The sequence below is a fragment of the Lepisosteus platostomus genome, chromosome 7 (assembly GCF_059453375.1).
Source record: "Lepisosteus platostomus isolate fLepPlt1 chromosome 7, fLepPlt1.hap1, whole genome shotgun sequence".
In the NCBI taxonomy this organism is placed as follows: domain Eukaryota; kingdom Metazoa; phylum Chordata; class Actinopteri; order Semionotiformes; family Lepisosteidae; genus Lepisosteus; species Lepisosteus platostomus.
Window position 1 is genome coordinate 3,866,021 of NC_142617.1, and position 64,823 is coordinate 3,930,843.

The 64,823-nt window shown below is 45.6% G+C and overlaps 5 protein-coding genes across 9 annotated transcripts in view; 2 read left to right on the forward strand and 3 right to left on the reverse strand.

Annotated features, from left to right (window-relative positions):
* LOC148657899 (galactosylgalactosylxylosylprotein 3-beta-glucuronosyltransferase 1-like) overlaps window positions 1-4,508 on the forward strand; it is a 21,794-nt gene extending 17,286 nt beyond the window's left edge. For both annotated transcript variants that reach the window (XM_088638526.1, XM_088638527.1), the window contains exon 6: window positions 1,875-4,508. The gene's annotated coding sequence lies outside the window, so the exon portion shown is untranslated. The remainder of the gene's footprint in view (window positions 1-1,874) is intronic.
* A 5,520-nt stretch (window positions 4,509-10,028) lies between these two features.
* Window positions 10,029-19,790, forward strand: LOC148657900 (beta-1,4-galactosyltransferase 3-like). Of its 2 annotated transcripts, none has more exons than XM_088638528.1 (7): window positions 10,029-10,300; window positions 10,463-10,731; window positions 12,155-12,390; window positions 13,322-13,512; window positions 15,789-15,911; window positions 16,933-17,037; window positions 18,147-19,790. In XM_088638528.1, exons 1-7 carry the CDS (start codon window positions 10,248-10,250, stop codon window positions 18,310-18,312), a joined length of 1,143 nt encoding a protein of 380 aa, XP_088494654.1. In that variant the 5' UTR covers window positions 10,029-10,247; the 3' UTR covers window positions 18,313-19,790. The 2 variants fall into 2 exon arrangements, with proteins under 2 accessions (XP_088494654.1, XP_088494655.1); XM_088638529.1 differs by having other exon boundaries at window positions 10,493-10,731.
* A 3,792-nt stretch (window positions 19,791-23,582) lies between these two features.
* Window positions 23,583-33,802, reverse strand: b4galt4 (beta-1,4-galactosyltransferase 4). Of its 3 annotated transcripts, none has more exons than XM_088638530.1 (7): window positions 33,574-33,802; window positions 29,620-30,263; window positions 28,873-29,105; window positions 27,905-28,092; window positions 27,343-27,465; window positions 25,372-25,476; window positions 23,583-24,343 (listed from the first exon to the last, which is right to left on the reverse strand). In XM_088638530.1, exons 2-7 carry the CDS (start codon window positions 29,933-29,935, stop codon window positions 24,202-24,204), a joined length of 1,107 nt encoding a protein of 368 aa, XP_088494656.1. In that variant the 5' UTR covers window positions 29,936-30,263; window positions 33,574-33,802; the 3' UTR covers window positions 23,583-24,201. The 3 variants fall into 3 exon arrangements, with proteins under 3 accessions (XP_088494656.1, XP_088494657.1, XP_088494658.1); XM_088638531.1 differs by lacking the exon at window positions 33,574-33,802 and adding an exon at window positions 33,410-33,560; XM_088638532.1 differs by lacking the exon at window positions 33,574-33,802 and adding an exon at window positions 32,461-32,610.
* Window positions 33,803-39,479: 5,677 nt separating this feature from the next.
* taf13 (TATA-box binding protein associated factor 13) lies at window positions 39,480-43,069 on the reverse strand. The gene is made up of 4 exons (XM_088638533.1): window positions 42,802-43,069; window positions 41,718-41,796; window positions 41,030-41,127; window positions 39,480-39,874 (listed from the first exon to the last, which is right to left on the reverse strand). The coding sequence occupies exons 1-4, from the start codon at window positions 42,826-42,828 to the stop codon at window positions 39,704-39,706; spliced, it is 375 nt and encodes a 124-aa protein (XP_088494659.1). The 5' UTR covers window positions 42,829-43,069; the 3' UTR covers window positions 39,480-39,703.
* Window positions 43,070-44,507: 1,438 nt separating this feature from the next.
* casr (calcium-sensing receptor) lies at window positions 44,508-60,236 on the reverse strand. Its single transcript, XM_088638534.1, has 7 exons — window positions 59,786-60,236; window positions 56,352-56,762; window positions 52,076-52,382; window positions 49,568-50,407; window positions 48,658-48,888; window positions 47,963-48,086; window positions 44,508-47,734 (listed from the first exon to the last, which is right to left on the reverse strand). The coding sequence occupies exons 2-7, from the start codon at window positions 56,534-56,536 to the stop codon at window positions 46,326-46,328; spliced, it is 3,096 nt and encodes a 1,031-aa protein (XP_088494660.1). The 5' UTR covers window positions 56,537-56,762; window positions 59,786-60,236; the 3' UTR covers window positions 44,508-46,325.
* Window positions 60,237-64,823: the final 4,587 nt, after the last annotated feature.

A 64,823-nucleotide genomic window follows, 5' to 3' on the forward strand; every position in this document is an offset into this window, starting at 1 on the left:
TCATCAGTCTGTTTTGACGACAGGTGTTACACTGCCGCTTATCACAAGATAAAACCCTTCAACCCATTGAAGCTCAGCAGGTGTGAGCCTGGTCAGTACCTGGATGGAAGACCTCCTGGGAAAAACTAAGGTTGCTGCTGGAAGAGGTGTTAGTGGGACCAGCAGGGGGCGCTCACCCTGTGGTCCATATGGGTCCTAATGCCCCAGTATAGTGACGGGGACACTACCCTGTAAACAGGTGCCGTCCTTCGGATGAGACATAAAACCAGGGTCCTGACTCTCTGTGGTCATTAAAAATCCCAGGGCGTTTCTCGAAAAGAGTAGGGGTGTAACCCCAGCGTCCTGGCCAAATTTCCCATTGGCCCTTACCAATCATGGCCTCCTAATAATCCCCCTCTATGAATTGGCTACATTACTCTGCTCTCCTCCCCACTGAGAGCTGGTGTGTGGTGAATGTTCTGGCGCACTATGGCTGCCGTCGCATCATCCAGGTGGGGCTGCACATTGGTGGTGGTGGAGGGGAGTCCCCATTACCTGTAAAGCGCTTTGAGTGGAGTGTCCAGAAAAGCGCTATATAAGTGTAAGCAATTATTATTATAATTATTATTAACCTGTGTGACAGATCGGCTTAAAGCAGGGAAAGGACAGACGGCAAGGGTGCTGTGACAGGTACATGGTCACTAGAGGGCGCTAAAGGCTTGCTTTTTAGAGCAGTTTTTGAACTGAAGCAATTCCCTTGACCGGGCAGTTAAATTGAATGTGCGCTAGGAGGTGTCAGCCACGTGGCTGAAAACATAGGTTTCTGTTGAGAGTGACTTGAAATAGAGCAGGTCTGCCACAGCAGGGGACTTGTGTGACTGCATTCAAACAGAGAATTAGTTTAGTACAATACAGAGAAATGCTGCACTCTTTAAAGTCTAAAAAAAAAAACAGTTTATTGGAAATTGTGTATTACAGTATTGTGTATTATAATGCAATCATAAGGAAATCAGGAATGTTTGTGTAAACCCGTGGTTATGATGAGAGATTGTAATTTTAGGCACATAGGCTTTGTCAGAGTACCGCTGAGTGGGAATGTGTGTATTGATCTCATCTTTTCAAGCAATCAAGATACAGATTAGGAAACTGTGATTGTAATATGGTGTGATTACACTCCCCGTGTGTAACGTACAGCCATTAAGAGTACTCACTTCAAAACTCCAAAAGTATGACTTTTTTTAAACTGTAGAGATAGACTCCAAATAAAGATGATATATACAGTATATATTTTCAGAAAAACAAACTAGGAAGGAATGAGAATGACCTGAAGAGCAGGAGATGTAGCATCAGGGAAGAGTGCGTGACAGCAGCTGAAAGGCATTCTGCCTGAAGAACAGAAACAGGTTCATCCCATTAGTAGACTGATCCAGGGTTAGACAGCAGGGGCTCTAACGGTCTGATAATTCTGTTAGGAAGAATATATGGGGAAAAAAGTACTTTATAAATTGATTAAAAAGAACAGGATCCATGTATAATGAACTTCAAGCACAAGCAAAAAGGACATGAGATAGTAAAAAGTATTATGGATGATGAAAAAGAAATGACATTGAGATTGATAACATTAACACACTTTACTTAGTATGGGACACTGTACCTGATATCAGATATGCATTGGATAGAGACACAGGGTAGCTACCAATGGCTTCTTTGTATGTTTTAACTAGAGGACATGTTAAAACTTTCTATCTGACCTGAGTTTGGAGACTTTGCCACAACTCGTCTCCACAGCTGGGATTCATAATGAGAAAACTGTGTCCTGTCAGGTATCGCTCGTTCACCATACTTGCACAAGCCAGCCCTTGGCTTCCTGACCGCGCGCTCCTGTCTTCCTGCAGGTCCGGAGTGTGGTGGATGCTGATTGGAGGAGGGAGGTGCTGGGTTCTGGGCTGTCCAGCCAGTCAGGGAAGTCCGCGGCTCTCACGTTCAGCCCAGTGGGGTGAGCCCAGGGGATCATGGGCCTGCCAGAGGCACAAGACTGAGCTGAGGGGAACCCACGTGCCTCCTTGGAATCGAAAGAAGAAAAATTAATATTCCGTTATCCAACTTGAACTGAAGCCGATGGCTCACCTCCACTAAAATCTCAAAGGAAGGCCTAATGCTCTCTCTTTTTGCTCTGTGTGCAACTTGTAACAGAAATTAAATCCAAGCTCAAGTCTCTCATACGTTTAACAACATTTTCCTTTGTACCTTTTTCCAGGTCTTTTGCATCAGCTGTTCTTACCGCACACGTCCTCCTCAAGGCTGCTAACGCCTCCGAGGACAGAAGCCTGCTTGCTGTTCTCTGTTGCCTACGCAGCAGGTACACAGGTGGAATGATGGAGGCTGGGCCTGACACAGCGTTTCTCCTGGTGGAGCCACGCGATTTCGATGTCAGCTCAGTAATTAGTGCCAAACGATGAGGGGATGCTATATTGTTTACAAAGGAGATGTAAGCACATTTTTAAGACCATGGCGCATTGATAGAACCACAAAATTTAAAGCTAAACAGGACGCAGCTTGGATCATTAGAAACACAAAAGAGCACAGAGCTTTATAGAGCTTTCCTATAAATCGAGCTTCTCATTGCAGGGGCCTCTGACCACAAACTGCTCCCGCTTTCTTGTTGGTGTGAATCTTGGTGAGCTAAATTATTTCTATAAGTTCAAACATTCGGAAAAGCAGGAGTCTTCCAAGGGCTCTCCGCTGTCACAGCTGAGAGGAAGATGAGCACAAAACCCCTTTGAGATGAAAAGTAATTCAGCTCGTCACAGTGAAGGTAACTGACACTTTGAAAGGAAGACATTGTTTGCTCTTCTCTCTGGTGAAGCAACACCACAAATCCATTTCACCCTGCTCTGCCTGTTTGGAGTATTAAATAAAAATGGATCTTTTAGTGTTTATGGTCTGGTTCTCTGTAATGGATCATTTTATCATTTTATACCATGACTCGCAGAGTATGCAGAGCTTACGGTCTGATTATGGCAGAAACGTCTCTCATCTCCTTGAGAACCCACTTTTTTGAAGGTGTGATCTTTATGAATACTTTCCTGAGGTGAGCCACAGTAAAACCATGAAAAAGTATACTAAGTAACGGCAGAATCAAATTAAAAATATAAAAAGATCAAATGCCTCTCTCCAGTGAGGGGAAGCAACATGCAACATGAATGTATGAATGCAGTGTGAATGTGCTAACCTTTTCTAAAGACAAATTGTAACGTGTACAGTACATCTTCTTTCTCTTCTTCTCCTTCAGAGAGGAGCTGATGATCTTTATAAAAACAATACTCTATCACTTTGTAGAAGAAGATCACATTTCTAGCAGTTCTTAATGGCCTAGTACTCGTTCATGTCTTTTGTGTCAAAGATTTTGTTCATCCAGTGTTAATATTTTGCCACACACTCTAAGAATGTAAAGCACTATTGCAACTCTGTTAATTTCCTGACTACAGTTAAAATATCACCTATCTCCTAAATACTGTACTACCCCAGTAAGGAAGCTGTATGAAATATAGCTGGGAAATAGATCTCTTGCGTCAGAATCTGGGAATCTCTTCTCTCCTTTGTAACCTTTCGACAGTTTTCTTACGCTCTGTTACAAACAGCACAAGTGTCTGCACAGGTACTGGATCACAGTGATTAATTGGATTGGGTCAATGAAGCAATGAATGGAATTGTTAAATGAACTGTTTTGGAAGCTGTAGTTTTTGTGTCCCAAGCCAGAGGTGGCACAATGGATCAGGATAGCTTAGTTCAGCACGCTCACCTGTGAAATAGATCATTGACACCTGGTTGTTCCGGAACATGAAGAATATTTCTGAGGGGACTGCACTTTCGTTATTTATTTCTAAAAAGCAAGATGTTTTAATTACAATAAGAAACTGTGCAACATGACATTTCACCAGGTACAGTGCCGATATAAATATTTAGACACCTGTTCCAAAGTAACACATTTACTTACCTAACAGGCTGAAGACATATTCAATCAGAATTCATTTTACCTGCATTTACACATTGTAACACATGACCTCCAGCTGAAAAAGAAATGATCGCACATTCTGGAAAGTAATGAGAAATAAAAACCTAAAAAATGGGACTGCAAGTGCTGCTGACTGCCGAAAGAATCTAAGTTTACAAGTGTGCACACCAGAACTAAAATCTCTTCTGCGATTTGTATGATGTGCGAATCTGAAATTTGCAGTTACCACTGACTGTCTTATTTTTGCACAATTTATTTTACCAAAAAACAGCAGCTTGAAAACAAATATTGTTAAAATATTCCTCCAGTAGAATACTTTTGCGTAACAATATGCTACATAAAAGGATGACTCTTATTAGTTTAATGCTGGTTGTACTTGTACATTTTTAAAGTTCAGTTTAATTGCTAAATGAAGAGACATGCTGCCTGAAATTAATCAGCCAACGTGCTCATTGTGTCGCTATTTGAGCCCTTTGTCACTTGTGGAATAAAGGCTAACTTTTTAATGCTGTGATTCATTCGGTGTTGAGTTTTTATTGAGCCGGATGGTGCCAGCAGGCATGACGTGACTGGTGCTGTCGGCGTTAGCTCCCTCCGCTCCCCGTGGGGCAGCGTGGCTTGACGGATTTGTGAGAACAGGGGTGGACCTGACATCAAGTGTGGAGTCTCTTGCGGTAATTGAGGACCGATCGGCTCTCTGGGGCCGGGCTGCCTGAGCCCAGCAGCGTGAGTGGCGTAACCCGAGGGACGGCTCGGGAGGAATTCGGTTCGGTCTGTCTTGTCTCACAGAGGCCAACGGAGGGGGGCACAGCGCCTGGAGGCCCGGTGAGCTCACCCAGCTCTGTGCCAGTTTGCCGTTATTTGCTGTGTGTCTCCTGTCCTTTCACACATGGAGAGGCATTGCAACAAGACAGCAGCTCCAGGCGAGGCGTGTGCTGCACGGAGGGGAGACTCACTGGGAGAACGTGCAGTAGTGTGGGAGCTCAGCGGAATACCCCAAATGTGTTTTCTGAGAACTGCGGCATGTAGGGAATACTATTCGACAGGATAGTTTTATGCCTTTTCTTAAATTTCATGTTATATCATGACTGTATTGTCCTGAAAGAGAGAGGTAAAGAAGTAGAAAACTCCCCCGAGCTCCCCAAAATATATCACAGAGTCTACAGATGGAGTACGCACACGTGAAGTCCACATAAAGGATATGTATGTAAATACATTAAATATATATGTAAATATATTTTTATAAATAGATGAATAAACACTATACAGAGGGTGAATATAATTTAATTTAACGCTTTTCGTTGCTCATAATTTTCAAATTGTATTACAAAATGTATCAACAGTGTCAGGGCAAATTGCCACACACCAGTAGTCATGGCATCCTGTCCCCAGGACTACCGAGTTTGCCACTGGGGGGCGTGTCTTTCCTCCCCTGGGAAGCAAGCTTACAGAGCTGTAGCAAGTGTTTGTTTGCCTGCTGAAGAGTCTGTGAGCTTTTTCTGTACGAAGTTAAGCCTTCTAGTAAAAAAAAAAAGGAGTCTTCAATTATGTTGCATCATGACTCTGGAAAACTCTGTCAGACAAAGCAACAGAACCAGACAGCTCATTACTTTTCGAGAAATGGCCAGAACTGCAAAACACCAGATTCACTCGTGCAGTGAAGTCATTTCCAGCCCCCCAGGATGATCACTTAGATGTTCCTCATTACTCTGCTCCTTGCAGAAGCTCCTGACGCAGAAGAATACTTGCATTCCTACTTCTTTGTTTGCAATTAAGTTGCAATTCTAGCACAGAGATTTTTCTTCCATGCAAAACAAGCAACAGCTGGTTAAAAACCTAACAATTCAGAGACAGAAGACTTACCACGCAGGGCCAGTTTCAATAAGACTTGAGGGTTGTCTGAACTTCCATATGATTGCAAAGAACTCTTTCACTGCAGGCATGAGGCACAATGTTTTATTGGAATTTTAAAAAAAGTAATTTTCATTGAATAAATTAATTGTTATATGTTATATGGTCAAGTTTCTTGCACACACATAGCATGATTGTTGTTTGAGATATAATGTGTTCAATTGTAAACACAATTTTCCTTATTTAAATACAGAATCTATCAGTTGCTGACATTCCTCCCTGAATTACGCTGAACAGAAGCATAATTTGACATGGAGATCTGCTTATAAATGATCTACAGCTGAACTTTAATGTGACATACATGTATTGCAGATGCTGGATGCAAGTCGGACCAATGTAAATGATTACTTTAAACTGTGATAAGAAATAATATGTAAGCTTCAGTTCTTTTAGAGTATTACAGTATAAACTCAGTCCTAGAAATAACAAGACCCAAGAACGGCCAAAGAAACATGACTTGAAAGGTGTAATATATATGCTCTCTACAGTGCTTTCTTTACGTTAAGAAAGGCTTTTTCTAGTTCAAAATACTTTTTAAATGTACAGTAAGAAACCTTAAAGCGTCATGTGCACCTCTGACCGCTGAGGGGGCAGCAGAGATACTCTTTGTTGAACTTTTCGTTCCAGTAATAAAACAAACGGTGGTTCAAGTGTAATTTGAGCACTGGGTTCTGCGAGGCCGTTACAGAACAGGGTCTCACAAAATATGGCACGTTATTGTTAAGGGTCTGCCATTGCATCGTTAGGCATTTCAGATAATAAAGCAATACGAATACTTTAAAGGAGATCCCTTTTTTGACGGTAATTTCAGGTCGCATAGCTAAACGTCTGCTTTTGGTGGTGCGCCTGATGTAATTTGTTTGCAGGTGTGACATTGTCTCCGACACGCTTTCCGTGGGGCTCCGCTTGTCTGTGAAGTGCTGTGTGCGAAATCGTGAGCGTCGTTTGGCGAGTTACTGCTCCAGGAGCACTCTGGGTACAGGCTGTGAGCGAAGGAGGGACTAATGTAAAAACAAATCCGGGGAAGTGGAAACTCTTCTCGTGAATTGCACGCAGCACACTGAGCCGAGCGGGCTCGCTTTACAGGAACCAAGCCGGCAAACTTCCTTTTTCGAGAATAAAAAGGTGTGGGTAGCCGATAGCCCGTGGGTCACCTTGCTGTGCGCGATCAAGTCTTTCCCCCTCTCTCATCCTGGCTGTGCCTGGTAAGTATCTCGCTCCGGTGCACGAAGGGCTGTTGTTTACATACACATTTTCAAGAAATGGTTTCCTCTTGCGGTTGATAACTTAACGAGGTCTGGAGTCTTAACAAACTAAGGTTACGCGTCAACGCCGACCGCACACGCGAATGGAAAACACGAATAATTACTCAGAGCATTCGCCTCTAAATGAAAAAAAAACACACAAATTCCAGGGACTTTGTCAGTTAGGTGTGATGGTTACTATTTCATCCAACTGGTTAAACCGGCTTGCCAAGCCCAGCCCTGATCTGTTGGAGGTTGACACCCCGGCAGTCAAATCGGAGCGCCCTGCTGGCAAGCCTGAACCGATACGAGCCGGTAGCTTACCAACATTCATCTTGTTTACATGAACACATCGGTTTGTGAAGGGACACACACTGTTACCTGTTTTAGGATGGATTCGAGAATAAAAATAGGCTGTCTATAATATTCGCATTGACGCTACTTTACAGAATCTTTATTGTAGTAGTTATTCATACAGTCATTCAGAATAGAGTGCTCTATGCTATTCTTATAGGTAGCTGTTTAAAGTGTGTCAAATTACTAATGATGCAATGGCTGATGAATTTGATTTTTTTTTTAATGGGGGGGTGATTATTATAACTCAGTACATTAAAAAGACTTGTTGGGGTAGCTGTTCCGACCAACAGTAACAGGTGCTTTCCCCGTGTGCAGTATTTTGAAAAGTGCAAGGGATACAAGCGATACAGCTGACACACTTACGTGTATCAACTTCATGAGGGACCTTCGCGGAAAGTTCTCGTTTTAGGGGGTGGCGACTGCTCCTGTGTTGTAGTCCTGTACTGTTCCTTTTTGTTCCAAGGAAAATCTGAATTTAAAGCCTCCCGAAATGCTGGTGGTTCTAATAATCATCATTGCTGGAGAAGGAGTGCTGTTGTCTGGATAGCCCGAAGCTAGCATTTCTTCCCTGTTCTCTAGCAATGCGGTCGGGGAGCGCTAGCCGCCGCAGAGACATCGCTCCAGGGACGGGCAGGGGCAGTCTCCTGCGGTCTGTTCCTTCAAAGAGCTCCCTTGCAACAGAAAAACAGCCCTCAAGCCCATCTTGAAGTACTAACGAGCAGCAGGAAGGCTCTGTGCGTCACTGCGGATCTCGCTGTCGAATTCACACTCCGCGACCCAGTTGGAGGACCGAAGTTTCTTCACACGCAGTCACGAACTTGACCGTCCTTAAATCTCCGGGAACGCTTGGGAGAAAGGACTGTGTCTCTATAGTCGGAGAACTGTACTGCCTGTAGGCGGGCTCCTTCTTCATCCCAACTGCATATCACCTTTGCTTTCTCCTTTTCTCTTTTTGTAATGTCTTACACCTAACGAGAGTAGATCCGTAATCAACAGGGTTATAGCAAGATAGGCATTTTTTTTTACTTTCTCTGCGCTTTGCCACTCCGCCATCTGTCGTTTTAATGACTGGCAAAGGAAAACATTTTTTTTTTTAATTCACGGCTGAAAAAGTTTTCAGTCAGGTCCAGCGTTTACCTGGACGCCTGAAATGGGAACCACACATCTGGTGTTACCTCTCTGTGTTTAATGTGGCAGATAACGTAGTCTTATTTTTCAGCCTGCTTTGCTGAAGAGATGAAAGAGACTTGAGCATTGTTTTGGCCTTGAGTGGGAATTGGTGCTGTTCTGGCGATGAGAGATCTTTACAAAAATAGGCCTCTGACTTTCAAGGGCAGCAGCCATTTTGTTTAAAATTTACAGATGGTGATGAGAGCCCATGAGACATAAGATGGTTTTTACTCTTGGGTCATGCCTGTCTTCTGTGATACACGCTAAGTCAGTGGTCTCGCTTGCTGGTTTCTTTGAGCCTGCTTTATGAAAGTGAAGTGCTGGAATCGCCACGCGTTCCCACTGAAAAGCCTTCTGGTCACTAATCAGCCCGAGGTCGCTGCTCATTGCCTTTAAAGAGTGTTACCAAGTTGTTTGAATCGTCACGGCGACTATTTGTGGGGCCATTTGCTTTTGTTTGTGATCACAATAATCGGCACACGACTATGTATCTCTCGGATTGAAAGTTCAATCTAGATATAACATAATGTGCTTTGACTGTAAATATTGTTTTGGCAACACTTAATTCATCAACTTCAAAGAGCCTTGCCAGTAAGGCTCTTTGAATCTGATTTTAATCTAGTTCGATGCCTCTTACCTGTCTGTCTTCCTTTCCTTTACAAGGTGGTCTGTGAAGCTGATTTTCTCCTGTACGTGATTGACCTAAAAAGAAAACAAAATGTACAGTAGATTGTGCTTTAAATTAGACACCACTGAAACAGCAAACATCTGTAGCCATCCAGGGTTTGACAGATTGGAAAGAATGATCTTTTTTTTTTTTACAAGGAGTCTGTTATGTTAGTGTTTGCTTTGTAAGAGGCAGACATATTTTGAAGTTTTGTTTTTTTAGTGCCTTCTAATTGAACCCTATTCATAACGAGTTAGTCACGGGGTCATGTGTGGACTTAAACGGACTTATAAAGACTCAACATTTTTTGCATTTATTTTTACAGAGTGTTGCACGTGATTGTGTTGGCTAGACCTTTCTTGTTTGTAATTGTATTCCCTGACGAGTAAGGCAGTGTCTTTCTGCTGTCTGTGATGTATTAATCCTTCAGTGGATTTATGCCTTAATGTGCCGCCAGAGCTTAATAATCAACTGCACTTTATTTACAGGTTTTGTGTTGCTTGGAAACAGGAGGAAACTTGGCCATATCCTTCAGCGTAGAGGATGACAGGATCGCAGACGGAGAAAGCAGACCTTCGCAAAGGGGGAAAACATGTTTTCTAAAGTGAATGGCCCTGGCTTTATCTGAAAAAAAAAACTGAAAACAACTGCGTCCATCCCACTTCTTGAATGTCACCAAGAATGGATTTTCCCTGAGAAGTGAAATTTGCAACTCTGGCATAGCTCAATATTCGAGCAGGAGGACAAGTGGGGCCCAGTTACAGCTCCCAGCAGCTCACAGAGAGACCCTGACACCCAGTTCAGATGTGTTTACATAAGAGTATAAGAAAGGTTACCAGCGAGAGGAGCCACTCAGCCCAGCCAGCCTGCGTAGTTGTTAGTAGCTAATTGGTCCCAGGATCTCATGCAGCCGTTTTTTGAAAGAAGCCAGGGTACCAGCTTCAACAGCATGACTAGGTACCTTGTTCCAGACTCCCAACACCCTCTGTGTAAAACAAACTGCCTCCTGTTCTCCATTTTAAGAGCATGTAGACTATGTATTTTCCACTTGTGCCCTCTGGTTACTGTTTCCTGCTGAAGACGCCCACAGGGTTGACCTAAAAGACTCTTTTCTTCCAGAGTGAACCGGGGCCCTGTTTCCCATTGCAGAATGACCCTGGCTCGGACACTGGAGAAACCATGCTTCTTGATCACTCTGGCCTTTCTCCAGCTTGTCTTTGTGGCTGTGATGTACCGCCGTGGCTCCAGCGTGCTCCATGGTCTGTTCTCCGCCAGCGGAGAGAACTGGGACTACGCTAAAGCACAGGACGTGTACACCAACCTGACCTTCTTCACCCCGGTGATGAAGGAGCTGCAGCGCTACTGTCCGGCCAAGTCTCCGCTGCTGGGTGAGTGACCGCTGTGAGCGCTGCTGGCAGAGACGCGCTGACCCCTGGCCATCTGTCCCTCTTTCTCCCCCGAGACACCTGCCTCGCGGCTCCGCTCAGTCACGCACATGTGTCACTGGTACAAACCGCAGGCGCCTTTTCATACTGTGATGTCAATGAACAAAAATGGGAATGTCAAGAGCATAAGAAAAATGAGGAATTAGAGGAGACCATTCAGTCCATCCAGCCCGTTTTGGTAGCTGGTAGCTGATTGAGCCAAGAAGCCAGGGTATCGGCTTCAACAGCGTGACTGGGTGGCTTGTTCCACACTCCCACTAGGAGTAACAGCAAAGTTCAAGTTTATTTGTCATTCCAGCCATATACAAGTATACAGTGGAACAAAATATCGTTCCTCCTGGTCCACGGTGCAAATACAGACAGGACAGACTGGACACTGACATAGACATTGTAGACAGGACTTGTAATGCTAATATTAATGAATAAGATTGTGCAACTAAGACAGTGTACACCGGAACAGAGGCAGTGTACACAGGATATATACACAGTGTAATTTAACTGTTCCAGAATAGTATAAAAGTCCATCACACAATATAAACCAAAGACTGGGGGAATTTAAACCCTGTTTCTGGAATTGGAGTGGGTGCAAGTAGGTACCAGGGTGTTGAGGAGTCTGACAGGCTGTGGGGAAGAAGCTGTTACAGAGTCTGGTGGAGCTAGCCTGTATACTGTGAAATCTTTCTCCAGATGGTAGGAGGGCAAAGAATTTACGGGCGGAGTGGGAGGGGTCATCTACTATACTGGAAGAGTTAATTCCTGATAAATGCAAATTATATTACTTTTTTGGCTCCCTCTCGCCTCCCAGAGACATGCTAGCTAAGACAGTTGGTGTCTCTAAGTGGTCCTCGTGTGTTTCCAGTGATGGACTGGTGTAGCTCTCCTTACCATGACCCTTACCGAGAATAGGGGGTTCCTCCGGCGGATGTGCAGTAACGGCAGTGCTGAGTCCTGCGGTACAGTCGTGCAGTGTGCTCGGTTCGTGTGTCTGCTGGCCTCTAATGAGCCTGAGGACCTGTGGATTAGCTCTGCTGAGCCCCTGCTTGTTTACAGGGTTTGCATGGATTGATCCCGTCCTTCTGGAAGCAGCCTGAAAACAGCTGTGCTTTCAGATCCTGTCTTTCACGTGCGAGACGGGCTTGAATCTGCTGGGGAAAGGATTCCTTTCCCTTTTTTCTATTCTCATTCTTGCGACGGGCACTGCAGATATGGGGCTGTGGGAATAGTCCACTGTCGGACAGATACGACATTCTAGCCCTTAGTCTTTGCATCCCATCCTGCCGCTGCTCTTTGTGACGTACTGCGGAGCCGTGTGTGTGTTTCCGCACACAGGGAGTTCTGCATGTTCTGTTTCTTGTGTGTTGGGCAGTGGGGCCCCTGAAGGTGACGTTGCTGACGGCGCCAGCGCTGAGGAGGATAGTGAAGAAGAACCCCTATGTGAGGCGGGGGGGTCTGTACAGGCCCCCGCACTGCCTGGCCCGTTACAAGACGGCCATTATCGTCCCCCACCGGAACCGGGAGGTCCACCTCCGCCACCTGCTCTACCACCTGCACCCCTTCCTGCAGCGGCAGCAGCTGCACTACAGGATCTACGTCATCCACCAGGTACGGCCCGGGCCCAGAGCCGGGACCGGCCGAGGCTCGCAGGGGGCCCGGGGGCCCGGTTCTGAGCCCGGCCTCTGTGGGAGAGCCAGTCGGGTCAAAGCCAAGCGCATGTGAATCTGCTCACACACCAATCGGAACGCTCTGTAACCCACGTGTCAAGAAGATCCACTGGGATCTGTTTTCAGGGAAATTCAAAAGGTTTTTTTTTTCTACACTATAAAACCATGGAAGGGTGTGCTGAAAATAGTCTGTTTCTCCACCAGCAGCCCTCGGTATTGCTGCAGTCCTTCTGTTGTTGCTGTGGTGTGGGCTGTTCACATTCAGTGTGATACACAGACAAGATTTCCCTTTAAAGGTTTTCATTTTGAAACCTTATCGGTATAGATACAAAAAATACTGTTTTTCCTAAAACAGCCCTGATTATTGTTGCAATACTTGTATTTATGTTATGATTGTTTTATGATGTCTGCCTGCTTACTTACTGATATGAGAGAAATAAGTGGTGTGGCTGTAGTGAGTTTCTTGAAGTCTCACAGCCCTTAATACCCATTTGTTTTTAGCAACTACAGTATTCAGCACCTGCATGAAATCACTGGACCACAGTCCATCTGATGCTGTTTTTTTAAAAGGGGATAGGTGCATTTTTGTTTAGAAAAAGTAGGCATACTAAACATGTATCATACAGCTGAAGTTTGCTTTGCAAGTTTTGCGTTTAATGGTTTTTTACCACTGTGTTTTGCATGCAGTGAGGCACCTGTGGACAGTCACGAGTCAAGAGCAGCCTTCCGGAGCTTTCCTGTTATAAAAGGCTCTTTTCTTTTCAGCAGCACACTATGAGCTGGTTTAAATAAAGACAGCTTTTTTCTGTTAGGGTATTTTTTTTTCTCGATATCCACATGTCCGCCCCGCTGTCCAAACATTCCTTCTGCAGGCAGGATCCCAGACCTTCAACCGCGCCAAGCTGCTTAACGTGGGAGTGAGAGAGGCCATGAAAGATGAGGACTGGGACTGCCTCTTCCTGCACGATATCGATCTCATTCCGGAAAATGACTACAACCTGTACGTCTGTGATGAGACCTACCCCAAGCACTTCTCCAGCGCGATTAATAAGTTCAACTACAGGTATGCTCGACTTCCTCTCCACGTGCAGCACTTTAGAATCCCTGCCTGTTTGTTCCAGTCCGTCAGGTGTAAGAGGAATATCCATAACTTATTTGCACATGTAAAGTGTTTCCTCTGAGATTGATGGTCACAGCTGCTTTGTTTAACCCTACAAACATATCTACTTAAATGACTTAAAGTAATTGGATAAGGACCAGTTCTATGAGCACACAATCGGAATGTCTTTTCTCTGCAGTATGTGATTCAGCGTCTTCAGTGAAAGCACAGTATATAATTAAACAAATAGATGTGGAAGCTTATCACAAGTCAAAGTTCAAGAGCAGATAGCAGCCAGGCTGCATAAAAGTTTTGTTGTGGACACAAAAATGTATATTCCAAAGAATATCAGTGGCTTAAATTGACTTTTTTTGAACAAGCTGGGTTTGCAAAATCTGTTTTGCGTTCTGTCTCCTGCAGGAAACACTGTAGATCAGGTTGTATGCTCATCACTTCTGTTCTTCCAAACGTAAGAGCTAGTATACTAACTGATAATCAGCAGATCTATATAACAGTTAAGATAGCACCATAATTCTGCAGTGAACTGGAAATGCCCAGATTGATGAGCCCCAGACTCAGTAGTTCAGGTGGGTAGCTGCGTCAGCATGCGTAGGCTGCAAAGGAACAAGTAATAGGTTTATTCCATGCTGAAAAAAAGAAGAAAGAGAACACAACGTTTCGGCCGTGGAGCCTTCTTCAGGTGTCAATCTGGGCATTTCCAGCCCATTGTGGGGTGTGGGGCATATAACACACAATGCCCAATGAGCTGGTTTAAATAAAGACAGCTTTTTTCTGTTAGGGTATTCTAGGGTATAGCCCCAGACTCGTGTGTGTTATATTCTGTAGTGATGTAGTAGCATCTTTGTTTCAGTTTTCTTAACATAGTTTTGTTCCAGATTTGCAACTCCAGTTGCTTGTAGACTCTACTGCCTGAGTATTATGTCGTCCACACGATTAATGTTTTGATAATATTTAAATTTTTTGGGCTTTGGCTGGACAGAGTGTCTCCAGAGCCTGGGCGCATTGTCCTGGTGATCTGTACTTCTTGATGCGTGTCATAAGGATGTAAATCAGGATGCAAAAGTGCTGCTTGTACATCTGGCATGTTCACATGCTTGTCGAGTGCCATAGAGTCTGTAGGGGATACATTGTTGTTTATACAAATTGCTATTTTTATCCACATTGTTCTCAAAGGCAGGGCCAGGTATCAGATACTGCCTGCCTTGTCCCTTATCTCTCCCGGGCTCCGAGGTGTTAACTGCTGTTGAGAGACAGCCAGTTTGGTTTGGTTTAATTTAAACAACAAAAAAACACCCGAGCTCTTAAAATGTTAATGGGTCGGTTCTTTTCAAAAGGTGAGTTTTTAATCAGCCATAAGGGGCAGATTCAGGGAGGGATTTCCCTTTCAGATTTGGAAGCGTGGATTTCTCACTGTAGCCTCTCTGCTCACACGAGCTCACTTCCTATCTGTTGGCTCAGGAAGTCGAGCCATTGTGACCGGTTAACCGGACAGACTGAAAGACTGCTGCTCGGTGAATCAGCCGTTTTACCTGCAGTTGCACACGCTTCGCAACAGTTTTATATCAGATTGTGAGTGCTTTCTGCAAAATCAGGGGCTGCCGATATCCTGCGCTCCTGGAATTATATAGACTGTAATCTTTGGTGTTTCTTTCATTGATTTCCTTAGAACACCGGGGACAGTGCTAAGTTGTTTATGCTTAAGAAAATGTGCCAGGCCCTCTGCAAGTCACGGGAGTTTTCTGAGTGTGGTCATTCAGTTCCCTGCAATCAAATATAATTATCCAGTCCCTGCTGTTTCAATTTGCTGAAGGGAAGGATTGTTACCGAGGCAACCTTTGTTCTTCGGCATTGAGAAGTACTGTAGGTGGTTAATTGCTAGAATATGCAAAACAAGCAGTCTGATCTCAGCTGCGGTCGGCTTACACAGCAAGGTTACATATTTTGGCCAGGTCTGTCCACTACCGGTCCTGAGGGGCCGCTGTGTCTGCAGGTTTTCATGGTCTCTAAAGCAACAGCACCTGAAAGCTGTTAAATTGGCCCAGTTAACCCAGCAACCAGCTGTTAAGCTCATTAAGATCTGAATTAGAATGAAAACTTACAAACACACCAGCCCTTTCGGACCAGGGTTAAATAGCATAAATAGGTGCACTGAACTGTATTTTTCCATCTTCCTGTACACACTGATGCACGCTCCTGCTCTTCTGTGTGTTTTTCCATAGACTGCCATACTGGACTTATTTTGGAGGGGTGTCGGCGATGACACCTGAGCAGTACATGAAGATAAACGGGTTCCCCAACACCTACTGGGGCTGGGGCGGCGAGGACGACGACATCGCTTTCAGGTGGAAAACCTCCTTCTTCCCGTCTGTGCGTGTTTGTATTTATGTAACAGCGGGCGACTGTAAACACTCTACGGGCTCCTGCTGGTTTCACGCTGGCTGGGCTCATCAGGGCAGAGCACCTCTGCTGCTCACTCGCCCTTTAGTCCAGCCCTCATCGCTGAGCACAAACGCGCCTGGAGGGTGGTGCTGGGACACCAAACCAAGACCAGTTTTAGGAAGGTGCTCCACTGTGCATGTGCATCTTGCTGGACTATGAAAAGAAACAAGCTAATATTATCACCTGGCCCAGTTAAAACTGGCATCTCTAAATTGTTCCATAGGCATGTGCCCTGCAGTGGTCTGGCATTTTATCCAGGATACATCCTACCTGCTGCCCATTGTCTTGTCAGTCAGCCTCCAGCTCATCGAGGCTGGAACTGGTCTGTATCTGACCCAGACGCCACTGGCAGTGGATGGAGGCATCCCTACAGTTCTCTGTTTATTGCTCTGGATCTCTTCCCTGTTGTCCATTTGCTTTGGTCTTCAGTGAGAGAGCGCACCTGGCTCTCTAGCAGGCGAAACACTGGGGATTATGATCCACAATGTTTTGGAAGAAATGTGTCTCTCTAACAATGCACCAGGAAGTGTTCAAAATTCAAAAATGAGAAGTGTTTGTGTGTGTGTGTGTGTGTGTGTGTACACAACTGTAAGTGTGGGAGGAAAAACTAAGAAACTAGACACAGTAAGATTAGCTCCTGACAGACCAGTCATGTAAATTACTTTTTTTATCAACCAAAATCTTGGCATCTTATTCTAAGGCAAAATATTTGTTTTGGGTCTATTATCACCCCTTGTGGATTTTCCCAGATTTTCCCAGACCCTTGGGCGGGAGTTTTGGCTCAGCCTGGCACTACCCGGTCTTTAACCTTGCCCAACCTTGAGCATCCTCACAAGCGTTGGGAATCAGGGAATCGGAGAGAGGGGATTATTTAATCACAGGGGATGGAGTGGAGTGACGAGAGCTCTTCGCTGTTTGTCGCAGGGTGAAGTATGCTGGCTTGAGGATGGTGAGGGTTCCCCTGCATATAGGACGATACAAGATGGTCGACCACAAACAGGACAAAGGGAACGAGCAAAACAACAAACGGTAAAGTGACAAACACACGGACTGTAATATCTTATGTTTCTAGGTATTTCTAGGCCACCAAATGTGCAAAAGAAGTTGCTATTTTTTTTTCTACTGAATGCTTGGGGGGTTTAAATTTCCTAAGAAACACACAAGTTAAAACAGGTGGCCTCCTGAATGTTAGGAACTTAAAAATCACACGGTGGTTGAAATTGAACCCTTTAATAGGTCTGTTCGGGGCTCAGTTATTTCATAGAGGGCTGCGTGTTGGGACGTTAATAAATGTGATCCACCTGTCATAGAGCTTATCCAGCAGGTTGCAAGAGGAATTGCTGGGGGCTTCACCCCTTTAATAAACTGTGTAATCTGGGGAGCCCTGGTACCCTTAAGCATGTGTTCTGGGAGCCCAGTTGTGTAGTATTTTGGGAGCGAAGTCTCCTCGCTCATCGACTTGCTGAACACCAACTGTGGCTCTTCCCAGGCCTCGCATTTCTGGGACTGCCAGCATCAACAGAGCCCCACTCCGTTTTAAACCATTTCCTTTCCCAGGGAATTAAGATTTTCTATTTTCTGTCTTATTTTTCAGGAGGGCCTTTGGGAGAAAATGGGTGGAGGGCTGGGAGAGGGTGTGAGGACTGGGGAGACAGATTGAACAGATCTGGGAACTGATCTCTTCCAGTACAAACTGCGTGTTATGTAATAGATTTTCAGTGTAGAATTCACTAAAATAGATCGGCGGCAGACTGCTCAGCATTCTTATTTTCCTTCTTCCTTATTTGCTGTCCCTCGCGGTGCTCAAGACGACACTGTCCAGGAAGTACAGTTAAAAGCGCAGAGTCATGCTTACCTAAAGTCCTGTTTTCAAGTTGATCGTCTAGGATTTACTTTCTGATTTTTTTTTTCCCTGCTGCAGATTGAAACTTCTTTTAGATTTAAAAATAACTAAAGCAAATTTAAAAAAAAACTGTTGTACAATTTTTACTTCAATTTCTGTGAAACAAAGCAGAGAGAAGCCAAACTATGAAAAATAAGAATCTTGTGTTCTTTTAGTGAACTACCAAATGCCTCGTTCTCTTTGGAGGTGAAATTGAGCAGTTACAGGTCTAATATTTGTCTAATATTTTTTTCAGGTTCGACTTGTTAGTAAGATCTCCAGACAAATGGAGGGAGGACGGTATGAATTCTTTGGAGTATCACCTGGTTTCGAAACGGCTGATGTACCTTTACACCAACGTCACCGTGGACATCGGGCCCAACCCCTTCTCCTCCAAGGAGAAAAATGGCACAGCCACCTGAGCAGGAGGACAAGCAGGAAGCGTCTCGCATTCGCCACAGGAGGAGGGAGGCCTTTAGACTCTCTTCACCTCTCCTGGGTCGTTTCACCAGGCACTTGTGTTCAAGGTTACACAACGGGAGTTTGGTGCCGTCTCAATCTCTCAATCGCCAGTGGACTGTTACCGTGGTAGACTGTCACGGGGGGTTTCAGGGATTTTTGTCTTCGTCACTGCAGCAGGTCAGATATTCCTGGCTCTAGATCTGCACCCTCAGAGCTCCGCCTTTGATCAAACTGGAAACACCTCAACATAATGCCATGTAAGCAAAAATCATGGTTTAGCTGCTTATAGGAAGTATGAATGATTTTAGAGACAAATGTTTTGTTTTCTTTTCCAAGAATAACAATATTCCAGTTGTTCTCAACCATTCTTTATGACACTCCATAAAGGTATCTTGACGACGCACTTGGATGAACAACTGAACACTGGGAATGAGTGGATCCAAAACTAGAATTTGCAAAGCCCCCGCGGTAGGATCTTCCCCCCGTTACGGACAGGTGAATAAAGTGGAAATACAGAAATGCTCTCAATGTGTGCATGTACGAACTCACCGAGTGTGACACAGTCGTCAAGACTGTCAGAGAATCTAGTTTTTCATGTTGACACGTTCGAGGAAAAGCCGTGTTCTGTAGCGGTGTTTTCAGATTCTGGAGTTCCCTGTGTCTGTTGGTTTCCAGAACTGCCAGTAAGATTGTAGGATGGCTAGGTGGAATTTCACTTGTGAGCTTCAACACCAGTTACAGGGGTGTGTAGCACTGTGTCATGCCCGGCTGTGTCTGTGTATCATTAATTGATCATCAAGAGGAAGCTGTTTATGAATGCACAGGACAGAGAGAGAACGTTCTTAACTAGGCTGAAGGAGGTATTGGTTTGCTACATTTCTTGGAAATCTACACAGATTTCTGAAACAAAGGTCAAAAGTCAAGCAGTGGGAACTGGAATTAGCGTAGCTCTTTGTTGGAACAAAAAAAACACAGGGGTCGTCCAGAGCCAGGACAGGACTACAGGATGTTACTTGTTGCAAACCTTAGAAGACATTTTTTAAAAACTTGCAGGATTGGAATATTTTATTGCATAAGAATGTTGAAAGAGCAGTCTGGCAGTAAGGCTGGGACTTTAAGTATTTGTTACACTAGTAGGAAAACATCTTGTCTATCAGGACCTCGGTAATCATGTTAGATGCCACAATAAACTAAGGTGTGTGCCTACACTTGCTTGTGTTCACCTACCTGCATGTGAGTTTTGAATGTGTATTTTCCTTTTTTTCCTTTTTCTGAGATTTACTGCCTTGAAAACATTGTGATGACTGCATTGCACCAATCAAATGTTATTTTAGAGCACACTGTCAAAGTGATTTACAGTTATATGCTACAGAACGGTGTTGTACATGCACAGCAAAAGATAGTTGTATAAAAAATAAATTTACATTTGTATCAAAAACGTGTAAAATTACTTTGTTTAATGGTACTGTTTTGCAGAGAATAGATTACAGTGTCTATCAGATTGACTTCTGCTTTTTAGACTCATGTGAGGAGCTCCAGTATTGAGCCCCGGATAAAGACATACAGTGGTGTGAAAAAGTGTTTGCCCCCTTCCTGATTTCTTATTTTTTTGCATATTTGTCACACTGAAATTTTTTCAGATCATCAAACAAATTGAAATATTAGACAAAGATTACACAAGTAAACACAAAATGCAGTTTTTTAATGAAGGTTTGTATTATTAAGGGAAAAAAGAATCCAAACCTACATGGCCCTGTGTGAAAAAATGATTAAAACATATATCAACTGTGATTTATCACATCTTTGGAAAGCGGAGTTCAATTTCTCTAGCCACACCCAGGCCTGATTACTGCCACACCTGTTCTCAATCAATAAATCACTTAAATAGGACCTGCCTGACAAAGTGAAGTAGACCAAAAGATCCTCAAAAGCTAGACATCATGCTGTGATCCAAAGAAATTCAGGAACAAATGAGAAACAGAGTAATTGAGATTTATCACTTTGGATAAGGTCATAAAGCCATTTCTAGAGCCATTATCCACAAATGGCGAAAACATGGAACAGTGGTGAACCTTCCCAGGAGTGGCCGGCTGACCAAAATTACCCCAAGAGCGCAGCGACAACTCATCCAAGAGGTCACAAAAAACCCCACAACAACATCCAAAGAACTGCAGGCTTCACTTGCCTCAGTTAAGGTCAGTGTTCATGACTCCACCATAAAAAAGAGACTGGGCAAAAATGGCCTGCATGGCAGAGTTCCAAGACGAAAACCACTGCTGAGCAAAAAGAACATAAAGGCTCGTCTCAGTTTTGCCAGAAAACATCTTGATGATCCCCAAGACTGTTGGGAAAATACTCTGTGGACTGACGAGACAAAAGTTGAGCTTTTTGGAAGGTGTGTATCCCATTACATCTGGCGTAAAAGTAACAGCATTTCAGAAAAGGAACATCATACCAACAGTAAAATATGGTGGTGGTAGTGTGATGGTCTGGGGGTGTTTTGCTGCTTCAGGACCTGGAAGATAAATGGTAAATGGAACCATGAATTCTGCTGTCTACCAAACAATCCTGAAGGAGAATGTCCGGCCATCTGTTCGTGACCTCAAGCTGAAGCGCACTTGGGTTCTGCAGCAGGACAATGATCCAAAACACACCAGCAAGTCCACCTCTGAATGGCTTAAAAAAACAAAATGAAGACTTTGGAGTGGCCTAGTCAAAGTCCTGACCTGAATCCGATTGAGATGATGTGGCATGACCTTAAAAAAGCGGTTAAGGCTCGAAAACCCTCCAATGTGGCTGAATTACAACAATTCTGCAAAGATGAGTGGGCCAAAATTCCTCCACAGCGCTGTAAAAGACTCATTGCCAGTTATCGCAAATGCTTGATTGCAGTTGTTGCTGCTAAGGGTGGCCCAACCAGTTATTAGGTTTAGGGGGCAATCACTTTTTCACACAGGGCCATGTAGGTTTGTTTTTTTTGTTTCCCCTTAATAATAAAAACCTTCATTTAAAAACTATTTTGTGTTTACTTGTGTTATCTTTGTCTAATATTTCAATTTGTTTGATCATCTGAAACATTTCAGTGTGACAAACATGCAAAAAAATAAGAAATCACACAACTGTATACAGTATACTTTTGTATCCTAGCTGATATATTACTGTGCATCTTCGTCTCCTGAGAAAGAATAAAGCATTGTTAGTGTTTCTGGGTGCTTCCAAGTATTTCTGTGGACAATCAACGTACATGTGGTCATGTGGCAGCAAACTGCACCCAGACACTGAGCTACCTTACACCTCAGACTCCCTGTTCCTGTTCCTGCAGTCACGTCCTGTCCAGTTCAGGTTTGCTATTTTCCAAAAGGCAGCACCAAGGCTTGAGACACCCCTTTCCTAAAGTGTTTGATTCCGCTGCAACGGTAAGACACTGGATTACAGGATTCTGTCTTGTGCAGAGAAGTGCAGGAACAGCACAAAGTCACTTCTGATCCTGGGAGCAACACTTACTAAACAAGGAATCTAGGGCAGCTGGAGAAAGTGGATTTCATTATTAAATCACCGCTGTCCTGTATTATTGCTTTTAATTCTGAACTAATATTAATGTCAAATGTATTTCTGACTTTACTGTTAGCACTGAAGGGCACAAATGTTAAACTCTATAGTAAAAGTGGAAGTAAAAGGAAAATGTGTATTTTTTTAGAAAGTTCTGTTATGCAAATGCCTGAACAGATAAAAATCTCTAATAGAAATAATGCCTTTAAGAAAAATGTAATCATCTTAAAATGATAAGATCTAGTGAGAGAACAAACTTATCAGGCTATGAAAATCTGAAACTGGAAAAAAATGTTACTGCTCTTTTTCTCCTATAAAGTAATTCTGTAGTAATCAATATGTAAATATGCAAACTTGGTAATTTTCTTTTTAACATTCATGTGAACGTGGTTGTACACAGATAATATATATAAATGCTTTTTAAAGCCTAAAAAAACGTAGACTTTTTTGCAGACTGTAGTTTCTTATTCTATTGTTATTGTCAAGTACCCATAAAGCCTTTTTTGTAGGACCTACCACTACTCATTCTTGCACAGAAAACAGGAGACAGCAGCAGAAGAATGCGTTTTGTTTCAATGTATGCATTACACTTTTTTTTTAGGATCTAAACTCACACCAGAAAAAAAGAAACCTCACCGCGAGCTCGAAAGCGCACATTTGTGGTTTAAAGTGGAATGTGTACTTTGCAAGTCCCCAGGCTATAAATGCAGCTTAAGGATTAACAATTGAAGAGCCTTAAACCATCCCAACTATGCAGCGGCCCAGACCTGTAAGTAACGGAATGGCCATAGAAATACGAGAAGGCTGTTTTTTTTTTTAATTAGTAGCTAATTTCTACTTGGTCCTCTTCCAGCTGGTCCTTGATTGGAGCCAGGCTATCTACCCGAGCGTGTTTCCCAAACCCCCGTGTTTGAATTTGGTGCTCGTGTCCCTTAGGGGCCAACCGGATGGGGAATCCCACTGAAGGGGGGCGGCACCAGCGCGTTATTAATTTATACTTCATGCCCCCCCCCCACCTGGGCGACACCCTGCAGCCCCCACTGCACGGGGGGGGAGAAACAGCTTCTCCAGCGGCACGAAAGGGGAAATTCAGACCGAACGACTCGGAATTCAGCATCAGTGCAACGTCTGCTCTGAAGGACAGCACCTGTTCCAGCACCCCCGGCCACTTCCCTGGGCTCTGGCTTGGAAACTGTGGCACGGAGGTGAAGCGCCACCCGCTGTCTCACCGCTTACACATCAGCAGAGCTCCCCCGGCCCCCAGTGCCCACTAGAGCCAGGCCCAGCCTCGTTCTCTGCGCTCAGCTCTTGTGAGGGCAGCAGTAGCTCACCTGTGTTACTTTAAGTGAGGGACAGAAGGATAACGTTTTCTTCACTGCTGTCATTCATAACGCCGTGTTTTCGTGGTCTTTCTGTTTTCATTCCAGGGAGAAAGACATCTTGTGTAAGTTGCAAGAGCGTAAAATGTAAAATTATATATATATACACACACATTTGTGGAATGCATCCGTTTGTCATTCTGAGCACCGTGCAAACGCCGTCTCGCATTTCTGTACGAGTGAAGGGCGGGGGGTGCCGTCAAAAGATTCATAGAGGGTTCTTCCGAAGAGCGAACTACCGTGTCTGTGAACAGAGACAGCCAGCCCGCTCAGGCCAGCAGTGAAACAGCCAGAGTCAGAAGAGCAAGAGACCATGGCTTTACTCGTCTTTGTGACAGACGCAGTCTGCCCCATCTTTACCCTCCCGCTGCATCCAAACACCACCCACGGCATGAGATCTCTTCTGAACACTAAAACCGGAACGCCCACACATAAAACAAAAGTCACCCTCTTTGCACCCTGGAAAAAAAAAAAAACAAACTTCGACAACAGCGAAGCTCTGAAAAACCCAGATTTTCTAACCCCGGTTCAAGTAACAGTTTGCCTCCCACCCCCCGCCCCGCACCCACCCCTCCTCAAAAAAAGTACATTCTCGGAGCCTGTTACAGTGCACAAAATGAGCTGTGCTACAACTACGGTAGCGTTGCGCGAAGCCGCGTGAATTAAAAAAGACAAATAAAAAATGAGATAAGGAAAAGAGTTCGAGATGCGTAGCTGAGCGGCCGGGCTCTCTTCCCAGTACACTCGCCTCTCACACCGCTCCTGCGGGCGGTCAGCAGTTCGCGGTGCCCGGGCTGCGCTCCGGGTTTGCAGCGGGAGAGACTCGGACCCCTGGCGCTCATGGTGATTGTAGTGTCTGGTGGGTCACAGCCCCTCCTGGTCCAGCAGGCACCTTCCGCCCCCCCCCGCGGTAGGATGGCCTCAGGCGTGGGGGGGCGGGCGGCCGATGTCCACGGTGATGTTGACGTAGAGAGGCGCTCTCTCCACGGACAGCAGCTTGTACTCGCAGGAGCTCAGGCCGTCCAGCCTCCACATCCGAGGGGTCCGGCTGAGCAGCCGCATCCTGCGCACGACAGCACACGGGTCAGCCCGGCGTCAGCTAGCGGAGCCCCTTCCTCTGCCCGACCTACACAGCTCTGTACGGCTCTGAACCGCGCTGTACTGCTGTATTCACGACCTTCACAAGAAAAACGTGGGACTGCAGAACCTCAGTTAAAACTTGACTGGTTTTCTCTTTATCCTGCGTTCCCGTCCTTATACGTTTTTTTTAAGCGTCTCAGCTAGATTTACAGCATAAAGAGGATTACCTATTTCTCAGGACTATTTTATTCACACAGCACCTGGATCGTTTAGGCAATGCATTGACAATGCCAGGAAAAGAGCTGCAGCGCCGCATCACTTTTTATGTTACAGTGATGTAGTCGGGTCTGGCTTGATGATAGTTCTTCCTCATTCCACAAGGGGGAGCCCTACCACCACAAACAACAGGCATCAGCATGTCCACGATATCCACCAACAGATTACCAAAATCTCGATCTACTTGGCTGGTTCCTGATTGAGACCTTGCTCAAGCGCACCCAGAGAACTGAGTCTTCTAGCCTCGAAGCGAGAAGACCACAAGGAGACTTGATTCAAGTATCTGAAAGTGCTCAAAAGGCACTGAGGAATGGGACGTGGCATTTTCCTCAGAAGAAGCAGTTAACAATGAAGCAGAAAGCCCACGGGAAACAGGAGGCACAACGACGTGAGAGCATTGATCCAGTCTCCATTCCAACAATTGCTACTAAACAGCACCTGTAATGCGCCTGAAATAAATATCTAATGTTGATTTGGAACTTCCTGGAAAGATCGCAGCACAATTCAAAGTAAGGAGCATTGTTCACAGTAAGCAAAATAATGGTTCCTTTAGCTGCAAACCAGACCCGTCTGTCCTGCCCTAAAGCACACACACCCATCTGTCCCCCCTCTGTCCTCTACAGCACACACACCCCTCTGTCCCCCCTGTGTCCTCTACAGCACACACACCCGTCTGTCCCCCCTCTGTCCTCTACAGCACACACACCTGTCCCCTGAGTCCATGTCCGTGCTCACCTGTCCTTGTTCACCTCGTTGCCACTGTCCCGGGTGTGGAAGATCATGGTGTAGCGAGCAATCTTGGGAGGTGGCCGGACAATCTTCATCTTGTGAAGCTCCACTCTGTGGGAAAGCGACATATCCGCACAGTAGAAACAGAACGACTAGTCCCTCGTGAGAGATGCGAACATTTCAATCAAGAGGAAAACGACACTGTCCTTCAGCAACAAGGCGCTCAGTCCCCCTGGGCCCAGCTTCTGGGCAACGCATAAAAACAACAGACAGACTGAGTTCCATCATCCCGGGTTCGAGCCTAGACTATGTCCCTAGCCGACTGTGGCTGGGATACCCCGAGCAGCACACAGAGGGCAGGATGGGATTGCCGGCTCTCAGTGACACAGCGCCCCCTGTGGCCTCTGGGACACTGCAGGCGTGCAGTGCTATCCGTGCGGGGTGTCCCTGCAGGACGAGCTGACTGGCCTGATGGTGGCAGGTCCAGAGGAGCAGCTCGTTGCTCGTATCGTTTACCCTTTCCTGAACGGTTCAGACGCAATAACACAAAGAACGCCGACTCCTTTAGAGGTCCTCACGGAAGTAAAAATCTTTTTAAAAGGGGTTACTTCATGTACTAAAAATGTTATCTACCTGATCTCTCGTACATGTGGAAATACATTTATGAGTAAAACCAAGGGGTGACTCAATCAAATGGAATTTGACCTTACTAGTAGCTGCTGGTGTTGTTGGAGTAAAGTGTGAACTGGGTAGTGATGTTAATTATATATATTTATAAAGAGGGAAGAATCTGGGATTTTCCATTTTAGTAGTTTAATTCCCAACTGAATATAGAACACGGTATTATATTACACTATTCTGATTATTTGGTAACAATAAAGATTATAAGGTTTAGAGAAACTTCCTCAAATTTACATATAACGCAGTAAAGAAAACAAATGAGCAATGATTATCATCAGTTTAATAGCTGTCTGTCACATCTTTTAAGTAGCGAGAGGATAGTTTATCTGTATGGATTTTTTAATTAATGTTTACATTACAATCAACATTCAATTATTCAGTGTCTCCTTTGATGTGCTGATATGTGCTTTCAAATATTTTTTTCTGTGCTGAAATATTGAGAGTTTAGTAAATTATAATTGAATTTGGTTTCCATGTCCTGATTTTTTCATCTATTCCACATTTATTTAAAAAAATTCCAATGGGAAATAAAGGAACAGAATATCTCTTTTGGGTTAGGACTCTCCTTCCTCAAAACAACCCTGGCCGAAATCTCACATCCCCTGAGGAACCTCCATTTTTTCCTCGGCTGTTAGGCTTTTTCATGAAAGGGTGTAAAGTGCTAATTGACTCGAAACTGGGAGGAACTGGCACCACTGTGTACTGTATATAGCACAAGAACTGCTAACACAGGAAATGTTGAATTTGGAGGAGGGGATGGACATATGGCATCCATACGAAGAGCATACTATTACAACAGCATCTATACTCTACTCCTGCACCCTGGGGTGAAGTATATACATGCGGCTGATACAAAGGGCAAGAGTCTTAAAGGAGGGGTGTGGACAATCAGTCATGTATTAACTTTTACAGCCTCTTCTTGTGTTAGTCTTCTGTTGCCAGATAAGGTGTGAATGTTTTATCATGAGTAGGCAGATATCCAGTTGCTACTGAGATTGTAAACCCTGCTATGACAAATGTTTCACAATTTTCCTTTGAGAGCTAATTCAAGTTTCACAGACACTTCAGTACAGCATCTAAGTGACGCGGAGGTGAACATTTTTCTCGGCTCTCGTTCCCTTTAAAGACCCCGACGGTCTCTCAGCGAGGTGCGAGACCCCATGCAGGGGGCTACTCGCCTTTTTACTCGCCGAGCAAGGGAACCGGGAGGAATTCGGGGCGACAGCCGGCAATGTACGGGAGCCGTTTCGAAGAAGCGTGCTCGGCGACGTCGGGGCGCAGGGCCGCAGATCTCACCGAATGCGGAGGTCGTCGTCCTCGCCGCCCCAGCCCCAGTACGTGTTGGAAAAGCCGTTCACCGTGGAGAACTGCTGCTTCGTCAGGGCCGTCACCCCTCCGAAATAGCCCTTATAACGCAGCCTGCGAGGTTAGACAGAGAAGCCGTTGTCTTTCGGGTCACTACTATTATGAATGTAACTTCTCAGAATCTCCCGATCGGAGCACGCAGGCATGAGGCGCCCCTGTCTGTCCAAGAAACCGCTGCATCTGACAAACCAGGTTCATAAGAAAAACGAGCCTGAAGGCCCTCTAGTCTCCTGAAATCTAGTGAAACCAGGACAAGCTGTGACGTGGCTCTGTTTGTTTATGAGAGAACATGTCAATACTACATTCTGAGCCAGTATTACCATGTTAGCCCCCAGGCTAGCCTCCAAGGTTCGCTGTGCAAAATGGAGGGAACAGGACTTTCCCCAATGACATACACACCACCTCCAAGAAGACAGGAAAAACCCAGCAGGTGAAAGGATCACTGCCTCGCGGGCCCGGACAGGCCCACTCCAGCCTCCCACACCGCACTCACTTGTATCCGGTGGCGTTGCGGCCAACAACCAGGTGCTTGGGCTGGTCGTCACACCTGTACAGGTTGTAGTCATTCTCCGGGACCAGGTCCACGTCGTGGAAGACGAAGCACTGCCAGTCGTAGTCCTTCAGGGCCTCCAGGTAGCCCACATTCAGCAGCTTGGCCCGGTTGAACATCTCCCCGCCCGCCTGACCCAGGAGTCACAAACACAAACACGCGCTCAGACGGGAGGCACGCGGCGCTTCCACTGCAGCGGCCCTTCCTACGTCCTCTCCCAGGAGGAGAGCTTAGGGACGTCTTAACCCCTGCTGCCCTGTTCATAAACTGCCAACTACAAGACAAAAGAAAATGACTGAAACGGAGGAAAGGTGGCTTGAGATCTGTCTTAGCAAGATGAAAGAGACTACTTCAGACCTACATAAAAGGCCAGGACCGCAGGCAGGAGAAGCCATGACTCAGACTGATCAGCTGCACCAGCCCCAGGTGACGTGTGAGCTCTATGTCCAATTCCCATCCTAACCACGCAGTGGCAATCGGCTCACTGGTGGGGCTTGAGGAGGCTAGAGGGGTGCCTGCAGAGCAGTTTAAACAGAGTGACCACTTTAATTGTTGTGTAGGGAACCGGTTCCACACTAATTCAAGGCGACACTTTGACACCCTGGAGTTCGGAAGGTTTTTACGGGAGTTACACGTAACGTAACGTTCTGAGAAGGATGCCCCCTAAACTGGCTTCATCGCTCTGCTCTCCTCCCCACTGAGAGCTGGTGTGTGGGGAGTGGACTGGCGCGCTCTGGCTGCCGGAGCATCATCCAGGTGGGGCTGCACACTGGTGGTGGTGGAGGGGATCCCCATGACCCGTAAAGCGCTTTGAGTGGAGTGTCCTGAATTATGATCCCCATTATTATTACCTAGCCGAAACCCTGAGCCGCACAGGGGGTGCACATGCAGGCGAATGGGGGGCGCAGTACCTGGTGGATGACATAGATGGCGTAGTGCAGCTGCTGCCGCTGCAGGAAGGGGTGCAGGTGGTGCAGCAGGTACAGCAGGTGCTTCTCGCGGTGCCGGTGGGGGATGAGGATGGCCACGCTCTGCCGCGCCACGCACGCCTCGGGCCGGTACTGCCCGGCCGCCACCTGCCCGTTCTCCCGCCGCACGGCGCCCAGCGTCAGCGAGGGCTGGAAGGACAGCGCCAGCGGGCCGCCTGCAAGCACACACCCGGATCGCGCTGACCTCGGCTCCGCCCGGCCAGGGGCCGCGCCACGAGCTCAGGGCTTGGGAAGAACAGGAGGGAGAGGAAGAGCGGAGTCTGGGCCCGCTCAGAGGGACTCGCCCTCCACCGTATTCTGACTGAGGAAGCGCCAGTACTTCTACAGCTTGACTCACACTTACAACAATGCCGGCAGACAGTCCGAGTCAACAACAACTCAGCAGAGAGGACCCCGCACAGCTGAGGAGAGCAGGCACGTGCACCCAGCCTCGATGGAGCCCCAAGAGGAATAACAACACAGCATGCAATGTGTCGGGCAGGCACACAGCGCGAGCTCAATGCCTCAGTCTCAGCTCGCGTGACAACAGGGTGCCCTGTACACCCAGCACCGCCAATACAACACGCGGCACCCAGCAGACTGCACGGCCACTGCACTTCAGAGCACCAGCGGACAACCTCCCAGGCTGTGGACCACGCCACGCCCCGAAAGAACAGGACAAGCACTCACGGAGAAGCGGGGACTGCTGAGGGCAGGGCTGCAGGCGAGCCGGGGAGGGGGCGAGGGCGGAGGTCCCGGCTGGCCCCGGCCCGGGCTCCCCGGCGTCCCTCGCTGCCTCCTTGATGACCGTGTGCCCCTCCCCCCCCCCCGTCCCCGCCGGCGGCCGCGCCAGCCGGGGCTCATCCTGGACGGGGTGGCTGACGCTGCTGAGAGTGCTGATCCAGGCCAGGAGCGCGACGCCGCCCACCAGCAGCACGAAGAACTTGACCTTCCGGGAGACGGAGCAGAACCGGGGGCAGGAGCCCATGATGGATGAGGAAACCATCTAAAGGAAGACCAGGAGCAGCGGGCCGGAGGGCAGGAGGCGCCCTCTTACAGCCCTGGCAATTAATGTTCTCGGCGCGATGTCCCACAAAAATGCTTCACACTCTCAAGGAAGGGGAGGAATCTGTTTTCTTTCGTTAACGAGTACAAGTGCTCCCATGAGCAGAAGGGATCTCCGAGAGGCTGAGAGTCGCAGAGGACAGGCCCTAGACACGTTTCACTCCAACACGTCCCAACAATGGTCATAGTATCCCAGGGCAAGGAACGCGTCACTCCTGGCTGGAGGTCTGGTCAAAGACCCACACAACTCATTCTTCATGACAGGTCCTCTGGAAGAAAAAAAACAGGAGAAGACCTTTAGCATCACCTGTATCACATACTTGCTCTTCTGCATTCCACTAAATATTACAGGTCACCTTGCAACCTCCACTCTCGCAGTCGGCATTTTATTTAGCGGAAATAAAATTCTGATTTTGTCATTTCACACTTCGATTCTTCCGGCTCAGTGTTTCCCCACCCTGGTTATGGGAGAGTCTGGTGTCTTCTGTGTTTTCACTCCAGCCAAGTCCTTAACTGCAGGCTAATCGACTTCGCTTTTCTGTTTTTTTTTTATTTGCTTCAGGCTCTTAAAAGGCCCAAAAGGATCCGTAATTGGTATCAGCCCTGAGTCCGTTTCTGAGCGCTGGAACTGACTGAAATGCAACCAGTCAAACCTCTGCTGGAGACGTTTAATACACTGTCGTACCCAGCTGTGTCTGCTCGTCGGGAACGGACCTCTGAGTGCAAAAACAGTAGCAGGCAAGCTGAGGAAAGCCTGCATACTGTTCTGTAGGGTGAACTGGCGAAAACCCTACCCTTAACGTGCAGTGATCCTGAAGCTCACAACTGAGCATGTTCACCAGTACCATCCTGCATGATCAATAAAACTCATCTAAAATCCCCGGAGAGTGAGAGTTCAGATGAAATGAAAACCATCCGACACTGGGTACCCCCAGGAACGATATTCTAAATGAACAATCAGCCATTATTTAAGCGGTCTCTCCTATCTCTTCCCGAGCGCCAACGCTCATCTGTGCATTCTGGTTAAATGCTCTCAGGCACAATGCCCAGAACGAGAGAGGAGCTGGAAAATGGGCTTGGTAATCTGAACAGGTACATTGTTAGCTCCTTCGGCTGTGGTTATTTTTCATAAACATGCTTTTCGCCTGCAGGTAATGTGGATGAACTGTATCTGCTTCTGCAAAAATTTGCATAAGTTATCTCATTTCATTTGCAAACATAAAGCAAAAACAACCAGCATCAAAACAGTGACTCAGCTTCTAAAATGTTATTACTGAGGTGGCAGTCGGTGTTCTGTCTTTGGAAATTAAAACTGTGCAGTTATATATGAAGTATTGAACATGCTCAGTATAGTTGTTAATATGTGCCATAGTGTATGTTCTTAGAATTATTTATTAATTAGTCTTTAATTATTCATTAGTTAATAAGGATTAATTAATCCCCATTAATAAATTTTAAATAAAGATTTTAAAAAATGAGTTAAAAAAATGAGCAGTGGAATGGAACTACATTTTACTGTTAAGAATGAAGTGTGTTTAATAATTGTATTTTTACATGCTTTCTTCAGTTTGGGAAACTACCAATCATATAACCTCATATATCAGTAATGTTTAAAAGCAAATTATTTTAACTTGAAATTGCTAAAAGCAGGTTAATACAATTCTGATTTGTTCTCAGCTGCGATCAGTAAAATACTGTACGTACTACAAGGTCACAGCAGTTGACAGTCATTTTCCCTAACAGGACTTGGCTAAATAAAGGAAGCAGTAATAGGTTTATTGCATGCTGAAAAGAGAAAAAAGGAAACAATGTTTCTTTCTTCTTCTTGCCTAAATAAACTCTACTGTATGACTTACAAGAGTTCCCCGTCTATCAAAATAAAGGATTAAAGTTACGTGCACAGTATAAGTTATACACATTATATGTATTACATAAATACACCTATAGCCCTCCCAGGATGAAAGCTGGAAACCCCTGCTGTATATGACCCTACCCTTTATTTATAAATGCAACCATGCAGGGAAGTACATTTGCCTCCATTTTTTTAATCTTTCAAACTGTAGTACCTTCATTGTTGTTTTTCTTTAAATAAATCTGCAGCCAATGAAGGAAAGCATTTTGTGGGGTCCTAGGCAGCTCATCACACTACCTGTGATGCAGACCCCCTGGTCCGCCCCTGTACTAGCAGGCTCTCACGAGGACCGGGGTCACAAAGGCGCCTTTATCTGAGGGCGAGCGTGTGTCGGGGTGATGATCCAGCCTCTCCGCGAGGCAGAAGGCCAAGCAGTGAGATGAGAAGAAAGCCCTCAAATCAAAAGACCTCCCCCCCCCCCATCGTACAGTATGAACAAGCAGCCCTGACATTTGTAACTGAAAAGACAGAACCTGTGGCCACAGTTCTGTCCATCGTACCTGGACGGACGGTCACAAAGGGAGTCAACAACAGCCCTCAAACACGCCTCTCACCATCAGGAAAGCAGTTCCTGTTTCTCCTCCACGAAAGTATCTCAATAACCTCCAAGACTTTGTCCTTCGGCCAAGGTGCAAGACAGCTGCACACCCATTTCGAAAATACCAGCGACAGACCTTTTCCTGATCCTGTCCTTCCCGCTTTCTTGCAGTGGTGTGGGAATTTGCATGTTCTGTGGGATATTTGTTTGAACAGTCAAGCCCAGTTCTAGTACCTGCACACCCAGGGCCCGATGTGTCTGTGCTGGCTCCTGTGTGTATCATCCACAGTGTGCGTAAATGTACGCGTCTACCTGGGTGCCCTGTGTGGGGGTCAGCAGTGCTGCTTCCCAGGTTTTGGAACCTCTGGCTCGTCTGTGAGCTCTTCATCAGGCGTGACATTCAACAGGGCTTTAATCGCCTCACTGCCCACCAACTCAATGAGCTTGCGGTCCTGCCTGGACAACCGTCAAAGGCGCTCCAGCGTACCACGGACAGTCCGGGATGATTAATTATTCAAAGCGACACCAAAATCTTAATAAGTTACTATCGGAGTACTTGATTTGAGTAAATGCAGCGAGCACTCATTTTATTTGGGCGATCCGTCTGCTATAGTGCGCACAATGCTTTGGTGCGTGTGCTCAAGAACTGCAGAGCATGCACGTTAACTGTACAACAAGTACAGTGCCTAAGTAAGACGACAGGAGGTAAGGCTTTCTGTCTTACACTGCTCGCTGAGCTCCAGACAAGCACACAGTCCTGACTACGTGGCTGATGTTTTTTCGTCCCTGACTTTATAATTTGCATACATCAAGCAATGGAGGCCGTATGCGTTACAGTCTCTATTCCAGGAACGTTTCGGTTGGACTTTTTTTCCTGGCAACTATGCAATGTGAACGCGAGCCTATAAAAGCTGCCACATTTTTACTGAAACAGCCCCGTCTCAGCGAGTTTCTTTAGAGCTCACCCCCAGCAGCACACTTTCGGGAACCTTTGCTGACTTGAAGGTCGGATCCTCGCTCCCTGGCATCGTTAAAACACCAGAGACATGACAGCTGCGTCGCACTACCTCGCCCGGAAAAGATAACGAGCTTCGCTTTTCTCCCCGACAGTTTGAGAAAGACGTCTCACCGTTATCGGGGCGGGGGAGGGAAACGTCGCCTTTCATTTCCTACGGAAGCCGGAGCGACAGCAGCGAAGGAGAAGCCGGCGCAGGTCGGAGCCTCCCCTGACGGCGCCGCGCAGGTAACTTTCTCCCGGCTGCAGCTCCAGCCGCTGCAGCATCACCCTGGGCTGCCTGCGCGAGGAGCCCTTCCGCCCCCGCCGCCACGCGATTGGCCGCGCGCGCCTCCATCACTCCGGCGCCGCTTCCGGATCCCCCTGGACCCCCCCTGCAACACCCACCCCTCCGCCGGCCCGTGTCGGGGGGGTGCACACGCACTTGGATTTGAGCTCCTGGTATGAAAAGCACCGTTTTAAACCCAGCGTCAGTGACACTTTCCGAGAGTGTGCTGGGGGTGAAGGTAGCCCTCCTCTTCTCGACGTGGCACCGATGCGACGGATTAAGAACACAAACATTTTGTTTGCAAAGGAACAAGTAATATGTTTATTCCCTGCTGGGGGAAAAAAAAAGAAGAAGAAAGAGAACACAACGTTTCGGTTTGTGGAGCCTTCTTCGGGTGTGAACATTTTGTTTGGCTGTTCCAAAAATAAAAAAGAGGCCACTCATTCGGTGTCTGGATCTTGCGCTAATGCGCCACCTGGTGCTTCTTTCTGGTGGGAAAAATAAGTTCACTTTTTTTTTATTTTACGTCCGCTGGAAGTTAGTAAAACTTAAAGCAAGGAAAACATTTGGTACATGTAAAAAAATACAAATTGATCGCATAATTTACTGCATTACCCCTGGCAGTTAATTGTTTTTTTTTCTGTTTATGTTTTTTTTTCCTCTCTTGAACCTGTTTCTGATCCTCTGGTTGTATTTGGATTTGGAAATTCTTTATACGTTTAATATATATTTTTTAAAAGTTAGTAAAATCTAAAAAGACTAAAATAATGTAAGAGGGGGGTCTTCAACACTTGCCACCGTTTAAAACAGCCAATTCGTCGTAAGCGCAAAAGCTGTTTTTCAAAAGTGCTTAAAACCGGTGAGTTTTGTTCATTCCCCGTGAAGCCTTTTCAGAAACAAAGAAACAGGATACAGCTGTTTTATTGTAATATCCAGGTGCAGACGGCGGTATTGGTACACTGATAAGGACTGGATGAGTTCAGAGCCCGCCCTGGCAAGACTCCCTCCAGATCTGATCACAATTTGCACAGACACTACTATTATTAGCGCCTATTATTAGTTATTATCATTAATTAATTGTCAATATATTTGTTAATCGTTCAACTAAAAAGTTTTATGAACCAGCTTTGCAGAATACATAAAAAATAACATTAAGAAGAACACAAGGCACACAGTTTACAAAACGGTAAAACGATGACGTATTTTCACATTGAAAATAGTAAAAAGGAGCATTTATAACAATAAATAATAATAAACAGGATCTCTGGTACTTCCCAATTCTAGCAAATCATAACTTACAAAGTACTGCACTGAAACCTTCGCAGAAGGGGATTACAGAAATAAGTATAAAATTAAGAAATAAAAAAACAAGTACACTCAATAACACAGGAGGTGAGATCAGTAAGGCGGAGCAGATGTGCAGATGGGGACGGTTTATTTAAAAAAAAAGTTCTATAAATCAAGCTGCCTATATTTGTGACCTCAGGTATGTTTTCATCAACTTGAGCTCTGAAAAACTCCTCTGCTCCTGCCGCTGTCACGGGGAGATTAGGATCCATTAGAATGATCCACAGCAGCAACCTGAAGACCAGCTATAGAGGTTTTTCGGGCATTTTGAACCTGCAGATTAACAATATGCTGTGTTAAGGGGGGGCTTGGTTACACTTGAGAGAACTTGAAAGCTCTGAAGCATCGCAGTTTTTTTTTATGCTGGCAGGGAGAAAGTGATGATCACGCCAGTTCATTCCTGCTGCATCATCTCCTTAAGTCCTTGTTCGCGGTTGAGAAGGGTTTCCACCTCAGACGTGATGGTACCTGTTGCTGACTCACGTAACGAGTCACTGCTCCTGCTCCTGCTCACCTCAAGAGTCACGGGAATTCATTAATAATAATAATAATAATTGCTTACACTTATATAGCGCTTTTCTGGACACTCCACTCAAAGCGCTTTACAGGTAATGGGGATCCCCTCCACCACCACCAATGTGCAGCCCCCACCTGGATGAATTCTTCGACCCAAGTAGAGAGACCTTTTTTTTTTAGCAGAACTGTCTATCCTTCCTCGGCAGCAGCAGACCCTGAAATGGTAATGGTTCAAGCGCCGTGTCCCTGCGTGCTGCTGAGTGTCCGCTGTTAACCCACTAAATGACCACGGCCGTCTGATGACAACCCCGTCGAGTCAGTTCAAAGCGGCCTGGTGACTCTCCCGTGGGCAGCAGGCACAACGGGCCCCCGGGGGCTCTGCAGGTCGGGCTGCGGGGCTTCACCAGAACAGGCACTGCGGCAGGCAGCAGATCACCGGCCTGTCCGGGCTGGGGGGCTGCCGCAGGGGCTCCGGGTGGTCGGCGGCCATGTCGCCCCCCGCCGGCTGTCTTAACGAGCTGATGGACAGGAGGCAGGCGCCTGCCGGGGCCGATGCTACACTGCGACCTGCGGAACGGATCAAATCGTTATAAGGACAAATATCCGGATATACTTTTAACTATTATACTGGCACGTTATCACATGCATAAAATGAAGTGGCCTGGGAGGTACCCTGTGTTTGAGTATTTTAAAATGGAAGTAAAGGGGTATTTGCAGACTATTTCGAAATGCAAAAATATGAAAGCGGTGCGGAGATTATTTTTATTTAATTTGTTTAATCTTTTTTCATACCTTGAATTTTATGTAGTAGTATGTACCCCTGAGGATATTTTTGTTTTGAATTGTTATATGTACTCTTGTTTGTATTGTAATTTTTGCTCTTTTGTTAAGCATAAATAAAAAAAAAGGTTCTGGACACCACAGTCGTTCTTTAATGAATCCTCATGATTCACGTTCTAACAGAGCAGAGGCATCTGACCCACAGTATACACCGGCTTTGGGAGAGATAATGTTTTACATTTCAAGGTTATGGAATGCTTTCTGGGGTTTAAGCCCACACTGAGAGGCTGAAGGAACCGAACCTCTCTGGCCCTGAACAGAAACGCAACAGGGGCACCTGATGCACAAGTACTCGAGATATTTCCGGTGGTGAAACACGAACCAGGCGATGTGACAGCAAACTAGTTAAACCGCAGACAGGGGGGCACTCCTTCCCCGGTAGGGTAGTGGGCGTACAGAGCAAGCTACCCAGCCATGTTTGTGAAAGCTCATACCCTTTCGAGAAACAGACGGATGGGATCCTGGGTTCAATGAGCTACTAACGACAACCAAACAGACTAGATGGTCTTCTGACATCACAGCCTTTTTTTTTCCGTCTTCCTCAATTTGTGAGCGATTGAATTGCGGCATTTAAACCTAAAGATCTGACTTCCACCCTCTTTTTAGCTTGAGAAAATAAAAGCTAATTAGTAAACCACACGTTACGCATTACGGGCTAGTGGTGGAGATTCGCATCGGGGCTCGATATACTGGGGGCTCTCTGCAGGGCGCCTGCCCGCCTCTTTCGGGGAGAGCTGCCTGGGCAGCGGGCTGCCTTGCCTGTCGGTCCGGGCGGCTGCCGCAGCAGCTGGCTGAGCCGGGGGTAGGTGTCCTGCACTTCCCAGAGCAGGGTCCGAAACTCGCAGCAGCAGCGCTCGCCGCGGAACAGCACGGCGTCCAGCAGCTCGGTCACCCTCTCCACGGGGCAGGCCGTGCTCTTGATGTGCTGGTACTGCCAGCCCGTCAGCAGGTCCCGGGAGTGGCACACCTGCAGGATGTAGCTGGAGTCGCTCTGGAAGCAGTCGATCAGCTCACACTTCCGAGACCGGAGGAAGCAGCCAGCCGGGTTTTCCGACCTCATCCCGGTCCTTGTGGTTGGTTGGTTGGTTGGGTTTTTTTGCTCGTCCTTAAGGAAGACAGATTTGACGGGCATTGAGCACCTACTCTACTATGTCCACGCATGCATGATCGGAAAACTGAGCGCTGACAGGCAAGAGACTATCCCAGGACCACGTGGAATTATTTGGAATTTAAAATGTGTTGCTATACCATTGCACACGAACTTTGACACTAGTTAGATTTTTATAGCTCAGACCCTCTAGAAAATGCACGTCACCTTAGATAACTGCGGCTGTTGGCTAAGTCATTGCAGGACTTCATGCAATCCAAGTTTTAGTTGAATACAGGGCTACAGAATGAATCTTAATCCCTTTTTAAAGAGTTCATCACAAGGGGTGTATGCTTACAAGGTGATTTTTTTTTTCTTAACCTCAACAGAAATTCCCTTTTTTAAAAAAAACACCTACAAAATAAGAACGTCAGAATCAACCTGCATAATGTTTAGTCAACAGGTCTCCTCCTTGGGTGGTTCTTATGTCTGCTGCAGCTGTCAAGTCATGCGAAAGCAAGTGTGCTTTCATGTCTTTCCCAGCTACAGCAGAAATTCTAGTGTGCTTTATAAAGAACAGAAGAATTGACAGAGAAAACACTCGTCTCATTAACAGAAATCTGCCCCAATGATTTACTTTTCATTGAAGAAAGCCGTTTTAAACTTCACTGATTAGACCTTTTTTTTTCCTAGGTGGGCTTCAAGTTACATTAACAACTTCAAAAGATGAAAGTTTCACAATTGTCAGTCTTGGGGACAATGTGTGGCTGGAGTTTGGCACTGGCTCCTGGGTTAGAGAGAACAATCCTCTTTTTTGTTATTAAATCTGACCTACTAAGCCAAACAACAGACTGTCAGAGCCAGATTCCGGCAGATCAGGTCACTAATAAATGTGCAGCATTAAAAATACATCAAATGAGTATTGAAACCAATAGAATTTGTGTTTTTAATACCTCTCAGCATATTTTTTCCAGAAAACTGTATTTATGCTACATCATAAACCAATACTAAATCACAAAAAAATACTTTTGCTTTTACTGAAAAGGTCTGATTTTTTATTTTGACAATAATGTACACTTAATAATCTTGTTCAATCTTATAATCTATAATCTTATAGAATGATGTACAAAAAGTTAATACTGCAAACACATTCCCTACACATTCCATACCACTATTATTGTAGGAATTAAGTTTGCGCACACAACCCACAATCACAGCTACAATCACATTGTCCATTCGCAGTGGTATAGCTACAGCTGCACCTGAGACATTGAAATTTAATGACTTACCCTCGCTCACGATATGCCAAAAGAAATCTGTTGTACTTCAAATAATCTGGTTGCTCCTGGGACAAACAGTTTGTAAAGTTTGTTAAAGTAAGAGAGATGCAAATGCTTCTTCTGCATTTTAAGTAGTTGTAATTGAGAGGACAGGAAACACTCTCTTACATGTACTGCGGCATAAGGGGATTTCTTTCAAAAGCATGCTGTAATCTACCCAGTGTTTACATTTTTTAAGAAAGGGTTTTTTTTGTTGTTAAAAAATCAGATTTAAAAAACAAACAAGCTATCGTGCTGTTTTCAATCCACTGCTTACGGACGCTCGCTAGGAAATTTCTGTGATGCATGTCTCCGTCACGGCGGAATGTGTTTTTTTTTTGGTTAGAGTTCTGAACTCCGGATAAGGAAGTCAGAGGTTAAAATCCCAGGTGGGAGGGGTACCGTTGTAGCCTTGAGTAAGACTCTCCTGGTGCTCCAGTAAGATCTTGTAGAATAAATGGGAATTCTCCCAGCTTTCAGTGTAAGTAAGAACATGTTCAATTATTTTTCCATCACATACTAAGAAAGTGAGGAAATGAGACTAACATTATGAGTGACCTGCTGTAAGCTTAAGCACTGTACGAATTTGGTGAGTTCTGTTCCATTAATAAACCACGTGATAATTACTGTCGGTTGCCAAATGTAGGGAAAGTGCGAAGCAACTTTATTATCTACAGAAAAACAACATAAACATGGCTGTTGCAAAATATTTAACTTTTGAGAGAATTTAAATGTTACATTTCAGACATGTACACATTTCTACAACACACGGAACTTTCAATACAAATTCTAGTGTCAAGCACAAACAAAAGCCAAAAAATTTAACAGTTCAGTAAAAAATAGGCCCTAGAGATTTGGTTTTGGAAACTAAGATCCATAATTAGCCTCATCAAAGGCCTTTCGGGCTCTTTTCAACTCTTCATTCATAGTCAGCAGATCCTTGACCCTCGCAAACTTTCTAGGATCTTTCCTGATGAGAAACACAATATCTTCAACTTGAACTCGACCTTGTCGCCCAATAGACATGGCTTTGTGCGTCTGTGAATTGAATAAGGAAAAACAGAAACGTCCATAAGTCTTCCACAAGCCAAAACTCACACTGAACAACAATTAAGCAACATGATCTGTCTATTTTGAACAGAAACTTTCATGATCAACTAATTAAAACACAATGTTTCTGTTACTATTATCTACATCTGGGGTGGAGAACACACTTTAAAACACATTACATTAATTACCTGAACAAGTCTTGCTTGAACTAACTAGTTGCTTGATTAAAAAAAAACAATTTTTTTCTCATCTTGTTTGGAATTTTATTTATGAAATGCAATAGTTCAAAGACAACCTCCAACATGTACAAGAGCTGAAAACAGTCACACAGGTCAAATTAATTCTGTTATTAAGTCAATTAAGGAGTTCAATTGTGTAGCAGACATCTCAGCTGGATCAGAACTTAGCATGTGTGTGGTCCTCTAGGAGTAGGACTGGAAAACACCAAACTAAATTATTCAGAAGTGCACTATATAGCACATGCTGTGGAGTTTTAGTACTGCAGAGAACAGATGTCTTCCACATGAGTAATATGAAGAATTTATTTACCCTTACAGAGGCCCCTGCTACAAGTGCAGGTTCCTAAATAAAGCAACTTGTAGCAAGAAAGAGGAATTAATATACATGAGGAATAATGTAATTAGCTTGAGATCAAAACAAATCAAAACTGATGAGACAAATGTTATTATTCTTACCAGGGAAATGGAATTGATATGTTGGAAAGTGGAAGTGTGACACATTGCCTCTTGTGAATAGAACTAAACCTCACACCAACACTTTTTTTTTTCCCCATCAATTCCAACAAATATATAAAGATACGATATGTACATTCGCAGTGCGTTCAGAGGGCCACATCGCAGCACACTGCAGCGCCTGCCAGCCAGCCTACATTGCTGGGTTTTGGTTCATTGAAAAAGTGCATAATCGTGCGAACAAAATGAATATAGCTCCTTAATTAACTGATGAAGTACAGCTGAAGCAATGAATATTGATGCATATTACGGTGACTAATAACAGGGACCCTCTGTACCTCCATTTGCTTCCCAGAGCTCGACTAAATGAATGTTCTCATCTGCAAAGCTCACCCTTCGAACTCAGGCTCACACTGCTAGGCAGAACAGAGCAGCTGTGCTCACAACGTACCATTTCTGTGATGAACTCTATCACAAGATCCTCCAGAATGTCCACAGACTCGGTGTAGGGGTTCTGATCGTCCCCGAATCCATACATCATGCATCGAACTGCGTGTGAGGGAGATAATACCACACAAAACTGCAATTGAGGCTACAATTGTTAATGAAATGGCACACATTATTATTATTATTATTATTACTACATGAAGACAAAAGCAAGAGAGAAGATGATAAGAGAAAACAAGAACCCCCCAAAAAATAACATCAAAGTCTTGAAGTATGTAACACTATCAACAAGGTACAGCACCTTTGAAAACACATTACGACTGCTGACGACTGCAGCAGGAGGGGAATTCTGATATGAAAAAGTACACTGGTACTACTCTGCATTTCGCAGTTTTATGATAAAAAGCTGAGGAAATTTCTATAATTTTGTTAGTTGTTTTTTACGTAAAAAATAGCTGAGGTAAATACTTCACGAATATTCCCATTAAGCAAAGGCCCCCAAAAATATTCTGTTGAAGCTTTAGAATTGTCCTGGTGACAAAAGCTGACAGCAGTAAAACGAGCCCTGACTGCTTTTTGGCAGAAAAGAGAAGGATGAAGCTTTAAATCGGGACATGCGTGTCTCGCGTATAAAACAAACAAGCTCCTGTGCCACGAGGCGACGTCAGAGGGAAGCCAATGGAAAATCTCACGTTCTTTGGAGAAGAGCCTTTTCCTTCTCCCATGACCCCCCTCTGCCCCGCTGCCTCCTTCCTCGACATCCTCCTCGAACTGCAAGACAGAGCGGAGCACAGGACCGGTTCACTTCCAGGAGGAAAATCACATTTCACACTGGAATTCCTGTCACTCTTAGTAAAGCACGGACAGAGCTCATCTGAAACACACACACACCACTGTAACACCTAAACATTTTATACTCTTCTGTGGCCACCCCAGGCTTCTGCAGAGCCCAACTCCAGCAGGTGTTAGAGAGTCACCGGTTTAGTAAGAACTTAGAACACCGGAGTTTTCTTCAGTTGAGCCAATACTGTACATTAAGTGGTTCAGGAATGAACCACTGGCATCCCCAAGAACTACGGGGTGCAGGTATTTGGATTTCAGGTGATCTCTGAACTACATCGTTTCATAAATCACCGGCGTTAAGAGGTCAACCAGCTGCTGCAGATCTGTAATAAAAGACGGTGGCCTGGAGGGTTGGTCGAAAACTCCCCTTTCTTAATAAAAATCAAGGGCAGCACTGCTTTGGCCACATCACTGCCTTCTGACTAAACATTTAAACGGGACTTGCATTATAAATACTAATAGGCAACTCATAAACGTGCACGAAAATTAAGCTTTTTGGAACATGTACAGACAGACAAATCCTTTCTGCCATGAAGCTCGCTGGTGGACACAACTTGCAGTTTCTAATTTGAGCCCGCTGTCTTTACACAAGCAATTAATTTATGGATCTTGTTTTTAAATTGAGCTTCAACATTCAGTCCAACCTAAATACAACATTTTCTTTTGTATTAAACCAGTACTGTTCTAAAATGAGCACTGCAGGGAAACAAAACATGAAATTCCAAATGCCGGTGTCGATGTGCATGAATATTGTCATCACCCCAGGACCAAGTACAATGAAACAAGCCCGGGCGAACTTTCACCTGTGTCTCCCCCCGTCACTGAAGTAAGAGAAAGGAAATGAGCACTAGGCTCTATGAGGCTGGAGTGAATCGAAGACATCACAAAAGTATCACAGAGCGTGAAAAGGCGAGAAAAAAGATAAATACACACCGCGGGGTCATCATCGTCGTCGGCCATCCTGGATCCTACTAAAGCCGCAATTGTAGCGAATTGGTGTGCAGGGAGACGCAGAAAAAAAATCGGGATTTTACAGGCTAAGACTGAAGCTTGAAGAGTGTGTGTAGTCAACCGCCAAAAACTGTACCGGTACTTTACCAGGGGAACAAATTTCTGCAGCTGTCCAGGGAACTACTAAAAACAAGCGCTGGGCGCTAGCGACCATTCACTTCCTGGGTCCCAGGTCATGTGACCTTCCGGTCAGATTATACCATTACAAACCGGAGCGCTTACTGACATTACATTCTTTAACCGTCACCTATTGTCAGAACTTAAATAGGTATAAACACAATTGTAGTAAAATACTTTACAAAACAAACTCCTAATCCGTTTCTGAGACAGCTTTTGCACCCACGCCGATGGTTTTATCTACGCCGGCGTGAGGCGAGTGGACGAGTCCTGGTTGCGCAGATTCCCGCAGCTCTACGCAGATACTGCGCAGATTGGAAGACAAAACTGTTCTAAATGCAAAGCAGGATCAGGAGTCTCTACCCACGACTTTCCGATTAGTGCAGTCTTTTGAGTCCATCTCACTGTAGCGATTTACGAATGACCGATTAGGGGAATCGCTTTAATTACAATAATTAAGTTGCTAGCTAGCTGCAGAGGTCAGTTTGATTGAACGAGGTGCCTATAATGTGGACTTTCTTTTCATGACTTAAAAAATGTTTTTTAAAAATCTTTTCTCTTTAGAAGGCCAGTATTAATCACATAACATTAAGCGAATTGCAGTCCACAAACACTGTACACTTTCTCTGCATGCGGATGATGGTACAAATGCCGTAAAATGTCACGCTGTATAAATGCATAACCTGGCAGGACTTGGCTGGAAAAATAAAAGGAATAATGCCGGATTAAATGTAATTCTGGGTGAGCATTGTCTATGACTGTTCCTACCTATGGTCGCTACAGTTAGGAGAAACAGTGGTTAAACTGCGTATTCTCCAAGCTAGCAATGGTCAACCAGATAATCCGTTTGCCGCCCTGCTCGTACCATCCAACGTGAACCATCGTCATCGTGTTTATTCTGGAATCGCTGTTGGGAAATTCCACCCCCTCGGTCGGCAGGAGGAAATCAGCTTTGAAGTGCGTGTGCGTGTAGCCCTGGTCTCTTCTTGGCCTGTGCGGAATGGGCTCGGCAGCTCCCACGCTGTTGCTGGAGTTTCAGTCACACCCACCGAGCCCAGCAGGGGGCGCCCGGAGAGACGCGTGATTCCAGGTGCCGGAGCCGGCGGGCCTCTCTGCAGACTTCTGCTCGTCCAATTAGGCGGTCAATGAGACCCTTGGTGAGGTAACTGAGGGTCTGGGTGGGAGGAAAACCAGGTATCTCACGCATCCCCCCCGGAAAGCGGAGCAGCGTGCGAAAAACAGATGTGGTGCTTTCAAGTACCAGTTTTTATGTTTGCTAAACACAGACAGCTTGTCTGGACAGGCCCTGGCTACCCAGCGGCCCTGTGCTGGACACAGCTGCGAGATAATGGAGACAAAACGGACGAGTATCGACACAGACAGACATCAGTCCGGGAGAGTAGTAGCTCTATCTAAAATAAAGTTATGTGTAGCACAGGGTGGTGTTCTTTTCATGTAATTGTACTGCGAATAGAATTATTATCCAGAATAAGCTAAACCCCAAGAGAACATTTCTTTTAAAACATAGTTGTTTAATCTTTCGTACAGGGGTTACATTTGACATCAAGCCCAAAGATTTATAGTTCACATAAAACAACAGGGCCCGCGTTGAGTAAGTATTAACTGCTTTCATAATGACATGAAAATACATTTAGATCCATACAGACTATTCTAAAATGTCCCTAGCATTAACAGAAGCGCAATTTTTTCCTCAAGCAGTGAAGACTAATCTAGAACAGGAACACCTAACCCGAGAATGCACAGTACACTGCAGTGCTAGCCCCAAATATATTCAATTACCCAACATTCCTGGAAAACTAAAATTATGCTTAGTGTCCCCAAAAACTGTATAGGAAAGAGATGAAAGATTCAAATGTTCTTGTAGATTCACTGACGTCACTGCATCCAAGAGAATGGTACAGGTTAAACGGGTCTGCTATTGAACAGTGTGCACAGTTTGTACTTACCAGATACATGCTAGCAGACACAGGACACCTTAGCGACCTCTCTTGGATAGCCCTGACAACAACCTGAGGACAGCAGTATCCCAGCCTTGGGCATGGTAAAGATCGTCAATGACCCAGCATTATTAATGTGCCGCTAATCTATTGCCTGGTGGGGGGGGCTATCGTTGGACCTGAGACCTGTTTTTGTGTCTCTGCTGTTCCCACAGGGTCAGCCGGTGCTGTACAATATAATTCTGTAAAGTCTCTGTGGTCAACTGTTGCAAAGGGCGCTACAGCGAATGAAGACTGATTGATTGGTGAATTGATGGGTTGATACAATGTTCGTTTTTGGAGTAATTTTGTCTGTGGTCTTTATCACGATTAAAACCAGGCACACAAATGTAAACTGCCTCAATTCGAAAAGTTTGCACTATTTCATCTGTTGTCTGTATACCATGCACTTGCAGAAAAGGAGAAAAGGACAATCCTTAACAGGTATTTTTATGTAGAAAATACTTGATAAATGTTATGAAAAAGTCCCTTCATAATTCACCCTCTGTCCTCTTTCAGTACCAATGACATTACAGTGCCAAATAAAATTATAGTATGTGAGGGGCTTAATTGCTCAAAAAAGCTATTTTTGAACAATGTGTAGAACACTAGTAGTAGTGACTAATGCAAAGCAACTATCATTCTAAATTTCAGTGAATGAAAATAGATTTGAAAAACATGGATACTGATGTGCACTTTATTATAGCTAGTTATTTTGATTGTTAAATACCTCAATAACCTTAAATGCTAAATATACTTATTTATAGAGAGTATTGATTTATCATCTTAAAAAAGTGTTTTAAGCAGACCCTTGAAACCCCAGTTCAGGTAGGCTCACACAAATGACCTTCGAAAAGCACAACAGCAGTGTCGCATTAATTTAAGAATTTAAGATTCATTTGTTTTATATAAACACGAATAAGGAAAAATGTATTCTTGTAATTAGAGTGGTAACGTCTCCCTAAAACTGGGTTACCATTTCTGTGTAATCGTTTCGCATGTTTTTAATTGGGCCTTTCTCAGTAGATCTTAGTGCTTGTAGTATTTAGTACTTTTTCTCCTCAATAAAAAGCAGAGGCAGAGAGTTGCAGAACAATTGGAAGGGTCAGCTCGCAAACAGATATAGCAAAGGTCCGCGTCCCGGCAGGAGCACGAGATAAACTCGGTCTGATGCTCACAGTGCTAGACATTCAGCTCCAGGTTACAAAAAGTGATTCTAATGTGAGCGCCGCAAAGGAGCTCCCCTCGGGCTCAGCCCAGGCGGCCTCAGCCTACTTCTGAGAGCACTGGGAAGGGGGGGGGGGCGGGCGCGGAGGGCGTCGCGAGAGGGTGTTAGGAGTTGCTGGAGTTCTCCGTGAACGCGTTGGCCCCAAAGCCGGCAGAGTTCGCGGAAGGGAAGGGCGCGGCGTCGTCAGCGGTGCTGCCCTCCTCCTGCTTCCTCCCGCCGGCGGCTTCCTGGGAGGGGTTGCTGCCGGCGGTCCTGAAGCTGGGGTCGCTCCGGGCTTCGCTGTTCTGCAGGGGCAGCAGGGCCTTGTGCCTCATCAGGCTGTCGCCGCTGTCCTTGCCCTCCAGGGAGCTCTTCCTCCGGCTGTACCTGACGGCCACGGAATTCTTCCGGGGCTCCTCGAAGCTGAGAGAGAGCATCACCTTGCCGCCGCCGAAGCTCACCGTCTGCTTGCAAGCCCTCTGCGGCCCCGCTGCGGGGAGGTCCTGGTCCTCGTTGCTCTTGAAGCTGATGGAGGACGAGGGCGTGGACACCGAGGAGCCGCCGACGCTGTTGGACCTCTTGCGCGAGACGGCGCTGCGCCGCAGCGTCGCCCGGGCCGCCACCTTGAAGGCGTGGGCCGCGGTGCTGCAGCGCACCTCCTCGATCGTGTTCCTGGATGGCTTGAAGAGGATGATGTAGACCTTGTTGAAGAAGATGCAGGCCAGGAGCCCGAAGCTGGAGGCCAAGATGGCGATGACCTCCACGGCCGACACAAACTTGCCGTAGGTGCTGACGTAGGCGGGGATGAAGGAGATCCAGACGATGAAGAAGATAAGCATGCTGAAGGTGATGAACTTGGCCTCGTTGAAGTTCTCTGGCAGTTTGCGGGACTTGAAGGCAAAGAAGAAGCAGACGGCGGCCAGCAGGCAGGTGTACCCGATGAGGAACCCCAGTGCCATGAGGGAGCCCTCATTGCAGGTGATGAAAATGATCTCGTCCATGTCATGGTTGCTGTAGCTCTCGGGTGGTGCGTTGTAGAGCCAGACCACGCAGATCATGATCTGCACGAATGTGCACATGAAGACCAGGAGGAACTGCAGGTTCAGCCCCCACCACTTGCGATGAAGGCTGGTGGGGATCTTGGCTTCGAAGACCAGCAGCACCCGGTTGGTCTTGACCAGGATGCAGGAGATGCAGAGCACGAAGCTGATCCCGAAGGCCGGCTGGCGGAGCCGGCAGGTCCAGTCCTGGGGCTCCCCAATGAAGATCAGAGAGCTGGAGAAGCAGCAGATGAGCGAGAACAGCAGGAGGTAGGAGAGCTCCCTGTTGGTGGCCTTCACAATGGGAGTGTTGCGGAACTTCACAAAGACCCCCAGGACAAAGGAGGTCAGGAAAACCCCCAGCACCGCGAACAGGGTCAGCGCAATCCCAAAGGGTTCGGTCCACGAGAGAAACTCGATCTCCTTGAGAAGACAGGACGTATGGTTTTCATTGGACCACGAGTTGTTGGGGCACTTGGTGCACACACTCGCATCTGAAACACAAACAAACAGAAAGTGTATTTTCTTAATAAAAAAAAAGCTTGCTTTGAAGGATATGTTGAATACAGAGTTTCTGAGGCTATCAAAACAATGAAAACGCTGATGCACTTGTAGCTGATGTTATTTAAATAGATTTTGCTTTGAGAACGAACACAGGCTTTTCGCAATACATGGAGAGCTTGATATGCTTTATTGTCTTCCTTTCCGCGCCATCTCCTCACCTTTGTGATCGCTGAACTCCCCATCAGAGCACTGCTTACACTCAAAGCAACACGTCGGCTCGCCGTCGATGATCCCTTTTCGGGTTCCCGGCTCGCAGTCTTCACTGCAATTTGAAAATGGGACCTAAATCATGGAAGAAAACTGGAGAACATCAAAGCCTGAAAAGTAACACTCATCTTCCTCACACCCTTACACGTGAAGGAATCCTGGCATGCAGAAAGGTAAAGAGAGGAATAAGGTCCACAGGTAGTCCTGTATCAGCTCGACATTCAAATACAGCTGCTAGTTAAATAGAATGGAAACAAGATAAGATCACTTTACTGGCCATATACAATTTCTTGTATTAGGAATTTGTCAAAGAGACAGTGCTTGCATTTTTTATCCTTGTCACAGATGTTTCAGCAATACAGATGTTTTTAAAAGACTGGTCTTCTACAGTAATTTAGATAAATCAGCCACTTCTAGATGCTTCAAGAAGAAGTATCGAGAAATGGCCTAATCCTCTATTCTCCAATCAGACAAGAATCCTCTCTGATACAATTCACTCAGAGAGCTCTTATATAACGAGCAGAACAACGCGGTAAAGCTCTATGATATACGAATACGGGGCCAAAGCCTCTGAGGACACAATCTGACAGGGTGAGTCATTTCCCAGTTATCCAGACATTCAACAGAATGATTGAAGGGCACCTACGACTTTACTGTAGCCGTTCCACAGTATCTTGGACTTATCGATGAAGAGGCGAGAGCCTTTCTCAGCATGCATGTTGTAGTGTCCGATTTCCTCGAAGACCACAGAGCCGTCCTCCGGGGACCGGTGCCAGTTCACGATGGTGTAGTTACCCAGCAGGTCTCCGCTCTCATCGAAGTCCACCTGCTCCCCCATGCTGTTGGTGAAGTTCAAGTGTCTGAGCTGCTTCAGAACCTGTAAAGAATCAGATTGGTCCGGTCTTAGCCCTTAGCCCCTTTTCGTTTATTTGCAATGCATTTCCAGTCACAATCAATGGAATAACATCAACCGAATATAATGCAAATCCAAATAACCACAATCTGAAAAGTGTGAAGATTTCCACCACCCGGCAAAGCAAAACCCCACATTCTGCCCAGTGTTTGAGTGAAAATACTCTTGTATTCTATGAAAGTGAAATGAAACAGGCTTGTTAACAGGGTTAGCGCTGTTTGCATATTTCTTCCTCGGCATATGTTGTTTTTTCAAATAAAGCCAATGTTCAGATAAACAAATAAAACAAGCTCAGAGCTCCTTCACCCCTCTTCTAAATTGTTTCAATACCCCTGAACAAGAGACGCAACAGAGAGGGACAGAGACACAGCAGGAGACCCCTGTGTGGGCCAGTCTGGTTCATGGGAAAATCTAAAATTCTCAGCCTCGCGTTTCAGGCACTTGACTGCTGAGGAGGAGTATTGGATTTTTCACTAAGGTTCTAATTTTTCAAGAATCCTTAAGATTAAAGTCTTAATCTATTAAGTTATACCTCCCAGCTGGAGGCAATGCTTATAAAGGTGGCTTACAACATGCAAAACTGAGACCATGCCTTCAAAGCAGCCTGGACCAGATTTGACCCAGAGTGAACTCCATGTCTCACCTGCCACGCTTCCACTTTCTTGATGTCAGCACAAGAGCCATTGGTGAATAGCCCCTTCCCTGGAGTGCAGGTGAGGATGTCCTGGAGGGCATGGGCGATGGAGTAGACAGCAACATACACGTTGTAGGAGATGCGCAGGTGAGTGTAGTCCAGGTAGGGAGTCTCAACGCTGTTGATGTCCTCCTCCCCTGTACAAGGCGGTCTGATGTTCGCACTGCCATTTCCCCTCGAGGGGTTTCTGGGGCTGTCTTCCAGATAGCAGTTGAAGGTTTCTTGCCAGAACTCCCTGACAAACTCGTTATGGGCGGACTTCTTGGGCTGCACCTGCTGCAGGAAGTTCCTGAAGCCGGGGATCTGCCCGGCTCTGAGGGCAAAGCCGATGGTGCCCCCGACCACGTGGAAGAACTCGGGCTTTGCGATCAGGGAGGAGCTGGCCCAGGCCTCGCTGGCCAGCCAGATGCGATCGGTGATGTTCCTCTTCACGATCTCCTTGATAAGAGGCTCCATGTCTGGGCCGCTGGCGAAGACCGCAATGACCTTGGCTTTGGACTCCTGGATACGGTCCACGATTCCCTGGATGCGCTCCTCCTCGAAGTACTGAGAAATGAGCTCATTCAGGTGGATGCAGATGTCCCTGTCTTCCACCTCTTTCTCAAACTTCTCAATGCCAGGCCGGCCATAGTCATCGTCTGAGGCCACTGCTATCACCCAGTTCCACTGAAAGAAGTCAATGATATCGGCCATGGCGGTGGCCTGGTGCTCGTCTGTGGGAATGGTCCTCATGAAGGACTTGTACTGGTTCTTGTTGCTCAGCAGGCGACTGGAAGACGCGTAGCTAACCTTCAACAAGGCAGAAAACACTGCAAGGTAAGAGCCCTGGGCGATTCGGACAGGTGGCATACTTTTTGTTCTGAGAGCTGTGGAGCTACAAAGCAGGTTAAAAAAAATGATATCAAAAAAATTGAACTATATATTTTTTGTAGTAGTTCAGGTGGGCAGCTGCGTCAGCATGCGTAGGCTGCAAAGGAACAAGTAACAGGTTTATTCCATGCTGAAAAAAAGAAGAAAGTAAACACAACGTTGTGTGTTTTTTTTCTTTTTTTCTTTTTTTTTCAGCATGGAATAAACCTATTACTTGTTCCTATATATTATACACAACCTGGAAGTATTTGTACATTTTGCTATGCAGTATTATTTATACCGTACGAAACAAACTCTATGACATTAAACTGCAAATACTACAGGTTGGTTGCATACAATAGATTTCTGATAGACCGCTGCCCAAATTTATTTTTCACCCTGTAAATGCTCTCCCAGTGTGAGGACAGAAATGCACAGCGTCTCTCGTCACATGCGAGAGGAGACTTGCCGATAAATCAGAAGCTGGTTCTAGATGCACTAGAGTGGGCTAAGCTAGCAGCTTGCAGGCTGCTCTGGTTTTGCCTGGCTGCAGATGCCAGATCTGCTCCAGGAAAGACCTCAGTGCAAACACATAGGAACAGTTACGAACGAGAAGAGGCCATTTGGTCCAACAAGCCCATTTGGTAGAGAGTACTTAATGGATCCCAGGATTTCATCCAGTTATTTCTTGAAAGAAGCCAGGGCATCAACGACAGGGCCAGATACCTCCTTCCACACTCCCAGGAGTCACAAGAAGGCGGCTGCCTCTCTGAGAGTTAACTCCTCTGGCCCCGAGGAAAAAAGACACAGCTGACTCACAAGATCTAAGTGTTCCATTTCTATATAGTTGTAAATCCATGAAGGATAAACATGCCTTCCATTCACTTATAACCTTAGGATACAGCTATAATCTCCCCACCTGCAGCTACATGTTCAAAACAAACAAGTGTAAAATACAAAATGAAATAGTATTCAAAAACGTGTGTGTTCACAAGAAATGTAATGGCGCATTGCATTTATTAGAAGATTTCTAATGATGACTATCATATAAATGGATGGTAAAGCATATTTCATTATGCAGACCTACAGTATCTGTTAGTTGCTCTTTATTTTTCTGTATTAGAAGCCAGCTAATAGGATAAATGATTACATTAACAGCATTTAGTGTAGTGTGCCTTCCTTAAAGGGGTCTGGAAAGCTAGCTCATAACTAATTCATTAAGTTGAACATCAACAACACAATAATAAATTGTCCAGAAAAACAACTACAGACTTGATTGTTACTTCCGTCATCTGTGTCCATCTTGTTTTCTTCAGGAGGGGGGAGTGAGGGATACATTCAGCAAGGAAGACGAGGCAGACGTGGTCTGCGGCTGACATGTCTCTGTTGGACAACTCCTCCTCAACCTCCTGCCCTTCCCACACTGCTACCTTTCTAGAGCTGTTGGCCAATAAAATAACGGCAAGTAACGTCCAGTCGGGCTTCGTTACATGCTCAGAGGGACCAATCTGCTAATGAGCACCGACATGATCACAAACCCACCAATGAGCAGCACGTCCTCTAAGATCGTTCGTACTATTGCTGGGCGCAGCTACCCCCGCCACTCACCTGCGGGATGTAGAAGAGGCCCAGCAGGTTGGCCACAGCAGTTGACACCCCCGAGCCAGTGGCGCCCACCACCGCGATGGTGGAGGGGATGTGCTCCGAGCAGTTACAGAACTCATCCAGGTTGAGCGAGTCGATCTTGTTCTGCGCCACGAAGCTGAGGGTGGCCTCCAGGGCCTTGGACACGGTGTTGCAGGTGTCGAAGATGCGGTACCCCAGCGTGATGTTGGGCAGGAGAGTGCTGCTGTTGTTGATCTCCTCTATGGCGAAGATCATGGCCTGCAGCCAGCGAAACCCCCGGAAGTTATACCTGCGCAGGAACAGCCACAATGTGTTGCTCTGTGGGTGGGGCTCGGAGAGATAGGTATCTGGTGCTTAAGGTGGGGGGGGGCGGGGTGCTGAGGGGGTCAGTCAAGCTGGAGAGCTGGAGGAAGGGATGGGTGTTGCAAGATGTGCAAGACCCTGGGGGACAGACAGCAGCTACTATACATCTCACCTGGATTCTGTTTCCCACTTTCAAACCTGAACGACAGGCAGGACACAAGAAAGGACCTGACCCACCTTGCTCCATTGGGACAAGTCGCAAACCTGTACCAGAACCTCCCCCGTCCATCTCTGGTACAACCCCAGGGAGCTGGCCCTTGACAATACAATCCCTTTCCTCAGCTGTTGACTGCTGGAAGCACAAACGTCTGCCTCTAAACCTGGTCTTACCCTGCCTACTGCTTTCACATCAAGTTACTGATATGAGGCAATGCCATGAAAGGGTTTTCTCTTGTGTAAGGCAGATGAGGCAGGACTGGCCGACTGTTTTCCACTGTTTTCCACTCGTGCCCTGCCTCTGTCTCTTGCATGGCGTACTGTAAACCGCTGCAACATCTGTTTTTCTATGGAACAGGAAATGTGCGTTTCCCACAGAGAGAAAACACCAGGAGTGAGCATGATATTGATATTCAGGTGGTGCCCGATGTTGAACCTGTTGCACTTTACAAAGATAGGGTGAGGCTGTGAGAGATTACAAGAGGAGATGGAGGGACATGTTTGTAAAAGCTTCAAGGGGAAAGTCAGAACATATTTGGTTATCTGGTTAGAAAAAGAGGGTGGTAACAGCACAGTGGTAACGGTTCAGCTCCTAACACTGGACAGAAACCTGACCAATAGGAATTCCAATGCAGTCAAACTGCCTGGACCCTCAGAGATTCAGACTACAGACCTGGACCATGCTAAACGAAAGTCTATACATGGATTCCTTATCTTACTGTTACAGATACCTTGTACGAAATACACGATCGCAAAACCACTTTGTGCTTTGTGACAGCAAAGCTGAAGAACAGAATGATCTTGTGAATTTAGGAGAGAGGCTGTTTCTGGAGGGCTGTCTATGAACTTACCACCCAGTAAGTGCATGAAACTGTTTTTTTTTTTTGTCAAGTTGAAAGCAACAGAATTGTAGTACTGTAGGTGGACTCTTGGGTGGCTGGGCTGAGCTGGGAAAGGTTTTTGCTCAAGTACAGGTTGAGCTCTATGGTTGCGGGTTCGAGCCTGGGTCATGTACACAAGTGGCCGGGCTGTGCTGGGGGTAGGATGAGATAAGCCAGCCAGGGCTGTCTCAGCCCTCAGCGATACAGCGCCCCCTGTGGCCAACCAGGCTCTTGCAGGGAGGTGGGACACACCTCTGCTCTGATTGGTGCAGAACCTCCAGTAGGGTGTGGCGAAGCCCATGATGCACTGAAAGATCAGCGGCTCTCTCTGTTCCAACTACACTTCCTCACTCTCCCCTGTGTGCAGCCGCAGCGATTGTAATCGGGTGCCAGTACATGCATAACACACAACTGGCACCTCCAAATTCGGGGTGTGCCTGAAAACAAAAACTGGAAAACCTGCTAGACAACATTATCCAGAGATCTCCTCATTTGCTCATACCCTGACTGATCAGCGAATCTCCTGTAGTCACTTCCCAAGACTGAGGGCTCTGTTTTTCGGTGCTACTGTTATCAATACATAATAGATAGTAAATGTCCATCCCTGTGTTTCAGTCACGCATTTTCTGGCTAACAGAGCAAGGAGGAACACTACTCAGCAAACGGAGACATTGCTGCATACTGATGTTTGACACACAGGACACGAAGATCTGCAGGTGTTTCCTGGGAAGAGCCTCAAACAAAACCAGAACCCATGCACAAATTAGAAGAGGCTTTTTTAGATTTTTTTGTTTTCAAACAAGGAATTACTTTTGGCATCCGGAAATACACAAAATCGTACAATCCCGATTCTCTTGCTCTCCCTACCCAAAATAATTGCTTACATCAGAATCTCTGCAGTTGCAGGAAACAGTGACAATAACAAAAAAAATGAGATACTGAGCAGATCACTATGGAGATGCCTTTTTTTTCTCTGGTAAAATTTTATTGCAGATAGGCTTCTTCTGAAATCCCACAATAAAAGTATGATTCAGGGCTGCAGAGAAACAAGGAGCCAGTCTGCTAACCCTCATCCCCTGGGAACAAGACTGTAAGTTTAGACCCATCACTCACAGACTGTAGGACCACTCAATACTTCCTCCTCTCTCATCTCCGATGTTCTCAACTCATCTGCTTAACTGAATTACTCGCTCAGACTGATGATGATTTCAGATGCTCATATAAAATCTCACTTGGAAACCTCTGCGGTTTCTTCTGCACCTCCCTACACTCACCATTTCCAACAAACTCTATCCGGACCATACCGCAGCGTGGAAAACACCTGGGATCTTCTGTCACCTTAGAGTGAGCTGCGCGGGGAGGTGTGAACAAGAGTTCAAAACGTGCTGCCAGTTGAAGGAGCTTTCTGAGTTTAGCATCATAAAAAGGAAGTGTAGGTTTATGAATGCAAGAAAACTGAACAGGCAGCTGAAAGTGCAGTTTCTGTCTCTTTGGGTTGTGCGGGTCTTTGAAGAAAGTGACCCTCAATACACTCAAAACCACGAGGGAAGAAAAAATACCTCACATTAGCAAAATTTTAATTCTAAAACATTCCATTACAAACCATTCCAGTGTCAAATAACACTCGAATACCCTAACGTCTCTAAATTATCTATAGTCTGTGTTTAACTTGTATCGTGTTTAAGCAGGACCTTAAATATATTTTTTATATATTTCTTAAATCTTCGATTTCACGAATGACTGTTTTGAAATCTGTGATGACTCATGCAGCCCAGTCATCCTGTGAGCTCTGATCAAAGGAGCAGATGGCCAAAAGCCCATCCTGAAGAAACTATAAAACAACGAGTGGTTTCTGAAACATCATCAGCACCACGATTGAAGACTGGACAGTTTAGAGTTACCTCAGCTTCTGCTTTTCACTGTTATTTCATCTGGTCTCACTGTTAATTTATCTAATTACTGGGGTGTGTTAGGATGGTACAGTATGCGTAGATGTGTTGGAAGGAAGCTGTTTGTTATTGGCTCTAAGATTGATATCTTTTAATTGTATGAGCTCACCAAACCAGATTTCGTGCAGCATGTTGCTGTGGCAATAAAGTATCGAATTGATTTCTCCATTGCTTAACTCTTCCCTTTCACGATCTCTGTGCTGATCCTGAATGAAGCCAGGCAGTTTCATCAGGGCTTAGGAAGAAAGCTTAGTGGCAGCGAGTTATCAGTCATGACCTTTTGACATTGCATTGATAATGGCCCGCCTCATTTCCAGTCGTTTTTGGAACTGAACTGGGACGAGAATAGAGTCCTGATCAGGGACAGTGTGTCTGCAACCTACATTTAACCACAGCTCATCTGTCCCCACCCCTGGATGGGACAATGGTCTATTGCAGAGATTAACCTCCAACCTGAGAAAGGCAGGTCCCCACTTAATTATTTTGCTAAAAAATGGAACAAATTTTGCTCTGAAGCATAACATTGACCGCTAATCCCATCCAGTGGTGCTGTTCTCCATTTGGCTTTTCCTAGTCTACAGCTGAATGATGATTTTCAGAAAGTTGTTTCATTAGCTGTCATACCAGTCCAGGAAAAGCAAAGAAAATGAACACATTAGTGGGACAACAGTGGGACTCAAACCCCCGACCTGTCGGTTCTGAGCCCAACATCATCCCCACTCTGCTGCGCCCCCAGCCGGCTAGGCCGCTGGAGAGGCAGGAACGGTTCTACCAATTCACTGCGCTTCAAAAGCACGAGGTAGAGACCATGCGGGTGCCGTCCCCGACCTTCCCGCCGCGTGGTTTCAGGGCTGGAGCGCACCGCGTGGGCAGGGGGACAGGCAGGCAGGGCAGACACCAGCGGCCTACCTCACGCACTCCGTGGACTCTGGCCTGGTGGCGAGGTCCTGATCCTTGGACGCGACGCCGAAGTGAATGGGGAAGAGCCCCCCCAGGATGATGTCTCCTTTCTTCTGCGCCCGCTGGTGGGGGCCGTAGGTGGAGATGACGCAGCTGGACCCCAGCAGGACCAGGTAGGACAGGTAGACTCTCATGGTCGGCGGCTCCGGCAGCTTCAGGCTTCTCGGGAAACTCAGAGGTTACTTGTCAGGGCTCGGGCTCCTGGGGCCCTTGTCCATACCACTCAGGCGGCCACACCAAAGACGGGTCACTCGAGGAGCGGCTGCCCATCTAGACTCGTCCCCGAAGGCCCACTCCACACCCCCGCTCCCGAACAGTACTGGCCAGGCGTCATGTTGGGACCGTCCTCATCACCGTTACCTACAGAGCAGGGGACACAATCACCGAGCGGCATCAATCGGTCTCGCACAGGAAATGACTGTCCCTGCGCTGCTCAGGGCCTTTGTCTCCAGGGCCCTTGTTAAAGTGGAGACACGTCAGAGGAGAGAACAATTACTTGCTTCATGATCAGAGTTCAGGGATTAATCCGGAAATGGTATTACTGATGTTCAGTGACCTTAATTTATACTGTATTATACTGAGATCCGCTCGCAATGTTGCTGCCGAGTGAAGTGTTTTTTTTCTACATGTTGTTCATCTTGCGGGTTTTTTTTTTGATCCTGTGTTATGTATATTTCTAAACATTTTTTATCACATTATGAAAAGGGACTCAGAAAATTCTCACACCTATTTACGGTATACACTGTGGAGAAGCGAGACACAATCAGGCAGCAGAGACTGAGCCCCACATGTCCCTGGAGTCCATACCAAGGGGTGGGCACCGGGCCCTGTTTTATCTGAACAGCGTCGAGAAGCCACGAGGCCTGCGAAAGCCGCTGGCGCAAGAGACGTGCCTGTCCCTTAGTGGAGCCCCACGAGGGGGCAGGGAGGGGGGCGGCGAAGGACAACGATCGGCGCTCCGAGAGGCAGTCACATCCCTGTAGCCTTATTCCACACCAGGCCTCTGCCAGCACCTGGGCACTGGTGTGATTCGCGCCCTGCCACGTCTCATTGACCTGCAGAGAGGGACTAATTGCGTTGGAAAAATGCAGGGGCAGGAGTGTGCTAATGAACTAAGCCTTGCCACTTGTGATGCTGGAAAAAAGATTGAACACAGATTGTACAGAGGCTGATTACCGTTGCCGATTACCAATCGCACACCACATGTATGTGGCAAGAATGCGCAGAGCACAGCCAGACTGCTGCGGTCACTTCATCAATACATCCGTGGTGTTACTATAGAAGACGTCTTTCCAAAAGGGAAATTTGATCATGCAAAAACAGAGAATGTGTATTATAGATATGACACTCCTTTTGTCCTTCTCCTCTAGGTAGAACAGTAGCTTGATTTTTTAAACCAACACAGATTGTATATTCACCTGTTAATCATTTACACCTGAAACATTTATGAATTCGTTTTGAGCTCTCATTTTTCCGGTTTCTGAGTAGAAGAAACTACTGGATGTTTAGGTCATTGCAGAACATTTTAGCACCCTAATGCTGTCAGGGAACAGAGCATGCTTTGGCAGATACTTTACATGCTGACTTGTATGTTGCAAAGACAGCAGAAAATTCAGTTTACATCTGACGTATTCAATGTAGAGTTTAGAGAATATAAAAAAAACAAGCGATGTGAAGTGTTTTACATTATAAAATGAACGTTCTCAGTTGCTGTTGAATGCAGGGTGAAACCTACCGTGCACACACACGCTGTCTGGACAGTCCATGGTACACAGACACGGAGAAACAGCGCAGGACAGCTCTGGCGCAGGCAGTGTGTGTATTTTGTCATCTGTCTGAATCATGATCAAAGAAATGCTACAGAATAGGAAGAATGGACGTGCATACTTCCTTTAAACAACTTACACTTAGTATTTACACATGTACAGTAGAGTCGGAAGAAGACTGAATAAATAATAATAATTCTTTACACTTATATAGCGCTGTTCTGGACTTGATCCAAGCCGTGTGTTTCATCTTGTTGATGGCTTGCAGAAACCGATGGCAGTATAAGCTGCACTCTATTGCAAGAACTGCGCCAGCTGTCTCGTCTGGTCTTTCAGACTCTGGTGATTATACACATATCTATTCAAATATATCTTTGAAGGCAAATAGATAAACCCAGAGTCTCGATATAGGTTCATTTAATTGTCCCTATGCCTAATATTTATTGTTATTATAGCTCTGGAAAATGTATGTTCGACAAGATTAACAGATAACAGGAAAGTAGATAAGTAAAGTATTCCTATTTTTAAACGGAAATACATTTGCTTAAAAGCTCCATTTGAGGTTGTGCAAATAATTAAAGTAATAAGACGGCCGTCGCCACTGCTGGAACTGGAGAGCCCTAAACCATCAGTTTCTCAAGACTGGAACCCAACGTGTTGAAGGAAATATTTGAGAACTTCAAGATGACTTATTTTGACAAATCATTTCGAATTGATCAGAGTGAAATTGTTCCAAGGCTTTAGAAAGCGCTGGTTTAATTGCAGACCAGAGCCCCTGGTGTATTGGGGCATATCGGGAGAGGACAGGAGCAGCCAGTGTTGAGACGGGGTGTGGGCACCGGTATACTGACAGCTGATCTGGGACCAAGCTGCGGACCAAAGTCGATGCGGTAGCAATACTTTCAGGTGCTGAAGCCCCGTCCACTACGTATTCACGAAACGGGAAAAGCCATAATACACTCCGAGTCTTACACTGTTTCAGACTAAAGACGTGAAACTCGCACTGAAGCTTATAGAACGTCCACGTTTGACACGAGCCAATGGCTCAACAGAGACGCAAAATATCGAAATATCCTTTAGAAAATGCGACTGTAGCTGCCAAATGCAAATTATTGAGCACTTTGTAAATAATTTCAGCGCTGTGAAAACAAAAACTGGCTGTTCATTCGACACAGAAAATATGAAGCATTATAGACTTAATTTTGAGGAAATCGATTTCAGGGTTATACTTCGTAGGTTTTGTTCATACTTTGTCTCGGACAGAGTGAGACAAAACTATATCTGGAGAACAAAATTTAAAACACACTACAGAAGTTTTTTTTTTAAGTTCAAACAATTCGTTCATAAAAGTTTCCATTCTTGCCTTCAAGGTGCTGATTCATAATTTTAACCACTAGCTAAAAATCTCTGAAACTGTAGCAGTAATTAAACTTTCATTTTTCACACGACATACAAGCAATTCGGGCAAATAGCTTTAGTTCGGTCCTTCAGTAAAGACTCTTGAGAATTCCCTAGTTACCCTAGGCAACTACTTATAATAATATTTCAAGAATAATCAGGAAGTTTTAATAGGTTTTCGTGCGGTGAAAGTGGAATCCAAGTGAGAAATAACCTTACCTCAATAAAATGCTCCCAAATGACACGACACGAGTAATACTGGAGCCTTCTATGTTTATAGTGTTAGGATTGTGGCATCAATTTCGTTCACTTCCAGCATTAATTCTTCTCACGGTATCTTTCAGCAAAGGGCAGCTTAGCGGTAACCTCGGTTACACATTAACCGAAGACGATGCCCGAGCGCAGGCTGGCTCTTCAGCGCATTTCGGCGAAGTCCGCTCCGCAAGCCAAGCCAAGCCGACGCGGCGGGGCGGCCGGGGGATGAGACGCGCTGTCTTCGCGGGCGCGGAAGGAGGGATCTTCCACCCGAGGCGCGCAGGAAAAAGGCGATCGCCTGCTGAGCTGGTCCTGGCGTGCTGTCCTGTGTCTTGTGGAAATTACAATCCATGTCTGAGTGCTGCCGTGAGGGGAGGGGGGTGGGGTGGGGGAGAGGGCTGCCCCCCTCCCTCCGCCCTGTGTGTTTAACACATTAAACTGGTGAGAACAGCCTGTTACTGGATCAGACGTTATTCCAGCACCTTGTAACAACAGCACACACGGCATTATACACACAGCCCCGGGGTGCACGGCTATTCCGCTGTGCGCTCACAGCCAGGGCTCAGTGGATCTCATAACTGCTCTGGAGCCACGCTAGTGAGGCCGAGCAGCCCACGATGTAACCCGGGACAAACTTCAGCGGGGAGATCCAGTGCCCCCATCACAAAACCAAGCCGGCCACCTGAAGCACACACACGCATTCACTTCAAATGAGTCTTCTTGTCCTGCTCAGAGATGACAAATATTTATGTATCCCTCTTTCTTTTTTATTTCCCGAAAAGGACATAAAAACTCGTTGTGTAATTAACTTACAACTTTTCAGCTCCCCCGTGGAGTTTTACAGTGTGGTAAATAAGAAAAAAAAACATTTATTTCCTAAATACACAGGCTACCACAACAGGGGATTGGGTCCAGCTTTGCGTTACCCAAGTAACAGTATTTATTGCGACTTGCACTCCCCACTGCATTAGGTAATGATGAAACAGACACAGGTGAGTATTTACTTTACCCATCATATTAGGGATAAAATCTCCGCTCGCTGCCAGAGATCGTCATGGCTACACGTGAATCTCCGGCCTCCTGCATCACACAGCCATTAGCCTCTGCTGATATCAGGGCAATGTACGAAGTGAGCCTGTCTTGGTTACATGACTTATGATATCAGTAGGTAATAATAATAATAATAATAATAATAATAATAATTGCTTACACTTATATAGCACTTTTCTGGACACTCCACTTAAAGCGCTTTACAGGTAATGGGGATCCCCTCCACCACCAATGTGCAGCCCCACCTGGATGATGGGACGGCAGCCATAGTGCACCAGAACGCTCACCACACATCAGTTCTCAGTGGGGAGGAGAGCAGAGTGATGAAGCCAATTCAGAGAGGGGGATTATAAGGAGGCCATGATTGGTAAGGGCCAATGGGAAATTTGGCCTGGACGCCAGGGTTACACCCCTACTCTTTTCGAGAAACGCCCTGGGATTTTTAATGACCACAGAGAGTCAGGACCTCGGTTTTACGTCTCATCCGAAGGACGGCGCCTGTTTACAGTATAGTGTCCCCGTCACTATACTGGGGCATTAGGACCCACATGGACCGCAGGGTGAGCACCCCCTGTTGTCCCCACTAACATCTCTTCCAGCAGTAACCTTAGTTTTTCCCAGGAGGTCTCCCATCCAGGTACTGACCAGGCTTACACCTGCTGAGCTTCAGTGGGCTGCCAGTTGTGAGTTGCAGGGTGATATGGCTGCTGGCTTGATGACAGGAACTACAAAGCTCTCCAGATATAGGCTACACCAGTGGTTTCCAACCTGGTCCTAAAGGAGGATTGTCTCTCCCGATTTCTGTTCCAGCTGAGTTCTACATCTGCACTCCAGTGTTAATTAATTATCCACTTTGCATGTTTAGGTTTCAACTCCTTTGTATCATTGTATCAGACACGCCCATATCGAGAGTGACATTGTAACAGACACGCCCACATTGAGTGACATTGTATCAGACACGCCCATATTGAGAGTGCCACTCAGTCAGATCACTCCCACAAAGAGTGACACTGTATCAGACACACCCATATTGAGAGTGACACTGGGTCAGATCACGCCCACACAAAGTGACACTGTAAAAGACACACTGGGAGTGACACTGCGCCAGACATGCCTATAATGAGACTTCTTTCCTTCTCCAGATGTCCAGGCTACACACCTGAATGAGGGTAGTTCAAAGGCCCAGGAACTGGGATAGGGTTATATCAATTATTGAAAGTAAATTTACAAATATACCCCAGGTAGAAAACTGAAATCCTTTAGCCTGTCATTAGGAAAACTGCTGGTGCAAAAAACAGAAGAGACAACGTTCCTCCAGGACCAGTGTTTGTCTACTCTACTGCTTCACCAATTAAAATCTGGAGAACCTAGTCTTAAGCATTATATATCAACCTATTTTTCTTCCTGTTTACCACCAAGCTCGCTTAAAGGATGACGTCAGCTGGTGAATCATTAAATTCAGGGCCTAATGACACGAGGGAATTCTGGACTGAGAGGGATAGAAGCTGAGTGATGAGCAGAATCTCCATCTCCGTCATGAAATCTGCAGACCTTGAGAGATCGTTTTGAGAATAAAATAAACTTGCACTCTGTGCAGCTCTTGACATTTCCTTGTTTCCCTCTGCTGATGTGAGGAGTGTTAAGATGTGCTTCCGGAATTAGCAGTTTGATCCTCAGTTCCCTCAGCCAGTGGTATCCCGTCCCTGGATTCCAATGGGCAGCAGTGAAGAGGTGGGGAAGATTTCACATGGCCTCATGGATGGGGATGATCCCCTTCTTGAACATTGAAGCACAGAGATAAAGGAAGGAAAAAGACGAATATGAAAAATGACTGACGTGGAACAAATAGATCAGGTATCGATACAATGATTTTTTTTTTATTTTGATTAAAACATGCCATTACAATTACAGATTTACAACACACAACCAAATAGTGAGTTTCACATAGATACTATATAGGAAAGAGTCAACCAAGGGAAGTTTATACTGTAGAAACATATAACAGGCACAGGTAGAAAATTAAGATGCCTCTTGATCACATTTTATCTAAAAAAAAAGGAACAAATGAACACATATAGTGATACATCACAAAATAAAAACATCTTGACTGGATACTTGGGAGAGAGGCCCAACAATCTATGTTTCTGCCATACAGTGCTATAATGATTTATTATATATGTATAAAAGACAAAGCCATTATTTCCCATATCAGTCCAGGAATCTTTTCGCTTAAAAAATCAATTTCAGTTTTAATCTGCTGCTTACAATGCAAGCACACTTAGTGTGCGAAACCTGACATAGTAAAAATTGTACTTTAATTCTTAAGAAGAAGCTGTGCAATACAGCATCACTAGGTAAAAACATGACAATTCTATGGAACTGAGCACATTTGCTGTTAAACCATAATTCAACCTCTTAAATAACACATTTGGAAAATCTTAACACGCTATTTTAATTTTTAAAAATACAAAGAACAACTAAAACACCAAGCTGTTATTACATTTCTCTTTTTCTATAAATTTCATTTCATTGACTGCACATTGCACATTTTATTTGATTGCTCTTCCTCTTTACAGAAGAAGAAAATGGTCTTGAATTTGATATCCAGCTAGAGATCTGATCTGTTCTTGGCTTCTGATTAAGTCACAGAAACATCAGTCATATTTCCCTCAGGCACAGTCAGGAAAAGTAAAGAAAGCTCAACATTTACAACAGCTTGGTCTGCGTTCCTACTTATGAAAAATCAATTCATTGTTGAAAATAAAAGCAATCTCAAATGACAACAACATTGACTGATCGGTTCGTCAACACTCGATGAAGCAACCCCATTGACAAGGAGACACTGAGAAAAGAGTAAGGATCTTCATTATTACAGAGAATGAGAAAGTAATTTGTTTTTCTCCATGAAGGAGAACAACAAAAACAGCAATCAATTTTGAAGCTGTATTCTTGACTAGAAATTGTACAAATGAAGACAAATAATATTACCATTCCTGCATACCTTCAATCACAAAGTGACTATGAGCTATACACTGTAGCACCAGAATAGCCCATCCCCAATGTACAACGTGCAAGGATGAATTCACTGAGTACGGGATTCAGGATTAAATACTCGTACTACATATGCAGATGTGCGCATTCAAAACGGTGCACTTCTGAAAGCAAAAGGCCTGGATCCATCAAACTGAAAATGAATGCAAAAACACTTAAAAGGTCTGGGTGCCCGCACAGCCTGCAGAGACAGAGAAGCAATTACTGCTTCATTGTATAAAACTTACTAGGAGATTAGACAAACCTTCTTTTCCTAAAATAACAAATCAGATCTACAGACCCGCCAGAATCAGAACAGCTTTCAGTCCTACTGGTGTAGGAGGGGAAGAAACTCCTTTATAAAACTCAGGATGAGAGTAAGCCTCTCAGGTAATTTTATGATGTTGCGGTTGTAAATGTCACGTTAATTGTTATTGCTTTGGCCCTGCTCATCAGTCATGACAATAAAACTCTCCGAATGTGAAAAGCAGACATGGGCACAGTTCTGCGTATTGCAGCCGTGCTTCACTCTGGATACTTTTCACAGTGAGGAAATTCAACAGCAGCAGTAAAAGAGGAAGACCGCTGCAGATGCAGATCTTGATATTTCCGAAACCAAAGAAATAACATTGAACATCAAACACCCGCAGATCTGTCACGACACGTTCGGCAGGTGGACATTTCACAGGGGAAGGAGTGAAATCTCACGAGTAGGGTGTGGGCTCAACACATAGTGAACACTTCTGGGTTTAATTTTGAAGAGTGGAGACTAGAAAATTAAGAGAATTCTCCTATGTCAAACCTACTCCTGTCTACATCCATGGGAGTGGCGTGGAGATGGTGGACTCGTACAAGTACCTGGGAGTGCACATCGACGATAGACTGGAATGGTCTAAGAACATCGAGGCCATCTATAAGAACG

Bases quoted from the DNA above. Each gene is read 5' to 3' on its own strand.
- LOC148657900 (XM_088638528.1), top strand. From the start codon at position 10,248: ATGCAGCCGTTTTTTGAAAGAAGCCAGGGTACCAGCTTCAACAGCATG. The intron at 15,912-16,932 runs GTGGAAAACCTC...TGTTTGTCGCAG, and splicing joins GACGACGACATCGCTTTCAG to GGTGAAGTATGCTGGCTTGA. The intron at 17,038-18,146 runs GTAAAGTGACAA...TATTTTTTTCAG, and splicing joins AACGAGCAAAACAACAAACG to GTTCGACTTGTTAGTAAGAT.
- b4galt4 (XM_088638530.1), bottom strand. From the start codon at position 29,935: ATGGTTTCCTCATCCATCATGGGCTCCTGCCCCCGGTTCTGCTCCGTC. The intron at 29,106-29,619 runs GTGAGTGCTTGT...GTGTGCTTGCAG, and splicing joins TCAGCAGTCCCCGCTTCTCC to GCGGCCCGCTGGCGCTGTCC. The intron at 24,344-25,371 runs GTGAGCACGGAC...TGTCGTGCGCAG, and splicing joins AACGAGGTGAACAAGGACAG to GATGCGGCTGCTCAGCCGGA.
- taf13 (XM_088638533.1), bottom strand. From the start codon at position 42,828: ATGGCCGACGACGATGATGACCCCGCG. The intron at 41,797-42,801 runs GTGTGTATTTAT...TCTGTCTTGCAG, and splicing joins ACGACGATGATGACCCCGCG to TTCGAGGAGGATGTCGAGGA. The intron at 41,128-41,717 runs GTGAGATTTTCC...CCTCACACGCAG, and splicing joins AAGGCTCTTCTCCAAAGAAC to TTCGATGCATGATGTATGGA.
- casr (XM_088638534.1), bottom strand. From the start codon at position 56,536: ATGAGAGTCTACCTGTCCTACCTGGTCCTGCTGGGGTCCAGCTGCGTC. The intron at 50,408-52,075 runs GTGAGTGGCGGG...GCCTTGTTGAAG, and splicing joins GCCTCTTCTACATCCCGCAG to GTTAGCTACGCGTCTTCCAG. The intron at 48,889-49,567 runs GTGAGACATGGA...GATTCTTTACAG, and splicing joins AGAAAGTGGAAGCGTGGCAG to GTTCTGAAGCAGCTCAGACA.